The sequence below is a fragment of the Phocoena phocoena genome, chromosome 18, assembly GCF_963924675.1.
Source record: "Phocoena phocoena chromosome 18, mPhoPho1.1, whole genome shotgun sequence".
NCBI classification, from domain to species: Eukaryota; Metazoa; Chordata; class Mammalia; order Artiodactyla; family Phocoenidae; genus Phocoena; species Phocoena phocoena.
In genome coordinates, this window is record NC_089236.1 from 17,642,013 (window position 1) to 17,714,101 (window position 72,089).

Below are 72,089 nucleotides of genomic sequence, written 5' to 3' on the forward strand. Positions count from 1 at the left end.
ACTAAACTATAGGATAATTTTTTTTAAGTTTTCATGTGATCAGTTAAAAATACCACTTTAGCATGAAGCAACAAAGTAGAATGTCGTCCCATAGTTAGAAGTAAAGAAAGTTTAAGTACATCATTTCTTAAGAGAATTTGTATATTTTAACATAGTCTATGCAGATTTTTATGTTAATTTGTTTTTCCATAAATGTCTTTTCTGGCTTATGTTTAACAAGGAACATTAAAAATAGATTTGAAGCATTTATATATAGAGGACTACAAATTTATTTATTCTACTATATTGGCACTGAGGATCAGCACTGAACAAAACAGGTAAATTCCAGCCCTCATGAGCTTACAATTTTGGGAGTGAGGCATGGGTAATAGAATAGACAAACTGATAAGTACTAATATGTGGTATGTCAGATGGTGATAAGTTCTATGAAGAAAAATAAAGCAAGGGAAGTGGGAGGGATGGGTTAAACGTGTTTGGAAGGCAGGCAGATGTGTTTTTAAATAGTGTGGTCCAAAAATGCCTCACAAAAATGACATTTGAACAAATCTAAAAAACGGAGCAAACTATTAGGTTTCTGGGAGAAGAGCCTTTCAAGCAGGTGAAATAACAACTACAGAGACCTTGAGGCTAAAATATTTTTGGTGTGTACCAAAAAGAGCAGCAAAAAGGTCTCGATGGCTATGATCAAATATACAAGAAGGAGAATCATAGCCCAAAAAGTTTATAGGAGCCAGATCTTAGGGCTGTTTAAGTTCTTAGCTTAATGTACAGATTTAATTTTCCTTACTTTAAGAGAAACTTGACAGTTGTATGTGCATCAGCCTATGTGACCTTTGTAGATAGAATATTTTTTTGGATCTCACTCAAGGTTAGAACCTCCATCTGAGACCATTTAGAACATAAACGAAATGTTTAAATGGTTAATAGGTGTATGTGTGATGATCAGGTTTTTATGAATTGTGATTTGATTGGTCTGAAATTGTTTTTTACTTGCTCAGTTTAGGTAGTCAAAGCTAATAGCTCCAAGAGACACTCTGAACTTGTTCGCATTTGTCATTTACTCAAATGAATCACAGTTGTCTTCAACTCCTCCATTCTAGGAATTGCTGCCGTTTTTCTCACTTATTCCTATTAGCATTTTAGCTGAAGAGTTCTTTGCCTGTAATTGTTTCATCATGCTTTTGCTAATAAGATAAAATTCAGACTTCTTAGCTTAGACCTCATGATCTTGCCCCAGCCTTAAGTTTTTCCATTTTTCTTCAAGCAAACTAGTCCTGCTCCGTCTGTTTTTCTATCTCTGTGCCCTTATTTATGCCATTTCACCACCCCAGTTCTCCCCCGACTAATTCCTGTACATTTTTAAAAAGCAGGTCAAACCTCTTGTGTGTGCTGAGTGTTTCCTGACTTTAACAGTCTTTAACAGTCTGGCATTATCCCATGTTATGAATGGTTTATACCTGTAGCTCTTAACCTTTTTCTCTCACTTAACAGAGAAGTACATTCGTTATCATTAATCATTAATTGTATCTCATTTATTCATGCATATTAACCTTTTATAAATGTATTGGCAATGTGAAGAAAAAATTTAAATTTAAGAACAAAAAGCAAGTGGACTAAGATATCCAGAACTTCAAAACACCAGCCTAAATATTAGGTCCCAAAGTTCAAATATTAATTTTATGCTGACAAGTGATATAGTTGATTTTTTCCTCAGTTATATTAAAATATATATCACATACAGTAGAGTATGGACCAGTCATAATATATTTCTAGGATTTTAGCACGTTAAAAGAATTAACGAATTAAAAAAATTCATTGTGAGTAGGACCCAGGCATCATGGTTTTAAAGCTTTATAGTTGATCTGTATCTGGCCAAAGTTGAGTGACCTAGAGCATCATAGCACATAAAAAGGCATTCAATAAAGAGCTGAATGATTGAGAAAAAAAAATTTTTTTTAAGAATACTGGATTCTCTATTTCAATTTTCTAATACTGTAAAAGCTATTAATAAATATTCTCATTTAAAAAGTAATCCATGTGTTTATTATAGTGTTTATAATATCAAAAGATTGAAAGTTTTTAAAGTGTCCAATAATGAAAAGCTGATTAAATAACATGCTGAGTGGAATACTATGCAGCTGTTTAAAATAATGTAATCAGTATTTTAATGAGCTAGAAACTTCATGATTAAGTGAAAAAAGGTTACCAAATAGTGTGAACAGACTCATTAAAAGAATACATATGCTAAAATGTTATTACTGGTTCACTGTGGATGTGAGATAAATCTTACTTATTCTTGATGGTAAATAAGCATGTATGATTTTTGTGAGTGAGGGGGGGAGTTTGTTTTTTGAAAAGGAGAGAGAGCTCCTTGAAAAATAAAAACAGTTACTTGCAGCAGCCTTACCTCCACTTAATCACCTCCTTTAGAAATCTGTAAATGGAAACCCTAAGTTCCTCTGGGTTCAGGAAATTTAGAAGTGATAATGAAGAATTAACTATCATGGGAAGGACTGAACAGGTAATTTCAAAAATCAGATAACTTTAAAATCAGCTTCAGGGGAGCAATCTACTCTGTGTTCTCAAAGGAATGGTGAAAAGGAATTCAAGAATCACTTCTTGAATTCTCTGTTGAGAGGTTTTGCTGTCTTTTCCCCGGTCTTCCAGCCCCCAAAACCTCAAAAGGTAAGTATAAGAAAAGGAGTAGGTATCTATTTTAATTTTGAAACTATATTAATAAGCTGTAAAGAAAAACAAATCTGGTTTATTTTATAGTTACAGATATTTAATAGCACAGTGAAACTGACTTTCAGATCTTAAAAGGATTTTTGTTTAAAATGAAGTTTGTTTTAATTTTTCCCAGCATAAAAATAATGTATAGGCATAGAAACCTCGAAAAAAGCAAAAAATTGTATTTAAAAATTACATTTTTACCATCCAATGGCAACTATTATTAGCAGTATATTGTTTCCTTCTAGTTGTGTAGTTGGATTAACAAATTTATTTCTTAATTCATGACTATGCCAGAAACTGGAAAGAACATCACCCTCTGGAAAAGAGATATGAGATATGCTCCTGGCTCAAAAGGTTTTTCTTTACATTTATCTACAATACAGTTGATCCCCAAACAACATGGGTTTGAACTGTGAGAGTCCACTTAATTTTTTTCAATAAATACGTACTACAATACTACACCATCTGAGGATGAGGAAGCGCGGGTACAGAGGCAAACTCTAAAGTTACACGTGGATTTTCAGCTGCAAGGTGGGTCAGTTCCCCTAACCCCCTTGTTCAAGGGTCAACTGTATACCCAAAAAATACCACTAATTTTATCATTTGTTCCATAATGTTTTACTGTAAAAATGCGTACATTTTAAAATTTATTTTTTCTCAAAATATTTTAGTAAATTTGAGTACATGAGAAGATGCATCTTGTTTACCCTCTGGCTTCCTCTTTCACACCTGCATGTCATCCCCAAGCATACCTTTGCATAGTTTGAGAGCCTTTCTGAGGCAAGGGATGTCATTGAAGGGTTTTCATTGGAGAGAAAGAAAAATAATTACTGAAAATGTATCGCTCAAGATTTGCTGAAGGAAATCTAGGACCATTAGAGAAATTATGTGCTGCTTTTGTACCCCAATAATCACATCAAATTTATCAAAAAGCTGAGCTGGTGTTCTAAAATTGTGGAATTCACATTTGATATTCAAAAAACATTTACTAATTACAGACATTTCAGTTCAAACACATGGCTATGGTTATCAAAATGTAAACACAACACATATAAATTCATAGTGTATGACCTGTCTGTTACAGTGACCCATTTAGAATGTAAGAATAGTATGTCTCAACCAATTTCTCACATTTCAATATTTTATAATTTAACTAAACCTCTTTAACAGTTTTAGACAGGCAGGTTTAGAATCTGACAACTTGGCTAATCAAATAAACATTTGGGAGTCTAAAAATCTGACTCAGAGGGGTGTTTGTCACCAGAACTCACATATGGTACAGATGTCAAGTTAGACCCTCTGCTATGCCACTTTTGTCACCATTTTCGTGGGCATTGCATCCTTTGAAAAAATAGGGAAAGCACCCAAAAGTAAAGCCTCAGGTCCATAATAGTTAAACTATCAGACCAGTTTTTTGAATATAACTCTTCAGATGTATTTACCCCTAAAACCCAAGGAATTTGGATCTTTAAAAACTGATTACGTACTCTTTCTAAAAAGTTCCTTATAGTTATATTCTTCAGGAAAAAAATTTGTGATGAGTTTACAATACTTCTATATTCATTAAATTCCTTTTTTTAAAAAGAATTGTGGATGGTTTTTTGGGTAGTCAAATTGGATAATTTAGTTTGGAATTTAGGTAAAGATTCAACAAATTTCAAAACTAGCAAGAAAATTCTTCATTTATTTAGGGTAAACTATTGCTATATGCTAATAAACATGTGTTCTCCCAAATCATTGTTGATTGAAAGTCTTGGTTTGTATGGTTCATGTCAGGACACATGCAGACTATGGATGTGAACCAGTTTCAGAGGGCGTTCAGAGAACTGAAAAAATATGAGATGTCAAGTGTCCTCAGGGGTGGGTGGAGGTATTAAGAAGCTTGCTTGAAAAAGAACAATATTGAGACTTTTATTCTGTATTGCAAAATATAGAAGGGCAAAACTGGGGAGATTGAGTTTCAGGGATGCAAATATAAACTCTTAAGCAAGGGATTTCTACTGACTGTGGATGTGTGTGTGCATTATGGAAATGGACTGCTTTACCAAGGACCTCAGAGCGATGAAATGGGGGCGGGGGAGGGAATAAGATTTAAAGACATCGTTTGAGATGAAGAAAATCAATACATCAGCTTGAACAAATTCTTGCCTTTAAAATGAGCGCACTTGTGCTAACAATTTTTGACTAAAGGAAACTACAGGGATATTTCTAGATTTTTTGTTTTAGCACAGCTTTTACTGAAAACTATTATTTTAACAGAACTGACAGTATCTAAGGAAGGTGGTACTTTAAGAAGTTCAAGATCACGGTTTCAAGAAGTATGTGTCACTTGTCTGAAAACAAATAATGAAAATAAATGTTAATAAGTTACTGAAATTGGAACATAGTTTTTGAATACTAAAACTTATAAGTTGGCATTTGTTTTCAAGAAAGATTATCAAGGCTGTTGGGTAAATCCAGTATAGAACTGGATCATTAAGTTTTCATTTTCCTCTTAAGACTTCAGAGGAGAATAAAGTTGAAGAATTTGGATAAACTAACAGGAAGGAACCAATTCCAGAGAAATTCTTAATCATACCGTTTTGATTTGAAGAGAGTTGAATCATAGTGTCAATGGGACATTCTCTGATATTTATATTCCAGGGTGCTTGGATATTTCAGAAGACTGCTGCGCCATAGCTTGGGCTTAGAATTGCCACGTTTGGAATTCTCTTTCTGTAGTTAAATATAGGGGGCGGATTCAGCTTCAATTGGAGCTTTTCTTACCTTACTAGACACATAGTAGATGCTCAGTTATTTATTAAGTGGAGTGTTCCTAGGAAGATCAGTCTCACTCTGAAATTGGCACTGGGTCTAGTTGATTCTGTCATCACATATACAGGAAATAATCATTTTGTATATTCTTTGCCAGTCTTTTGAGCCTAAATCGTAGTTGAGACTTGATTAAGAAGTGTTATGCCTTGGCTGAGAAGATAGCTTTTATGACATCTTTTAATGCAGGCTTCTTAGTTTTTACAGTTCAAGTACTTTTCAGACTACTCTGGTTCTCTTTCAAATTTATATAGAGATTCTTGATAGGAGAGAATTATTAATACAGTAAGGAACATCAGCCCTGGCACATTTGTTAATGTTTATTTGCCCCTCTGGGAAATAGGCCTGTAAGTTTTTTTTTATTTTGAGTGCTTATTTTAGTGAAAGTGACCCAAATCAATCAAATCAAAACATTTAAATACCACCCCTTGGGTTGTGGATGAATTTTTTTTTAAGTACATATGGAAACCACTCAAGCTTTAGGTGCTATTAGTGACAGAAATAACTGCTGACACATTGTCCTTTGCCAGAAACTTTTACTTTTAAAAATCCTTTCAATTCTCATAACCACCTTATGGGGGAGATACATCATTATTCCCATGTTATAAGGTAAGGAAACAATCACAGGGAAATAGCATGCCTGATGTCACGTAACTAGTAAGTGGGGGAGTCAGGATTCAAGCTCAGGTAGTTTCATTGCAGAGCTCATGCTCTTAATAATTATATCTACAACCTCTGTCCTATAGTTAACAAAAGGTAGGGGAGAGAGAACTAAATATTAAGGCCTAAAATGCTCAAAATGATAGTGATACCTTCCAAAGAATGTTAAGACTTTAAAATAGGTTTGTATGTGGAAGTACTATACTAAGCACAAATTCTCAAATATTCCATGATGGTGCTACTATCCCACTGCAAGGAGGCATGCTCTGAGAAGTGTGTTTTGGTAACACTGGACATGGGTGTTTATGTGTCCATGTCCTTCTGTATGTATGTGTAGTCCATGAACATACATGCAGCTATATGAATTCAGTCAGCCCTTAGTAGCATTGTCCTCCCCTGAGAAAACTGCCCCACCTAATTGTCCAGAGTAAGTCTACACAATCTATAGGTCATACTTGGTTGTACTGTTTTTAAGGTGTCAAAGCATCAAACAGCATTGTTCTCTTACTTCACATGTCTCTTTGGAAGCTAATCAAAATCTAAGAGAAAATAAACCTTTTGTAACTAAAAGGCTGCAGACAAATTATACATTTAAATTGTAAACTTATTTTGCAGGTTACTTATTCCTAAGCTATGAGACATACCATTTTCTTTGTATTTTATGTTAATTTAAAGAATTGGACTTCTGGCAGGCTTAAAAATCTTTAACTTCATACTGTCTTAGAGAGCAATTGCAGGCAGTGTAGCAAGTTCTTACTGAGCCTTCAGAAATACTCTCGGGTATTGCCTCAGAAGGGCAACCTCCTCCCACCCCCTTCACATACACACACAGAAAATTAATAGCTCCCTTTTCTGTTCTATCATCCCTATAGTAGTTTCATTATTGCTTATGTTACATCATATTGTGATTATTTTTCTTATTTCTCTCTGATTAACCTGTAAGCTTAATAGGCTTGAGCCCAGACTATCTTAGCTCATTTGGTGACTGATATAGTAAATAGAGCCCGTGATCGCACATAGCACTCAGTATTATGTTACATCCCTTCCTTATCATGGAATACATTGATACCAATATTAGTATGGCTACTCAAAACAACTCACTTGTTAGATAGCCAGAAGATAGATCTTTTCAATGGAATCCTCCTAGGATCAATTAGGTGAAATTTCCAGATCACAAATATCAGTTTCATTGAAGGATCCCAAGGAAAGAGAAATGAGAAACATGAAATAGTTCTTGCCAGGTAGTAGCGAGTTTTATATGTGAAATAAGTCTTTGTGAAGGCTCTTTATCTCTTACTGAGATGATGCATTAGTTAAGGAATAAAAAATTTCACAGAGCATGTTTTATCTCCTAGGTAACAGACAAAAGAAACTGACAGTATACCTTATGTAAGTCTTAGGAAAACTGTCTCTAGCAGATTGAAATTGTTTCCCAGATGTTCTTCCTGAAGTGTCACAAGAACACTATGGAGGTCAGGAATTCCAGTTAGCTTTGCTACCATCTCAAGAGTCAGGGTTTTTAAAAAATATTAAGTGCTTTTAAAAGGGTTAAAATTATTTAATTGCTGTTTTTCCCACTTCATCATTCATCTGACTGACCCTACAGTTGATTGCTTAAGACAGCTTTTAAAATCCAAGTCAACCTTGCTTAGGCCAATGAATTCATACCAGCTTGTATGTAAGAATACAACCAGAACAACTATTTGTGACTGCCTCTGTTTCTACCTCATCAAGAAATAGTTCTCACTTTAATCTTTCGCACTGAGGTCATACGGTGTGACCTTTTTTCCTAGCACTGTATTTGTGTTCTTTTCTTGCTATCTCCCAGACTCTGAACTTTACCAGCTTCCTGAACCCACAGTACCCAGCCTCTAAATCCTACCTGCCTAAATCCATGTCATTCAGATGCTTTGTCCTACATTGGGAAATCATCTGGCTTCCGGGCTCTACTTTTGTTTGGAGGACCCAAGTATATTCCCAAATTAACTGAAGCTCTAGCCTTAATACTCTTGCTCTCAGGTCGATTTCACATGGTGGCCTCTGTTGCTCTTCATAGTTAATGCCTTCCAAACTAGGTTTGGCCTACCTGTCAACAAAATATTTGGGTGTATTATAATTAATAAATGTATGCATTGATAATATACCTGATATGTCTGCTACTCTAAGATTGTTTTTATCTTTAAGATGTTTTCTAAAATTAATTGCTCACTGCCAGTAATACTCATTACCCTTATTTTTAGATAAGGAAAAAGCCTAAGATACTGTTGCATTAGTATAGGATTTTGGCATCAAGATTCTAAATACAACACATGGCACAGTGTCAACAATTAGTTAGCTTTAAATAGATAATTGCTCAATAGAATTTATCCAGAGACCTATGAAAGGAAGCATGAGAATGATGAAATCATCTTATAACCTCATCTTCAATCCAGGCCTGCCTAATTGCTTGCCACGGAGAAGGCTAAAATTGTTGGAAATTCCTTTTTTTGGCTAAGTTTACTTTTCATCTTGTTTCATTTCCTGTCTTAGTATGATAATCTTTTTATATGAAATTGTGCTATTTAAATTTTCATAATTTTAATTTATTCATGTGTAGAATGTGTAATTTTATAATTTGTGATACCTGATGTATTTCAAGTAACATAATTTCCTTACACATATAAGAACAACATTAAAATTAAACTGACACAGAGTAGATATCCAATAAACATTTAAATTAATATTGAATCAATTAATAAATTTATTTAACATGGTGTAAGTCAGAATTTTTAGAATTCTGTTATTGACAGTCATAACTTTTCAACCTTCTCTGTGTTTTCAAAGTGTTTACTTTTAATACTCAATGTTTTTGTATTTAATTTCCCACAGTTGAAAAGATGAAGCTTCTCATAGAAACAAAATAATTTTTTTAGATTAAATAATCCTTTTTAGACTGTTTTTGGTTCTGTTACTGGCTCCTAGGAAAAAGAAATTGCAATAAAATAGGCATTTCTAAAGAAATAACTTAGGATTAGGATTCCTTCAAGAATTCATACAAGAATTAAGAACACTGTAGAAAATCAAGTAATATAAATTAGAAGTGAAAATGTCCATTAGATTAATTTGATGATTCTAGACATGAGAATCTGTAAGTTATTTTCTATCATTTTGTCCTCATTTTTAAAGTCTCAGACAATGAAACTTCCATCACTTGAATCTCATTCAGTAATGTGTATACAGCTATTCATTCAACAAGTCACTTTGTTCAGAGGCATTTGCCTCTGATACTAGTATCTTCAATGTCATCAAAATGCATTTTATTAAGATGACAATTGAAAATTGTCATGTAGGAAAGCTTAAGCTTTCCCCCTGGTTTAGAAGACCATGAAATGAAGCAGTATAAAAATTTATAATTCAGTATAATAAAATTTGTGAATATTATCCTAAAGAAGTGTTCAGGTAGCTTGGTTACTTTGCCAGGGGAATGACAATGTAAACAGAAGCTTAAACTGTTCCTATCCTAGAGAAGTTAAATGTGGTCCTATTCAAATACTTAAAAATTGGCTTGGCTTGAATTTGTGTGACCTTAAGCAAATTGCTTTCTCCAAGCCTCAGCTGTAAATTTTAAGTAAGAGGTTGAACTTGGATCTGTTTTGTCCCAAAGTTTTATAATCCTAGAACAGAGTCAGCCTCCAATGTATTTATTTTATGAATAATTCTGTACGCTGACATACTACTCATAAAGCAAAGGAAAAAAAGTTAAATAATCTTGTAGATTTATGTGGAAACCTTAGTTATCACCTTAGAATTTTGGATATTATATATTTAAGTTTTCCATTCTAGAAAAAAAATTAGATTTGTTTTTCCTACCCTTTTGTCAGATTGTCACCTTGACTGTATGAGACATGGCCAACAAAAGGAAAACAACCCCCATAGAAACTTGAAGAAGGAGAGGCACTCACTGTAAATGAAAAATAAGAAATCTTTTAATGTTTATCAGATAAAGAAAGCATTTAATTGAATTAATGGGACACTGGAGTACCAGATGATTTAGTTAACTGACGTTTACAATGATCTTAAACCTTGTTTGAATATTTTGTAAAACATTAATAAAAATTACAATATTTCAGTATATCAAACAGTATGCTGAATATTGTTAAATTTTATGTAAGGATCAAGTCATATAAAGTATTATGTAATAATAAGTATAGAAGTTTCGAAAGTAGTGTTTAATGTGTTTTAAGCCATAACATCCAGAGGGTGTTTGATTATAATTTTTCTTAAAGTTAACTTCTTTTTTCTTGAAGTAGACTGCAAGAGACAAATTCAGGTTAACTAAGGATTCAATTTGAAGAATTCCAGTTTCCTTTAAGCAAAATTTCACTTTATTTCAAACTGAACAAAATTATGTATTCATAATTTGACAACACACTCAAAAGGTGTACACTCTAAAGGATTCAAATTACAAACCTTTCAGTTATAATCTGTTGGTTGTAAGCAAGGCCATGTACTTGTAAGTTTCTCTTACTGCCAGAAATTGTATCAGAAGGGACTAAATTATCAAGAATGGCTACTGGTGTTTTGTTTTGTTTTGTTTTGTTTTTGGCTCTGTGGCATGGGGGATCTTATTTCCCCGACCAGGGATCAAACCCGTGCCACCTGCCATGGAAACACAGAGTCACAACCACTGGGCCATCAGGTAATCCCAAGAATGGTTACTGGTTTTGATCATGGTTATGTACATGAATGTGTGTTATATACTCTACCTAAGTAGAGTAGGACAGTTTTATTCATATGCAAATCTATTTTCAAATAGTGTGAAAAATCTGAGGTGATAATTTGAGGTGTCATATTCTGTAAGTGAGAGTGATTATAATTTCATCTCATCAAGAATAGTTATTATAATAATACTTAAAATGCCTTGAAAGTTTTCTGTTGGCATTTTTCAAGTGAGATAATCTTTTATTATTAAAGACCTATTCTATGCCCAGTACTTCACTATAGTCTAAAAAAGATGGTCACTGTTGGCAAAGAACTTCTGGCCTAAATGGTAATATTATACTAACTTACAGGAAACAACTAGAGAAGAGTGGAGTGTAATCTGTCTTGCTGATCTGAAGTGGCGATAGAAGCTCAAAGGAAATGTGGATTTGGACGACAGAGAAGACTTCTTAGAGGAGGTTGAAAATGAGCTGGGCTTAAAGAATAGATAGGACTAATTCAGTGAAATGAAGGGATTGGAGACTTACAAGTGCAGAAAACATGAACCAAAGGATGATCAAGTAGGAAGGAGTAAAGTAGAATTACTGGGTTGAAAACAGATTGGTATTGGGGAGTAGGTAGGGAGGTGAGTGTAACCATGTTTGAGATTGTTTTCCTTCCTTTGCATAAAATGCCCTAATTTCTAATTGAAGAAAATGAGAGTATATTCAGATTGCCTGCAGCCCTTCGAAAATCAAGGTGTGATGATTTGAAGAAAAAATCATGATTTGTAAGAAATGTTGAAAGGAATCTAGGCTTAAATTAGACGAGTTTACCTGAAATATTGGGGGTCTATAGCCTTTAACTGAGCAAATCAAGTGAGAAATCTTGAGAGGCAGGGGTTGCATAGCCAAAAGTCTACTATCAGGGATATTTTTTGCCCAGGTGAGATTGACCTTATCACTATGGCAATGATCACAAGTACCACAGTACTGTTGTTAAGCCAAATAAAAACACTGTACTCCTTTTCCAAACCTCTAATTTGCATACAAACCTTAGCCCAAGTTATGTCCTTTCCCTCATCTTCAGCTGTCTAAATATTCTTAGGCTATCTAGCCCCTGCAAGAAATTTTCCCAGTTCACTTTCCTTCCTCACCCAGAAATACCATTTCTCTCTTTTGTGCTCCTATACCTGACCTAGAACAATTAATACATCCTGCTTTATGGGCAGAGGCTATTTTATTTTGTATTGTATACTCTGCAAGTCTAACATAGTGGGTGCTTGATAAATGGCAGTTGGTTGCTGAAAATCAGTAGTGATTTGGTGATAAATTAATGTTCTGGAAAGGCTGAATACCAGCTAGATAAACATAGAAATGCCCAAGCTCTTGCCTGGTAATTTAGAAGTTCTCCACCTTTTACTATTTCACTGCCCAGGGCTCAGGGCTCCTCTCATTCTATGCTACCTATTAACATTCAAGTCTTAGCTACCTTAAAGTTTTTTTTAAAAAATCAAAGCCAGAAACCTGTGGGTGGGGGTATGAATAGCTGGAAAGCCTATGAAATTTTGAGGGTTATAAATGATCTGATTGATCATCTAAAACTTTCCAACAAAGTATAATTTAACTGTTTCCTATTGGCTTTTATTTGTTGTCTCTCTGAGGAGATGGGAGATGGTAGTAGAATGAAAAGTCCTTACATTAAAAAATACTTTTCAAAAAAATTTTTTTCAAGAAGCATTGTTACCATAATCACAAAAATAAATGTACTGAACATCTGCTGCAGTTCTTTAAAGTGACTCTCTAAAGTTAATTGTATGCTTCTGAATCCCTCCGCTTACTAGAGCTACCTTATTGAGTGAAATGGGTTTTCTTATAAACTTTCTTGGACAATTTTGTAAGACAGTACCCAAGTCATACGAAAAAGCTTTCAGAAATCTCAGAAGGCAGAGAAAATTGTGGATCAAATATGTAGCATTTGTTTTCTGCTAGGACATTTAAGTCATATTTATAATGTGATAAGGATTTATTTTTATGTATCCTTAAGAGCTTTTATATAAAATCTATAGGACATTTATGTCTGATTTCCAGAACCTATATAAATATAAATTACATTTTTTTGAAAAGTCTAATGTTGCTGTTGGGTTGGGTTTGGCTTTGAGGGAGGTTGACATATGTGTTATACTTAACATTTAGCCAGAAGTCAGGAATTCAACCAGCAATTAAATAATGGTTCCCACGGTGAAGCAGTTTCCCCTCTACACTGATTTGCCTTATGACCTGTTTTCTAGGCACTTATTTTGACATCACCACTGCCCCCACCAAAAAAAAAAAAAAAAAATGTGAGAACTGACTATATCACGGGTACCTAGACCATGTGGAGAAAGGACTGAGACTGGAAGCAGAAAACACATTGTCCGTACAGAGCAAAGTGCCAGACAACAGCTCACTCTAGTAAAGGGCGATAAATGCCACATGAGATGGTCTCCTCAGTTCAAAACTGTAAGTAACTTTAGGGAATTGCAGGGGGATTAGACAGTTGTCTCTGCTGACTCAATAAAAAAATGTCTTCATTTTGTAATTTGTGGCCTGTATGCTTGTAAATAAGATGCACTGAATTGTCAAGTAGTGGACTTTTCTGGTTTGTGGATGAGAAATAATAGAATGCAGTATTCCCCCAAAAGTAACTTGGGACCTTTGCCTTAAGACCTGAGACAAAGGTTACATGAATTTAGATAACCAGGTTAGAACTAAGTTATTGGGCCTTTGCCTAGATAATCAATTAGAGGACTTTTAGTCTTGATATAGCAAGGAATAGGGAGGTATTATGGCCTCTTGAAACAAAATAATGAAAACTTACAAAATAATGGAATTTTTGGAAAGTAAATGTGGCTATACTATATATAGAAGGATTCTAAGAAAGTCTGTTGGCAAAGAAACTGGGCATGTGACTACTGTGGTGATCTAGGAGTGAAGAAAACTTGAACAGAATGGTGGCAATAAGAATGGAGATAAAAGAATAAATTTAAGATATTTCAAAAGAAAAAATTATAGAACGTCATGATGAGTTGGATAAAAGGGGGGGTGTCAAAAATTACACATTTTCTTTACTGGAAGACAATGATAGTATCACTGAAAGGAGAGAGTTAAGAGAAGATAGTTTGAGAAGGAAAGATTTTGAGTCCCATTTTTGTAATATTGAATTTAAGATGATATCCAGGCATTCCTTTTGAAATGCTTGGATTAAAAGTCGCTGAATATACAGAACTGGAATCCTATGTAAAAGTCTGGCTGGAGAGGTAAATTCATCAGTTACCCACTCAAAACTGATAAGGGTAGACAAGCTAACTGAAGTTCTTTATTAAAGACAGTATATCCCTTTCTTTTAAAAAGAAGTATATAAACACATATATTTACATTAAAAAATTATTTGGTTAGGTATGTAGTCTTAAATAAACATTTCCAAAATGGAATTAAAACTCTCCTTTTTTTCTTAGAGTGTCATATCTCAAGCTTGTGCCTATAGGAAAACCCTACACTGGTATCAGTTATGAAGGTCAGTGACTAAAATGTGTTAATTATTCTTTTCTTTTATAAATTTATTTATTTTATTTATTTTTGGCTGTGTTGGGTCTTAATTGCTGCGTGCTGGCTTTCTCTAGTTGTGGTGAGCGGGGGCTACTCTTCGTTGCGGGTGCATGGGCTTCTCAGTGCAGTAGCTTCGCTTATTGTGGAGCACGGGCTCTAGGGCACGCGGGCTTCGGTAGATGTGGCGCATGGGCTCAGTAGTTGTGGCTCGTGGTCTCTAGAGCACAGGCTCAGTAGCTATGGCGCACGGGCTTAGTTGCTCCACAGCATGTGGGATCTTCCCAGACCAGGGCTCGAACCCATGTCCCCTGCATTAGCAGGCAGATTTTTAACCACCGTGCCACCAGGGAAGCCCCTAATTATTCTTGAAACTTACCTTTGCTTCTATTCATTAAACAAATATCTTTCCCAGTATTACATTGAGAGAATGAAATTGAGAACTTAAAGTCCAAATAATTCAGTCAGTTAAAACTGTAAAATTGACATGGCTTTAATTTCTCAAATGGAAAAGCAAGTAATTGAACTGTGGGAAATGTGCTGGTCTCCAGTTTCGAGACACAGTACAGCACAAAGACCTGGCATTCTGGCTGAAGAGTTATAATAATAAACAGAAATTTGAAAACCAGGAAGACAAGTTTTCCAAGAGTGCAACTGTGGCATTTCAAAAGAGATATAACAAGAAATTCCGGAAGATGGCCAAAAATAGGTTTAGATAATTGAGATTCCTTATTTGAATACTTGTTTTTGATGGAGAAACACAGTTAAGAGGAAATGAAGCTTCTAAGAGGTCTAAAATATTTTCTCCTTTTCACCCTAAATTGGGTTTGCTTCTGAAGAAAAGTGTTAGCCAAAAACAATCAAATAGGAATTCAGTACTGCTTAAATTGTAGCCAGAAGTTTAAAAAGTGACCAAATCAAAACAAAAAAAAAATTTTAATTAATTGAAAGCAAGTATTTTGATTTTCTAGGAGCTAAACCTTGTTTTATAGGATTCCTATTTAGAAAGTCAAAGTATCTTGATCTGTTTACCCAGTAATTACATGCCCATCATGGGACAGAAATACCACATTACTCTACGTTTTAAATTTCTAATACGTTCTACTTTAATGATACGTAAGGAAACCTAAAATGTTAATCTATGCCTCCAAAATGCCTTTAAAAAACTCAGTAACATGTCTTCTGAATATACCAGAGTCTTTTATACCATTTTACCTAAATCCTTGAACCATTTGATTAATCCGAATTCAGTGAACCTATGTCTTCAAGGCAGGTTATCCAGAACTGGGAACATTTGTTTCTGTATTTCCATCCTAGTTGCAACTGACTTATGTGCCTGGTCTGATGACTTCGACTATCTTTTCATGACTCCTAAATTATGGAGGTAAGTCAAGATTTAATATTGATTATAGTCATGTAACATTCATTCGGAATTTGTATTCCTGTAATATTTATTTAATTACTAAGCACTCGTAGCATTGCATTTTTACTAGCAAATTATGGTATATTCCAGTTTTGGCTGAGCTGTTTTACTCTGATTAAATGTATAATTTTGCATAACTTTTTAAAAAAAATTTATTTATTTTTGGCAGCGTCGGGTCTTCGTTGCTGCACGCGGGCTTTCTAGTTGCAGTGAGCAGGGGCTGCTCTTCGTTGTGGTGTGCGGGCTTCTCGTGGTGGCTTCTCTTGTTGTGGAGCACGGGCTCTAGGTGCGTGGGCTCCAGTAGTTGTGGCACACAGGCTCAGTAGTTGAGGCTTGCAAGCTCTAGAGCGCAGGCTCAGTAGTTGTGCCGCACGTGCTTAGTTGCTCTGCGGCATGTGGGATCTTCCTGAACCAGGGCTCGAAACTGTGTCCCCTGCATTGGCAGGCGGATTCTTAACCACTGCCCCACCAAGAAAGTCCAGTTTTGCATAACTTTCGATTACTTAGTATTTCTATATACATCTAGACTTTCATCTCATTTTTTGTGTGATTACCCACATAAACTTCTAGTAGAAAATACCATGGATTTTTTTCTGTATTCTTTAACTTGAATCAACTCTTTCAGACTCTTTATGTAAAGTATACTCATCTGTCTTTGAATCTACTATAATTCTTGTTTTTCCAAGTGCCTGTTTACTGAGACTATAGTGTTCCAAATTTTTCAGTTCAGTTCAGTTAAGACTCTTAGTCCAGCCCTGAGGGGGAATATAAAGACCAATATAAAGCACAGTCCCAGTCCTCATCTTAAAAGAACTCATGGAACCTCAGACATTGCAGCCAGACCCTACAGTTTCTTATTACAAGAAGGGTAAGATAAACCTCTCCTGTTTGGCTTCCAACTTGGGAACTCAAAGACATTCGAATTCTTACCAGATTGTGAAATGAGAAAAGTAACATGAAATAGAAACACTTGGTAGTTGGTGTGTTTTATTCAACTGATAAAAAACCACTTTAAAACAATGATTTATGGATTTGAGGTGTTGGTGTGAAATCTGAAGGTGCAGAAAGCTCTGTATGATTAACTAAGTCTTAGGCACATTTCAGTTTTAGGAGCAAATTCCTATTTATTTTGCTGTATTTTGTTGCTTATTTATTCTGTGCCATGCTTAATACTCATTTCCCCTTCACCATGTAAGGTGTTAGCTTTTTATCTATTAAAGTATTTTGGGAGTTGGATCGACCTCATAGCTTAGATATATATTAAGACATTTTCTGAGCTCAGAAATATTGAGATGATGAGTCTTTCGGTAAAATTTGCACATAACTTTTCATCTCAGATAGATCCAATAGAAGGCCTAACAATTCATGACAAAGCTGTTCTGGGACCAAGCTGGTGAGTAATTATGGTTTTTATGATGTTGTTGATTTTCCAGAAATCTAAGTATTTTTAGTAATATATTTTCATCTCATCTCTATACTCCTTGAACTTTTGTTTAAAACAATAAGTTTGATGTCACACTGGTGTTTTCCACGGGTTCACTGGCTCCAGGAAGGTAATAAAATTTCCCAAATTTCTTTTTAAAAATTTTCTCTTAGTGGCTTTTACATTGCTAAGTGTGCTATTACAGAGTCAACTTCCCCAGCACACAGGAAAAATAAAAGTAGAATATGGGATAGTTAGAAGTCTTAGCAAGTTTTTGTTATTCCAGTAAGGTCTCTGTTAATGTGACCATTTCTGTTATTTATGATAGAGAACCAATACAAAGACTTATAAAACTAAGCTGACATTTGTCAGATGTAAACAGAATACAAGACAAATAGAAACAGCTTACAATTCCCTAAATCATATATTTCTCAAGCTGCTTTCCCTTGACCATTTTATATTACTTCAGGCTTCTGAATTCAGATATATTTTGAAAGCAGCCCGAATTAATTTCGACTTTAACATAACCTAAGGATTCTTTGTAATTATGACTTGTAGATTCTTTGTAATTATGACTTGTATATTAAATTCGAGAGTAAAATTCAACACCAGAGCATCTTTTCAGAAAATCTTTGTAGGGAGAACTTCCAACAACTTATAAGGTTACATTGTTGAGGTTCAAGAATAAGCTAAAATCTTTAGTGCCTTATCAGAAATGAAACTGTAGGTGATGGAAAGAGGCTGAAACAAACATAAGTGGGAGAATAGGGGAGACCCAACTATCACTGGTATTGTTAAGACTGACAAACCATGCTTTGTGATGACTCATACCTGTATATCTGAGATGGATTGATAGGAGTATAATGATTTGATAGACCAAAGTTTTCAGTTTGGTTGGCCAAGACAAGCTTCTGCCATTATTTTCTTATAATTTCTTATGATTTTCTTATAATCAATTCAGTCAAGAAGTTAAGTGATGCTCATATGAAGATGTTAAGGTCTTTTTTTTTTTTTCTAAAGCAGGCAAGAGTTTAAATTTGCCTGTGGTGCATCTAACATAAGCCTGTTTTCTTCCAGCCATATGCCTGCCTCCCTTTCTAAAACAAGACTCTTTTGCGTGTCTTGACATACCAGTTACAGTGCCCCACTCTATGTTGGAGTGAAGACAAGAGGCTTATTACTTAGATAATCTTGACAGATGTGTCTCCAGATAATATCATCTCTAAAATATTTACTAAAATAAGAAACTCAATCCACTCTGAAAGTATACTTTTCCTAATGAATAATATACATTTTAAAATTTTGGTTATCTATCTCCTTCTGAAAACCTCTGGATTGTGAACCCATGACTTTTGAGGAACTGTTTAATTAAAGGCTTAAGTTATTTTAATTTAAACCCATTGTCAGTGTTATGAACTGTAGTTGTAGTGAGCTCTAGAAGGGACGACCTTATTTTGCTCCTTGCAGCTCCTTGGTCCCCAGTGTCTAGAATAGTATTTGGCACACAGTAGATGTCAATAAATATTTTCTGACTGAATTAATTAAACGTATATATACTACATGTTTCCATAGGGTAATGTTTCTATTAGCACATTAAAAAGAACATTTTATTTCTCATCTCAAGCTAATTTCCGGCAAGTGTGAATGACTAAGAACACATAATAGCAGTTTAAACATTTCCTGTCTTATTCCTTGCCAACCTGTAGTTACAGTATTTTTTGCTTCACTATTCTTTTAACCAGTTATCAGTTTTGAATCATCTTATCAGCAAAGCCGTATATGGAATTAAACAGTGTAACATATATAACCATGCCAACTACACCCAGCTAGTTAAATCACACGCATGCCCAAAACTTAGCAAACTAGAAATATTGTGCCCTCGAATATAATGCTAGCAAGGGAGCCAGGCCAGACACATCATCCCCAAAACTAAGATGACAGACTAAAACAACTAAGTTGGTTTTTTCTGCAGTAAAGAGAGGATGTGTGCCACCAAAAACAAAACACTCATTCATAAGGCTTTTTTCTTATTTGGGTCATTATTTTCCGTTGCTAACCTTAACGTTACTAATCTTGAAGTATTTTGCACTTTTCCATTATACATAATCTTTTGACGTACTATTAGGAAAAATTTTTTTTAAATCTTTCTTCCCTGCAACTTAGTACACAAATCTATAAGTAATTACTAGAAATTTCTGGAGTCTAATTTCTTTACTAAGTGTAGGGGTTTCACAGAAAGGATGGAAGAGTAAAATTTATGTCAGTATGAGATAATAGGCCATACTATGTCATAACATGCCTCCAACCCTGGCACACACACACACAATCTTTCAGGTATGGCTTTTTCTTCCTTTTTTAAAAAAGACCTCCCTGGTCTGATGAAAAGTAAATCTTCCTCCCACACCCAAACCCCACTCACCCAGTTTCCTCTCTACAGGTGACACATATCTTTGCTGAAAATTCCATGAATATAGATATATGAGTATTATATATCTTTCCGCAAATGGAAACTAGATACTGCATATAAAGTGGAAATATATTTTTCCACTTTATACATTGTCTTACACCTTGCTTTTTTTCAACTTATATATATTTGACAATCCTTCCTTCTTAGTTTATAAACTGCTGTCTCATTCTTTTTAAAGGCTGCACGGTATTTCACTGTATGAACCATAATTTATACACATTACCTGTTGATGAACTTTGAGTTTACTTCCAATTTTTCGCTGTTATGATGATACACTGTCTCACTTGAATGTGAGTTCCTTGAGAATAAGGATTTTTGTCATGAGTAAATGTTTTAATTCTGAAAACTTAGTATAGTATTCAACAAACGTTTAACAGATGTTTTTGAATGAATGAATGGTACTTTTTAAAATGCTGCTCAACTGCTTCCACTCAATGTTTTTTAACCCTACTATGTGCAGAGTACTTTGTACTCTTTGGTCTAATGATTCCCTTTCTAGATATTTATCCTAATATTTTAAAGACATGTATATAAGAGAAATTCCTACAAGAGGACTCACTAAGTCAAAGTAATATGTGTAGGGGACTTCCCTGGTGGTCCAGTGGCTAAGACTCTGCACTCCCAATGCAGGTTCGATCCCTGGTCAGGGAGCTAGATCCCACCTGCCGCAACTAAGAGTTTGCATGACACAACTAAAAGATTCTTCATGCCACAACTAAAAGATCCCACATGCTGCAACTAAGACCCGATGCAGCCAAATAAATAAATATTTTTTAAAAAGTAATATGTGTATTTTAAATGTTAGTAGAAGTTATATGCAAAAAGCTTTTTACCAGAGTAGGTGCTAATTGGTAACAAAGGTATTTCTCAACAAGTGTTCAGCACAGTGCTTTACACATAGTAGAGTTAAAACGGTTGAGTGGATCGAGCTCACATTCAAGTGAGAAAAATTTGTTTTTATGATGGCATGTAAGTCTAGATAGAGGAAAGGGCTGATTACTATGCCTCGGAAAGGAGGAAAACAAGGCCTTACAGAAGAGGTACAGTTGAAAGTGGGTTACCCATCTTCTTCATCATTATCATCACTGATAGTTACTGAGTGCCTACCATGCGCCAGGCAGTGTGTTGAATGCTTTACATTATCTCCTTTAATCCTCATATATCCTATAAGGGAGATATATTTATTATCCTCATTTGATAGATGAAAAAGTTTGAGGCAGAGAGAGGTTAAATGACTTGCCCTAGCCATATAGCTAGTAAGTGACTTAGTTGGGATTAGAAATCAAGCAGTCTGATTCCATAGTCCATTCTTGAACGCTTTGTAAGTGTTCATGAAGAAGAGAAAGGGAAAGAGGCATTGAAGGTAGAAGGAATGTGCACCAAAGCACCAAGTGCACGGTGTTGTTTAGAGAGCAGCACGTAGTCAGTGTGTCTTAAGCACTGTTAAGCTGTGGTTGCCCAAAGATGGCATGGTAGAAGGCCAGAAAGTTAGGGTGAGTACATATTTGACTAACATATATGCCCTAAATATGGAATTTCCAAACCAGAAAATGGCAATTTCTTTTTACTCTAAAAGAGAACCGAGAACCTCATTTCTTTTTCTGAGATTGCTCTGGCATGAGGGTAGTCTCTGGTTTCAGTGTTTTGTTCATGGCAAGAGCTTCAGGCTTTTTTATCCTTTCAAAGCTATAGCATTCAGTTTTGTCTTCAGAGGATACTGTTCTGGTGCTGACCAGATGGAAGCCTTCCATTAATAAAGTGTCAATCAGTAAGCCGAGGACATTAGTTCCGTTGGCCAGTTTTCGGTTATCAGGTTTTATAGAAACATACCTAGGACACACAAAAATGTTCAATTATAAAACATCCCTTTAATAACCAGCAAAACTAAACAGAAATATTTGATTTATAACCTCAAATAAAGGTATCAAACCATTTTCTGATCAGATATTTTTAAAGACTTCATTTATAAATCCAAGCCAGTACCTTCAGGCTACTGAAAACAGAGACTTTGCTGTGATCTCCAAAGTCATTTTAATTCCACATTTAGGAATATAGCTAACATTGATGAATTTTCATTGAGAAATTATTTTCTGGAGCAAACAATTTGATCAAACAATTAAATTAGTTTAATTTTCATATAATGTAATTTAACTATTTCCAAATTTGTTTTCAACTTACTAAATATTGTTTTAATCGATTTAATTAATTGATTCAATCTTTTTAATGAACATCTGATACACTTACAGTTTCCCCCTAGATCTAATTTTACCCATTACCAGCACTGACATTACAAATTTTCTTTTGTGACTTTCTCCTATCAAATGCATTTTGCAGGTGAAATTTTGCAGATGTTAAATGTCAAGAAGACTTCATTGTCAATTTTTCTCAATAACTGTCCATTGTTGAAGAGCAAGACATGGGGTCAAAAGGCTTCTGGAATCAAAACGACAAAACTTTCTGGAAAACTCGATAGATACACATTATTCAAGAAAAATATACCTGAACTTTTCAGATTGACTATATGTTGCTTTAATAATGTCAACATAACATGTCCATAAAGATATAGCTATATTGCCCCTTCTTTATCTACCATCAGGATTTTTCTTTTTTTTTTGGTACGCGGGCCTCTCACTGCTGTGGCCTCTCCCGCTGCGGAGCACAGGCTCCATATGCACAGGCTCAGCGGCCATGGCTCACAGGCCTAGCCGCTCCGCGGCATGTGGGATCTTCCCGGACCGGGGCACGAACCCGTGTCCCCTGCATCGGCAGGCGGACTCTCAACCACTGCGCCACCAGGGAAGCCCCATCAGGATATTTTTATATCCTTTGTGTCCTCCCACCATTTGTTTATGAGATGTGAAAAAAAAAAAGGCTTTAGTTCCAGGCAGCTACCTAAACTGTCTGTGGTTTTATAGGATAAAAAGAGCCTTGGGGTCATCCCTAGCCTCCTTTTAATTATGATTGATAGAGTGGTTATTGTAGCTCACATTTAGAAACTCATTCTAGGCAAAGAAAAAAATTCAATAATAAAATGTAAAAATTATAAAAGTACATATCAAAAGCACATTTATGTTTAATACAGCAAATTTTTAACATTAGTAAATCATTTCATCTACCCCCAAACCCCAGATCTTGATTTTATAGCCTAGAAACTTTTGTCACAGAGAAAAAATGTTACAGAACGTCTCACAAAATTAAGATGCATATAGTATATAGTAGGTGATAACAAAGTGCAATGTACTTGCAAGAAATCACTTGGCCTAAATACTTGATTCCCTAAGGGGCCAAAATGAAAAATGGAAGATTTCAAGGCATAAGAAAAAGATAAAAGAAACTAATGGGAACTGGAAAATCAAAACTTATTTTAAAAACTTATAAGGCAAGTACACTTTTCCATTTGAGCTAGTTTATACAGGAACGGTCAGATAGAAGATGGCTACCAAAGAGACTCTAGAATCCTGTGACCATAACTTGACTTGATAATGTGGTATGGCCCTCTGCAAGATGCACGCCAAGTATTTCTAGTACTGTGAACTTGAGAGATAATAACTGAGCAACTTGCTAGGTTACCAAGACCTCAGAGTGATAAATCATATTAGTAGAACATACTGAACAGCTGGATGATACATCAGGCTCTGAGCAGCCGTTCAGGCTCACTCCTCCACTTTCCACCATCAAGAAAAACATCTGAATGGACAGATTCAGACCACAAGGAGTGAGTAAGAAATAAAAATGATTGCTAGCTAAATAATTATATACCTAAGGTGGGCCTCTTAAGACCAAGAGCTTTCATCCGATCACCTGAACTCCCAATAATGTCACCTTATTTGGGTTATCTACCTCTACTTTGAAATTGGAACTATAGAAGAAAATCATGACCACTTATAGGCTGAAAAAAATTCTAAACTTCAAACAACTGAAAAGAATACTCTTTGGGGATGCAAGAAAAAGTCAGTTTAAAAAATATCTTCTGGTTTTGGAATTTAAATATAATGTCATTCTCTCATTAAGATGAAAAAAATTTTTGTACTATTTGTAAAATACAAACACTTAACAGCAAAGGGGAAACTACTGTCACTGTGTACACACAAAGAATATCCCAACTTGAGTTTCTAATGTTTTTCAAGATTATAGTCATTTTCTCCAAATGCATAGCTTTTAAAGATCATTTAGTATTTCCATGATACCTTTTTATCTTGCATGTTTCTTCTTGAAATCAATGACACCATTTTTCCTTAGTTTTTTAACTTTTTAGAAAGGGATCCCCAAAGATCTTAATCACACAAATTAAAAAAAAACAACTGGTAATTTCCCTTCTATTTATGTTAGTACCCCACCAACTGTGCCCAGAGTTATCTTAAAACATTTTGAGGTAAAGATAGGGTCTTAGGTTTTCTTCTCAATCAGCCTGTTAGCTGGATCTCTTTCCCCAAAATGAAATTTCATGCCTCTTTGGAAAGGCAGGAAATTATAAAGCGTAAAAACTTAAGAATTGTCCTACTGTCCTACTGGGTTCTTCAGCTGGTATGCAGGACCAAGGGGTATGCTGTGGGAGGGGTAAACATTGGTCATTTCTTATGGTTACTGCAAAAGTTAAGAAAATATCCCCAAATATGTCTGTCTACCTTGACCCCAAAAACGTGTATCTTATTTAAATACTGTCAGTAAAGAACATATGTAGACTTTTTTTTCCCCTCCTGAAAATTAAAGCCAGCTTTCACAGTAAAATAACAGTGGGACAGCATTAAGACATTTCTAAGGGGCGAAAAAAGTGTCCGTGACAGTAGAGTGGAAATCCGCCTTAGGGTCCAGCCAAGAATAACGGGGAGAAAGTGACTGACTCAGAAGCAACTATCCTTAATATACTGACAGCCTATCCCAGTATTTTGAGTTGTGTAAAGAGTGCCAACAATGTAACAGGAGACCAGATTTGCCATGAGATATATCTGCCTTAATGGTGTTTAAAAATAAAGTGGAATGGAGAAAAATCAGTAGCCAAATCAGAAGGACTGAAAGAACAACTGTACATAGTGTAATGAAATCATGACAAACTGTTGAGCCTTTACTATATACCAGCAACGAAAAGAAACCCTTGGGGAGAAAAAGGCTTCTCATTCCATAGTAATGGAACATAATCTATAAAATTGTTTCCTCCTACAACTTGAATGACCATAGTCCCAGTTTTCCCTGGACAACTTTGATTTATTCCTATTGTCCCACATAATAACTTCTTTCACTCTGAAAAGTATCCCAGTTTGGACAATAATTATCTGGTCATTCCACCCAACTCTGCTGGTTACTCCCACCAAAAAATCATTTTGAGTAATCATTTTTTTCCAAAACTGAAATGAGAAAATTTCAATTTTGAGGGGAAACATCAGGAACCAGTGTAGAATAGAGGTTTCAAAATACAAAATACCTGATTCCAGTTTGGTTATCAGTCGTGCTGTCAGAGCCGCATTGGAAAACCAGGTCATGGTAAGAAGGTCTTTGTGGAGGCAGTGGAAGTAAGGTCATCTGAGGAGGGAAGGAGTTACTACTCCAGGTCGGTGCTGAAGGTTGCTCTATAAACACTGTAATTCTCCCAGTTAACATCTCGATTGTTTTGCTGCAAGAGCCAAACACCCTAAAAAAAGCTTGAGTGTTTCGGCTTAGGAAATGTACCTCCACAAGAGCAGGTCTTGGCTGTAGCAGGTGTTCTTGGTTTAAGAGATCCACCAGAGGATCAAGTTCATAGAATACAGCCTCCCTCTGAAGCCTGAGATAGTCTGAAAAGTCAGTGGGTAATAAAAGCTGGTGAGTTCTCAAAAAATCTAAGACAAAACTAAATAAAACACCATCTCTGTCCACAAAAATCTGGCCACCAACCATCTTGAATTCTTGGTCTCTGCCATCTAACATACGTGTCAACCGAGAGGCAGGAAACTGCTTTAAGGTTGAAGACCTTGTGGTGAATATCTTTCCTCCCACGTTCAAAGTGACCAGTTCCTGACTACTCATTTTCCTCTTGCTTCACACTAGAGGCTACACACCATCAGGCAGACTTAGGAACTTGAAAATCAACCTGTGACCACAAACGTTACATATGATTAAGAAATGTAGGGGAGGGGAATGTAACAAAAACAAAGACCTCGATTTCCAGGTAACTACTGTTAAAGCAAATAGTGTGTCCATAGCTGTGTTTACAAATTTGAGAGTTGCCTGGGAATGTACAGTATACAGAATGAAAAAATAACAGATGAGGAACTCCATAGTTTAAGGAAAACTGCCAATATGTCTGAGGACATGTGTCAAATAGATCCCTTTACTATATCTCATTTAAAAAAAAAAGAACCTTCATAAAAACCTCTTGTAAATCTATAAAATATACTGGGAGCAGAAAAGCATTCCCCCTCTCCAAACCTCTTATCTACTATGAGTCCTCATGGCAGAGGTAATATTTATAAACATTGTCTTAAGTTTTTATATCCCTTTAGCAATTTAGTGGCTAATCTTGGATTGTCAGTTGGGGATAAGGCAGTCATTACCTCAACTAGCAGCTTATTTTGACTACTCTTCTCATAACTAGAATGATTCTTCTGTACTTGAAATTTAGTTGCCACCTTCTTTTCCTGTCCCTGCTTGTATTACCTCCTCTCAACTAAATTAATGGACTGGGGTAAAGACCCTCTGGACTGTCAAGGAATGTCTTGTCCCATGACAGAAATAAGGTTGACTGAAAGCAGTTCTAAGATAAAGTCACTTCTTGTTTTCATCTGAATTCTAAACAAGGTGAAAAAATTATTTTTGTTCTGTGGGAGACAGGGCATCTTTATCTCATGTGAGCAGATAGGACAGCCTTAGTGTTTAGCTGATTATTTTGTACTTTATAATAGCTGATAGATTGTTTCATCTATCGTTAAATTAGTCTTACTACTCTTAAAAAATTCTTTAAACAAGTGAATTGATTGGTTGTACAGTTGCCATGATACTTTGGAACAACACTTAGCTGCCAGTAAAAAGGCGGCTTTTCCATTTCCTGCTCTTGCAATGTGTTTTTTTGTTTGTTTTTACCCATGCCTTTGCTTGCAGTCACCTAAGTTTTGTAGTTTACCTCCAAACTCCTCTGGTGATAAATTTACAAAACCTAAGCAGATAAAAGGCAAGCTGAAATAAATCTCCACCCTCCTTAAAACGTAAACTTCGCATAAGGTAATGCCAGTTTTTGTTTACATGAGACTTACATTGTACCAAAAAAAGAAATCAACCCTCTGCAGAAAAAGTTGGAAATTCAATCCATATCTTATTCTTTTTTAAAGAATGTTCACTCTCAAAAAAAAAAGTTGCTTTACAAGAGTAGTCTTTATTACATGCTTAAGAACAATCATTATTACACTACCTCATCAATATTAAATCATGTACTCTCTCACATCCCCTTTTTTCATAGCATAAACACAACCAGTATTAGGGGTAGGATGCTTATTTCAAAAGCACTTTAAAAAGGAAGGAGGGCTCAGGACTACACTATTAAATTTCACTTTTATCTTTATACTACCTAATTTCAACAACATGTGTAGGACATTGTTTTTGAAAGGAATACTTGTGGAGGAAAATATCTGACTGGAATCTTGACCAAATCTGAACTACCACTCTGTATTCTGACAAATTTCTAACAAAAGACACAGAACTATGTACTTCAAACAGATTTTATAACAGTTTATATTTGCACACAAATTCTGCCACATTGTTCAGCACCACCAAAGTGAAATTCTTTAATCTTTCACTGAAAATGAAAAACCCATCTGCCAACTGTTCCCAGTAGAAAACTGATTGTTCTACAAAATCAGCTGATTTAGTCAGGTAGGAACTAAAGTTTGAAAGATTGTCTTTCCAAGTTGTGATTTCATCAAATAAAGACCATTCTAGGAATATGGTAGGACTGAAGAAAATGAGAAGGCCCAGCAGAATGATTACCACAAATAACAGATAAAAGTTCCAAGGAATCTTGCTAATGAATGTGCCAGTGTCTTGAGGCAAAGAAAGTTTATCCACATCTACTAGTTTTATGTCTTCCCACTGACTGGTATCAAAGTTCTTCATTAAAGGGCTTGAGGGCAAATTAGAGGGAGGCAAAGGAGTTTCCTTGATGACTTTTATTTTCTCCCTGAACTCCTGCATCTGTTGCAGAAATATGATGGGTTCTGACACATCTTTGAAAGCCTCAGCAATGTTAAAGGCCATTCGTTGTTCCTGCAAGATGGTGTTGAGTTTGTTGATCTCTGGGTCATAGGCCTGCATAACTGCAAGTTTCATGGTCTCAAAGTCAGAAAGGATTTCATTCTTCTTTTGATCTAATGTGTGTTGTAACTTCTCAAAAAACTCCTTCACTTTATCTGAATCTTTAGTCAGCAACTGTAGAGATTTCCTTTTGCTAGTTTCCAAGGTATCCAAGCGAGAAAGAGCATCTCCCCGACGCCAGGTCTCAAAGCTCTGGAAGAGGGACTCAAAGGCATCCCTTTCCTGAGCATAGGCATCTTCGATAGAACAGAAGACATGCTTGGTGTGGTCACCACGAGTAGCACAGATCCCACAAATCAGCTGCATATCAGTCAGGCAGAAAATGTTGAGAGGCTGCCCCAAGTGTCCTTTGCACACTGGCATTTTGGGAGAGATCTTGATCTTGTTATACTTTTCCACAATACCCTTCAGGGAGTAATTAACCTGCAGGCTACTGACTCCGGTGGCTGAAGTTTCCTTGCGGCATGTGGGGCACTTGAATGGAGATGATCTCCACAATGAATTCCGCACATTCCCCTCTAAGATCCCTTCTAAGCATTTTTTGCAAAAGTTATGCGAGCAAGGCAAAACTCGAGGATCGTCAAACAGACTGCAGCAAATTGGGCACGTGAGATCTTCTTCAAGCAGCTCCATCACATCTCCTACCAGAGAGAAAGAAACATTTTATTTTACTCCAGTAACCCCTTCATTTGGACTACAGACTAGTTAGAAGAAACTATCTTCACAGCCATTAAAAATGATTTTTCACTGAAATAACCAAACAAAGAAAATAAGTGAGAAATTTGTGAAGGGAATGCACACCGAAGCAGATTTAATCTGCTGGGACTAGAACACGCTCCTTATTAGTAGGGCTCCCTGTACACAAGGCCTTTGTGTGGGCTTTCCAATAACAGTCTTTGGCTGAGACAGGGTTAGGACTAGGACAACTGCAAGTTGAGCCAGCAGGACCCAACTGCTTGTTTTAAAACAGAGCTGACTACTAGCTGTCAGAAACAAAGCCACTCAGTGTCTGAAGAGAATGAGCTCTTTAGTCTGGGCCCACAATTATAAAATGGTATGCTATTTAAAGAAAGCAGCACAGAAATATAAATCCAAGCATGCACTGTCCATAGACTTTTATTAAAAACTGGCATATTTTTCTATTTCAAAGGCAAGATTACAATTATTAAAATCAGAGATAAAAACATAAAATGAGACAGCTGCAATTCATTCTTCCCAAGAGAATTAAGTGAATATTTTTTCAGACCACTGGAACAGTAATCAAAGCCAGTGGGGACAAACCTGGGCGTCCCTAAGACTCTTCCAGGGCATCTGTGAGGACAATACTATTTTCATAGTAATACTGAGATGTTATTTACTTTTGGAACAATGTTGACAGTGCACTGTAAAAAGAGCAATGGTGAGTAGACACTGCTGGAGCCTTAGCAGGAATCAAACAAGGCAATAGGTACCACCAAACTGGATTCCTGGTTATTGTATTCTTCACCACCACGTACCCACGGTGGGAGCAGGGGTGAGGGTAGCCAGTTTCATTTTAGAATGTTCTAGATGAAGCAGTAAAAATTACTCATTTTACTAAATCTTGATCCTTGTGGACATGTCTTTTTAATATTTTGTGTGACAAAATATGAAGTAACCACAAAGCATTTCTACTGCATGCCAGCAGATACTGTCTGGAGGGAAAGCAATTAGGTGATTGAGCTACAAGCTAAATCAGCCACTTTTTTCGTGGAACACCATATTTACTTGAAACAACAAATGACGAACTATGGCTGTGCAGACTTAGGTATCTGACAGATATTTTTTTGAAAATGAACAAAATGAACCCATCACTTCAAGGGAAACAAATGACAGTATTTCTCGCCAATGATAAAAAGTTGAATTTTTGAGTGAAAATTGGATTTTGGAAAACATATTTGCCATTTAAGAGCTTGTAATGAAACAAGTGGTGATATTAACATGTGGGCTTTGGCTTTTTTAGAGGAGAGATCATGTATAATGAAATATGTCACTATTTGGAGATCTATATTACACAGTGAACTAATTGGTTCAAATCACCAATGCATGTTATAAATCATACATTCTAATACAGTTAAATATCTATATATAATACACATGTAAATAAAAGCTCTTGGGAGCCTTAGTTTTTAAGTGTAAAGGGGTCCTGCGACCAAAATATTTGAGATCTCTGACCTAGAGGATACCATAGAGAATACCAATTCTCAATTCAAGTTTATTCTTTTAAAATGTACACTTTAAAACTTTTATCCCTGAAGTTTTAGAACCAAAAATAGTGCTAAATATGTCCTCATTCAGTTTACTGAGGGATATATACACACACACATATCACATTACCACCAAAGTAACAAAATAGGGTCTACTAATCTCTATGCCATCTTATAACCAAAAGTAAATAATTTTTATTATATAATACTTTTTAAAAATATTTATTTATTTATTTATTTATTTACTTGGTTGTGCCGGGTCTTAGTTGCAGCAGGTGGGCTCCTTAGTTGCGGCTCACGGGCTCCTTAGTTGCGGCTCACGGGCTCCTTAGTTGTAGCTTGCCAGCTAAGTTGCGGCATGTGGGCTCCTTAGTTGCAGCATGCATGTGGAGCCTATTTCCCTGACCAGGGATAGAACCTGGGCCCCCTGCATTGGGAGGATGGAGTCTTAACCACTGCACCACCAGGCAAGTCCCAGGAAGTGAATAAATTTTAACAGTAATTTTAAGAATCACAATTGGAGCTACAATCTAGAAGATAAATAGTATTTAAAAGATAAGCTGAACTTGCAAGACTAATTAGTTTATGGTTTTCTATTAGGTTGTGGGAGATATATGTATAACAAATATATAATACATATATATGTAGAATTAAAGCAAAGAGTATTCTGTCAAATTTAGTGTTACACAGCAAAAATGGTGATGAAGCTTATTTTTCTGAAAAATCTTTTGTGACATGGCAAATCATACAACCTTTGAAAGCACTGACAAGAGAACGGCTACAGAGACTGAGGTTAGTGTGCTCTCTAAGAAGTTATCAAGCAGCTATAAAACATTCTGACTCTTTAGAGCAAAGAAGGAAAACTTTTGATGATCTTCCATCACTAGTCCTGGGGTTCTACACTTTATCACCTCCATTGATCTCTGTCATCTTTCACATAGGAATTCTATGCTAAGGCTAGATTTTGGAGTAAACTATAGGAACAGGAAAGTAGTGGCAGCAGCATTCAATAAAGTAAACCTAATGTACTCATCCTTGCAAGGTTAACACTTCCAGAGAATCCTATCCAAGCACATTAAATAAATAAAAGGAAAAACAAAGGATACCAAGTTTTGTCATGAGAAGGAGAAAAAGGGCACCCAAGACAAAGAGAAACTTTGGAGAAAACTGAGGGACCAAGAAGAATTTTAAGGCAATCAAGTATGATCAAAAGGAAAATGTCACACACAGGAAAATTTAGAAATAATAAACAGTCATCCCAAAGCCACAATCAATTTACAGCTCTTAAAATGAACCAGAGGAAAAAAGTTGGTATTTGGAAAGTCCCTTTTTTAAAAAAATTGCATCAAAATCATGGTAGATCCTATTGTTCCACTTTTCGTGATATAACTTACAAATTTTGGTTTATAATTTAAAGATTCTCATTTTAATCCACATTAAAACTAAACACTATTTTCTTTTCTTAGCTTTATACTCAAAACTTTAATCACAAAACTATGTGACCACTTCCACAGCTGACTTTTAGAGAAAACTGAGACATATAGCCTAACAACCCAAGAAACCATGGCAAGTTTGTTGCCTTAAAAGTTTTAAAGGAAAATACATAATAAGGTTTTTAGTCTCACTAAGTGAAGGGTATGCTTTTCACAGTAAAGGAACTTATAGATCCTTTTCTTAAAGTGTGGCTAACACATAAAAATCTAAATAAATCAATTGAGCTTACTCCTTTGATGAAACCAAAGTACATATCCCCCCCTTCTGGGGGACAAATATAGATATCAAGAAATTTTATGTGAACAAAATTACTGTTCACCAGTGATAAAATTTCAACTTAACCAATGTCAAGTTAAGTATATAAAGGCAAATAAGTTTTCCAAGATTCATTTCTTCTTTTGAATTAAAAATTTCCCAAGATTTATTTATTTACTTATTTATGTATTTACTTATTTAGGCCACGCCATGCGACTTCTGGGATGTTAGTTCCCCAACCAAGGATTGAACCCATGCCCTCAGCAGTGAAAGCGTGGAGTCCTAACTACTGCACCACCAGGGAATTCCCAACAATTTCCCAAGTTTTATACCAACAAAGAAAGTAGCCAAATATATACCTAGTTATCTACCACCTCTCTGGTTTTCCACTTCATTTTCCTACCATATTTATACTTTAAAATATACTTTTTAATTTATGTAGAATAAAACTCACTCCTTTCAGTACGCCGTTCTATGAGTTTTGACAAAGGCACAGTTGTATAACATCACCACAGATTTATTTTTAAGCAAACATTCAAGATATCCACACTTAAGGAAGACTATGAAAACTGATCAATACAACCTTGAGTAGGTATATAGCAACAACAGTCTCTGCAAATGAAAACAGTAACACAACAACCAGAATATTAAAAATGGAAAAGCCAATACTTATAAAGGAGTCATAAAATAGAAGTAAAAGCTAATATATATGACTTCTCCCTCCTGGAAGCCCTATTGTTTTTATATGATCAACCCAAAATGATTACAATTGAACAGGTGCTCATTTTATTCACTCTTAAAAGGTAATTTTAATAAAACCTTTTGGGCTCCCCTGGTGGTGCAGTGGTTAAGTAATCCACCTGCCAATGCAGAGAACATGGGTTTGAGCCCTGGTCCGGGAAGATCCCACATGCTGCGGAGCAACTAAGCCCGTGCGCCACAACTACTGAAGCCCACGCGCCTAGAGCCCATGCTCTGCAATGAGAAGCCACCACAACGAGAAGCCCGCGCACCGCAACAAAGAGTAGCCCCTGCCCGCCGCAACTAGAGAAAGCCTGTGTGCAACAATGAAGACCCAACGCAGCCAAAAGTAAATAAATTTATTTTAAAAATAAATAAAACCTTTTAATTAAAAGAAACTTTCCTATTAAATCTTTGAACTTCATTAGTTGATAGCAATATAAAGTTCAAAATAATACCCATGATTTCTTTCCCAAATCCCATTACAGAAGAAAAAGAAAAGCCAATATATTATACCTTATATCTGAGAGATTTAAATCAAATTTCCATCCTGCTTTGAGGCATCTTTGAATTCAGGAATTTCAAAGCAATATCTAAATACCTAACAAGTAACTAGATAGCAAATTCTGAAACTCACTTCATAGACAAAACTAAATTACGTGAGCTCTACTAAACAGACAGCCACCAATCAACCTTATCTTGGAACAAAGCTTAGAATAAAAGAGCTCACCTTTAAAAAAAAACCACTTCCCCTCATCCCACTAGTTAATCTTATTTTCAAGTTGTATACTGTATTTTCAAGTAGTATAATGATATTTTAGTATGAGATCCACTAATAATCGTTTCTTGAAACTTACTAAGAATCTATTAACAACTATTGAATCTAGGTAGAGGATGTAAGGATATCTATTGTAATTCTTTTTTTTTTTTTTTTTTTTGCGGTACGCGGGCCTGTCACTGTTGTGGCCTCTCCCGCTGCGGAGCACAGGCTCCAGACGCGCAGGCTCAGAGGCCATGGCTCACGGGCCCAGCTGCTCTGCGGCATGTGGGATCTTCCTGGACAGGGGCACAAACCCGTGTCCCCTGCATCGGCAGGCGGACTCTCAACCACTGCGCCACCAGGGAAGCCCTCCGTAATATATTTTTAATTTTCAGTATATTTGAAAATTTTCACAATAAAAAGTTGGAAAAAAAAACCTAAAGAGGGGACCAATAATAAGAAAACAATATTGAGCTAAAAAAGTAAAACTTCAAAAACATTAGCTAACTATGATAAATTTCACAGAGTTTAATCTGCTGTAATATTGTTTTATCTTTTATAAAATAAAAAATATATTATTGGAATCTCTGGATCAAGGCCTGTGAGGAGACTGACATACTTGTTTTGCTCTCAGTCTATGACCTTTGACAAAGCACTTATACATATTAGTTTTTCTCCTCATTGAATAAGTGTTTTGAAAGGTATCTAACAATATATGAAAATTATTTACCAAGGGTTTTTTTTGTTGTTTTTTTTTTTTGTTTGTTTTTTTGTGCTATGCGGGCCTTTCACTGTTGTGGCCTCTCCATTGCGGAGCACAGGCTCTGGACGCACAGTCTCAGCGGCCACGGCTCACGGGCCTAGCCGCTGCGCGGCATGTGGGATCTTCCTGGACAGGGGCACAAACCCGCGTCCTCTGCATCGGCAGGCGGACTCTCAACCACTGCGCCACCAAGGGAAGCCCTCAAGTTTTTGGGGTTTTTTTTAATACTCTATATCAATGTGTTACTAACACCTCATTTTGGCTTTTAGAGACTGTTCCCAAACTTATATGATCCAAACAGGATAAAGTGAGATTAAGAAAAAGACAAAATTTCTGATAACTTAAAAAAGGAATATTAAAATTAATATACCATATACTCCAATAAAGATGTTTAAATAAAACCTTAAGGAGCCATAAAAAATAAAATAAATATACCACATATAGCATCTAAAATAGCTCATCTAATTGTTATGTGGCCCTTGCAAACAAAATATAATTTACCTTTGTGTCCATATAAGATATAAGTAACTTACCTTTTCTGGCATTATCCTAGAATAAGTAGTAGTCAAAATTTCCTCCAAGGTATTTCTAGTAGAATTCCTGATAAGTAGGGCAAAATAAACCTAGTACAGAAGGTCCAGCAGCTTGGAAGGCCTACCTACTCAGAAAATTCACAAGTTTTTGGACTAAGGTGACAGTCTCAAAAACAAAAAACTAGGTCATTACCTTCATAGTCCAGAAAAACTTGGAAAAAATGAGTTTTTTCCTTTCCTTCATTCTCTTCTCTGTGCCACTATTTTGCCTCGACTTTTCCTTTGTTTATTCTTCTTTTAACTCATCTTCCCCATTCTATTTCAAGGAAGGCAATCTTTTGATTTCCTCTTATTCCTTCCTTATCTCACACCTCCTCTTTACCTTACTTCTTATGTTTCTTTCCCTATTTTCTTTTCCCTGTATCACCTGATAATCACCCAAGATATTATTCTGTAATCCTGTAAATCGGCAGCATTAAATCAATAGTTTTAGGATACCAGCTAGATCAGATATCCCTATCCCATTTTTGTACAACTACTGAGAAATCTATGAGGACACCGAATGGTGGTGAATCCCATTCTCTCCCATCCAGATGAAATCAATTTGAATAATGAGGGTCTGAATTTGAAGGAAACATACATATAGCCCAAATTATTCTCCTGGTCTGGTAGGAACCAAACCCAGATTATCTTTACCTGTTAAGAGTTAAAATTAACTTCAATTGGAACTACTGACTCCTGCAAAGGTTTTACAAACTAGAAATGTCTGGTTTCTTTTCTCCCAAATAAATGTAAACAGGTTTAAATGAAGGTAGCAAAATTCTACCCCTAGAACAAATTGTCTTCTTTCACAACAATAAACTTGGCAATCATTAACCTAAATTATTATCCCCAACAGGTTGGTATCTATTAAAAGTTTTCATCATCTAGCTCTGCATGTGAGGTTAATTCCAGCTTTCAGAAAGTAATGTCAAAGTCTATCATTCAGTACACAGCAAGCTAGATCTATGTAGATAGGTGAAATTATTTACGTAGTATGTAATACTATGCCAAGTGAAAACAAGTATTTAGTGGATAACTAATAAGTACTACCTACCTGCTAATAAGCACTTACTTCTGAGATGGAAATGTAATTGGTGTGAACAAAGTTCCTTTTGCTCAGTGTAGAATTACATATGCATTTTATTCTAAGTAAAACTGATCTAGAAAATACTTCAAGTAGAAAGCTAATTATGCTAAACTTTAAGCAATTTTTAGGTTGGCTATATTCTATAATACTATGTTGGCACTCCTCACTCATATTCAATACTGCACATATGCAGGGGAAGAAAGGAAGAGCTCCTCTGGGAGTTTTAAATGGGGAGCCAGGTTACTGCCAAGGAGATATACTTGTGGTGCTTATGCCACAGGAAAGACAATAATTTAAACTATTGGCAAAAGTTTTCAGTTCAACTTTTCCTTAGAAATATATTTACATCTATAATGCAAACGAATTAGAAAGCGTTCACATTATGGGAATTTGCTTTATATTTACAGAAGGCTTAACTGGAATGTAACTATTCTGTATGTCAAAGGACACCTGTTTTTAGTTAACTGTTATGAGTACTATTCCTCTAGCACCATTCTAGTATCTAAAAATCCCAAGGCAAGGTAATGACAATGGCAGTGTCTTTCACGAATAACAAAAATGGATAATCCAATGATATTTTAAAAGATGAAATATAAGCCAAAAGTCAATTCCTGCCCTAAATTCAGAAATATAGCACATTTACAAAGGTATTGTTACTATAAAAGGTGTGATAACTGCCTTACAAAAGGACATAGAAAGCTGACACCATACTGAAGTTGGAGAGGTTATCCATGCAAGTGGACTTTGTTTTTCTAAAATTATAAAAGTAATTTGTGATTATAGAAAATACAGGGAAAAAATTACCCAGTTACATTGGCAAGGAATAACCATTATTATTATTTTGGTATATTTCTTCTAACATTATTTTGGCACATTCCTCCCAATACTGTGTGTTTACACACACACATATTTTAACAAAACTGGAAGCATAACACAACTTTGTATCCACTTTTTTCACTTGTTTTATCATATGCATTTCCCCTATTGTTATAAATTCTTCTAGAACATGACCATTTATCTTATGGATATGCTGTTTCTTATTGACTGTTTGTTTTGGGTGGATTATAACATTTTAATGAACACTGTAGAAAAGTCTTAGTCCAACTGTTAGGTGGGTCAAAGAGTAGGAACATTCTTTAGGCTCTTGAAAAGACTGCCAAGTTTCCCTCTAGAAAGGGCATACCACTTTCTGAACTCTGACCAATGATGTATGACAGTACTCCACCTCTCCATGCAATTCCCAACCTTACAACAGAATCATACTTTTATAGAGCTTAGTAAAAAATAAGAAAAAGGCATACTTTTTTACCATACACTTTTTTACCATACCTACCTAAGTTTAAAATATAAAACAGTTTAAGGCAGTTAATATTAGTATGTGTCTACGTATTACCAATATATAAGAATATATGGTGCTAAAAGTTATGGAGTAGGAATAAAACAGAAGTACTGGGCTTAAAAACATCTTAGAGATCATTTAGCTAAACACCTAACTTTACAAGTGAAAAATCTGAGCCTCCCCTGCTCCCCCAAATTGTACACAGCAAGCAAGGCATAGGACCTGAGTTTCCCAATTCTCAGACCTTAGCACTATCCAGAAAGTGGGTCAGGAATTCAGTATCCTCATTCATCAAATGGAAAACCTTAATCATGAGCTCTCTAAATCCCTTCTAAAATTCTATAATTTTTACAAAGTAGGTTGTAATAGGTTCTCCAGTGAAGGGTAAAGAGCACTGAACCTGCATCTGAATACCTAGCTTTAAGCACTAGTTTTACCCTTCATGGAATGAGGATTTTTACAGTAGCTACCTCATAATGTTCTTGGAAAGACTAAGTAATGTGTGACAATTTTGTAAACTACTGAGCTACATCAGTGTAAGGTGGTTTAATTACATATGTGTACAGATACTGTGAAAACTGTAAATACTCATTTACAGTGTTATGTTAAGAGCATGAGTGTATTAACCAAGAAAGGTCCTAAAGGAGAGTTGGACTCCCTTGAACTGTAATTTCAAGGGAGGACAAAGTAAGTATTACATAGCATAGCAGATACAAAGCATGTTCGTGGAAATGGGCATAGCTGAACAACAGCTATGGCAGAAGCAGGGCCAGGTAACCAATAAATGTAGAGAATGAAAATAACCTGGTGTTATGGAAGGACTTGCCAGAGAGGTTTAGTGCATCAGCTGGTGCAAAAAAGATGGTATTTTTAGGGAAAGATAGGAGAGCATGAAGAAACATATGTGCTTATTGTGCAAGACAGAAGTATAACCAATTAATCAATAGCTCCATCAAGTGCTACCAGAGGGAGTGGCTATGTAAAAGAAATTCTGCATTTAAAATACCTTTTATATAAAGGTCTGTAGAGTCAGAAAACTGAAGCCCTGTTGTATAAGCCCTAGCAGCAGTGACACAGAAGGAAAAAGAAACCTATTATCAAAAAGAAAGAAAAGCTGCTGTAGCCTCTTTTCCTTTGCAGTGTGAATCTCTGGATTATAGTATGTTTCAAATAATTGTCACATAAAGAATTTCCAAGTACAGAATCAATTTTTCTGAGTTTTGACAAAATATGAAAAGAATAAAGACCATCCATGAGGGTGAGAACACATACATTCTACACAGAGTTCAATTTTGAAAGGTTCTGGGCCTGACGAAATTGGGTGCTTTCTTTTTTTGTTGGTTTTTGTTTGTTTGTTTATTTGTTTTTAACGTAGGGAAAAGTATTGTAGTTTACCTCTGTCCCCTGCAAGCAGGTGTATTGGTCAGGGTTACAATTTCCCAGGGCAGAGCAATCAGGTTTTGGTTTTGTTTGGTTTTTTTTTTTTTTTCACGTCGTGACTGGAGGCTACTGTAAAGAAAGAACAAAGAAAGAGAGGGTATTATGCATTTATGTGCAAAGGGTCCTTAGTCTTCACCCTCAATTTTTTCAATCATCCCCCACAAATAAAGCCAGCCTGCTAGGACCTGATGAAAAAGCCAGGAGCATGGGAGAGGCTGGCCATCTCTGTGCTAAGGAGCTTCTCGGTTAGGGCGCCCTCCCACGGGGCCAAGCAGCCTCCCCAGGTTCAGTGCCAGGGGGTGGTCGCGTACTCTGACTCCGGTTCATGGTCGCCTTTTCTTTTGTAGGCGATCCCGAGGCGCTGGAAGTGAACCCAGGCGTGTTGGGTAGCGTACCAGGTTTTCAGCAGCCCGGACGCGCTGCCCCCGCCGCCCACCCGCACGCCGTTGCTCCCCATCCCCCAGTTCCCGGGCCTGGCTGCTTTCCGCTGTGCTGCCGGGACTGGAGCGCCGACTGAGCTCTCCGCCAGCACCCCCGACTCACGCAGGTGCCTGCCCGGCCAGGGCAAGTCCCCACCCCCCTTCCCCGTAAGGACCCGGGCGGCGGGTACTTATCTCGGACCTCCGGGGCCGCTGGAGGGGACCCACCAGGAGCCGCGCCGCGGCCAGTGCTCCAGCCGCGGGCACCGCGCGCTAAGAGTCGGAACGGCTGCAAAATGGATTCGCGGCGCCGACGGGCCCCGCCCCAAGGCTCTCCTCCCCCGGCACCTCGGTCCGCCTCCGAGGCTGGGCCTCGCCTTTCCCCCGGGGAGGGAGTGGGTGAGGGGAGGCGGGAGTCCTTCCGGTATCTCCAACCGCCACCGATGACCGCCGCTGGCCGTGGTGCGCCTGGGAGAGGGGAGGGTTCCTGGCTGCTGGCTTCTCTCCTTTCCAGAGGGGCTGCGCGCGCCCGCGAAGCGCCGTGCCCCGGGCGCCCGGAAGGGGACGTGGATCGCGCAGACCCGCGGGCTCGGCCTGGACCGAGCGCGGGCGACGGGAGGCGGCGTTGTCCCCGGTGGAGCCGCCTGGGAAGAAAGCCGGCGCGCAACAAGATGGTTGGGTTTGGATTGTTGTACTTTTTTTTTTGTTCGTTGCATTTTTAGGAACAAAAAAAAAAGCCCAACCCTTCACACCGCTTCATCCGCATCTCTCAGGACCAGAGGCCCGGCCACAGCGGCTTGGGGGGACGGAGACGACTGTCCGCCCCGCACCCCACAACCCGGGGTGGGTGGGGCGGGCGCCCGCGCTGCTCCAGCCGCAGCACAATCAAAATAGTTAACTACTGCACCCACCCACACCTTGCATCTATGTATTTCTTTGCAGGCTTTAGACCGAACACTAGCCACCCAATTCAAGGTTTCTTTTTAGGAAAAACACCACTGCCCTTTTCTTTGGAGAGAAGGAAAAACTCAAGTATGGCTCTAAATTATCAGCCGCTAGCCTGACTCACTCTTCTGACGTCCGGCGCCCTGTATAGGGACCTTCTCTAATTAGCAAACGCATTAAGCACTTACCAAGGAGCGGTTGCAAGAATATTGCAAAGATGAAAGAATGGCTTCTCCAAAACTTGCCATCTTGGGGGCTGTGAAGCATGGACAAAAATCACAGAATATGCCCTGGGGTTGAGTTCGCCCCCCACCCCCGCCCCACTTGGGGAAGTCTGGGATTTGGAAGTAGAATTGGGGGGAAAGGTATTCAAGGTCTATTTACAGTACTTGGACCCGGTGACTAATAATACTAGCTCAAACCCCATAAAAAGCTCCTCCCCACTCCCTTCTGAGATGTCCAGTTCCTCACCATACCCGGGGTCCCTTAAATCCAGTTTTGTGTGTGTCTCCCTTAAACCCAATTTTGCCTTTGAAGAACAGTTCCTATATTTATGTCATTTTGTCTTCATAAGAACACTGTGGAATGGAAATTATGATCTTCATCCTATAGATGAGGAAACGGATGAAGTGATTTCTCCAAGGCAAAAAACAAGAGGCAGCGCTGAGACTCTAAAGTCAGGTTCCAGGTACACGGTCTTTCTACAGCACGGTAACTGTCAGTGCCAACGAAAACTGCAGCCCAGTCTCCTACTAAATAAGTGTTATTAAAAGAAAATCAAACTCCTGATTTGTAGAAACATTTTGAATAGCCTAATATTAAAATGATACAAGAGTGAAAGTTTATTAACTCATAAATCAGAAATTGTCTTATGTGTACCTGGTTGTTGGTAGATACTAATTAATTAACTTATAACCAACTAAATGTAAAACGTTGGTTAAATCTGCATAGAAATCCCTAGATTGTTAACAAAAAAATTAACTACTAAGAGACCATCGTATATTAAACTCTCTTACGTGTAGAAGAAGGAAGAATAACCTATTTTCCCTCCCATGGTCCTAATAAAACAGCCAATCAGGGAATCACCACATATAGTGTGACTAGAAAAAGAGATTAAAACTTGCATGCACGGGGCTTCCCTGGTGGTGCAGTGGTTAAGAATCCGCCTGCCAGTGCAGGAGACACGGGTTCAAGCCCTGGTCCAGGAAGATCCCACATGCTGCAGAGCAGCTAAGCCCGTGCACCACAACTACTGAGCCCATGTGCCATGACTACTGAAGCCTGCACGCCTAGAGCCCGAGCTCCGCAACAAGAGAAGCCGCGGCAATGAGAATCCAGCGCACTGCAACGAAGTGTAGCCCCTGCTTGCCGCAACCAGAGAAAAGCCTGCACGCAGCAACAAAGACCCAACGCAACCAAAAATAAAATAAATTTAAAAATTTAAAAAACCTGCATACATGGATTAAAACCCACCCACACAGCTACCTCCTTCCTGGAAGAGCACACTATAACTAGATCCCATACCGAGGGACTGTCAAAATTCTTTTCACACTGGAATTTCTTTTTATTGACTGTTCTTCAAATAAGCAGACTAAGCTTAAGACTGGAATTCATATGTCACCACAGCAATAAGATGTAGTCTTATGTAAGTTTGTCTTTTGTAAAAAATTTATTTTTACAGGTAGAATTTCTAATGTTATATATTTGAAATATATATATACACACATATACTTATTTTTGTGATTTATTTCATGGTGTTGTTTTTGTCCTCAGCCTTGACAAAGGTGAAATCCGCCAGCTTTCCTTCCATCTACCAAGATGTGATCAGATGTTCCATAACAAAAGGGACAGTGCCAAATTTGGTGTACACTGAAATGTAAATTATCAGAATGGGGAACATCTAATAATTAAGACTGGAGCAGTTATGTGCAGGAGAGGGGTGCTGGTGAGCCTCCTTAGATATACTGGAACATTTCATTACTATTCTGTCCTTCCCTTCCCAATACCTGCCAAAGTCATGAATGCAAGCCCCAACATTCCCCAACGAGAATTCCTGGCAATACAAGGCACTGACATTGCAAGGTGTAGCAAAAAGAGCAGACACTTTGGAATCAATTCTGCATCCAAACTCTAGCTCTGCCATATACAAGTTGTTCAAGTTACTAAGCATCTCTAAGCCTCAGTTTTCTCTTCTGTAAAATGGGGATAATGTTTCACTTGATTGTGAAAATCAGATAACATACAAAGCAACCAACATGGTATCTGACATATAGGAGGTACTTAATAAATGGTTGCTACTGCTATATGGGAGAAGAAAACCATGCTGGTTTTGAATAACTGTTGTTTTGGATTTGTAATGTGAGGCTCAAGCACAATAGTCTTAAGCAGAGCTAAACTGCCTACGTAGTAGAGGAAGCTAGCACCATAATTTCTGCTTTTTTTACACCCAGTCCAGGGTGGCCTTTTATTTTATTTTATATATTTATTTATGTATTATTTATTTATTTTTGGCTGCGTTGTGTCTTCATTGCTGCGTGCGTGCTTTCTCTAGTTGCTGAGATTGGCGGCTACTCTTTGTTACATCGCGGTGGCTTCTCTTGTTGAGGAGCATGGGCTCCAGGCACATGGGCTTCAGTAGTTGTGGCACGCAGGCTCAGTAGTCGTGGCGCACGGACTTAGTTCCTCCGCATCCTGGACCAGGGCTTGAACCCGTGTCCCCTGCATTGGCAGGCAGATTCTTAACCACTGCACCACCAGGGAAGTCCCCAGGGTGGCCTTTTAAAAGCATTTATCTTTCCACTGCTGTACCTCCTTCCTTGTGCTTAGGGAAAGGAGAGGAAAAGGAAAAAACATCTCACTTAATGAAAGGAAGACTCTGCAGTGTTTTTTAAAGCTTTACAATTTCAGTGAAATTGTTGGAACATCCAAAACATTCCATTAAAAGGAAAAGAATCTACCTGTAAAAATACATTTATCACAAAAGACAGAAACTTACCTAAGACTTGATGAAATTAAAGGAATTAGTCCTTGGTTTGAAGAAAATTACAGGTTGCATATATTTCAATTGCATAGTGAAGATCGTGCATTAGATGGAGCAAACAGCAATATCAGTTAGCTTTGGGAGAGAATGAGAGATGCTTAAGCAACAGTAAACTTGGCCTTTAGTTGTGCCGTTTGTTTAGATGGAAAAATAAAGAATAAAATGTCAGAGGTAATTAAGATGATATGAACATATGCTTATAATTATATACTCAGGATTGTGCTAGGCACCAATGGCACTAACTGAGGAATTTCCCATTTGGTTGAAGAGAAAATTCTTAACAGCATGAACTAGTTCAGTAATAGTGGCTGTTTAAGAGTCAATGTGAGTGGTGTGGTGAAGACAAGATCAGAGGAAGGCATGCAAGCATCACGAAGATTTCACAGGGGAGGTGGGAGTCAAACAGAATTAAAGATCATAGGATTTGAAGGTAAGAGGAAGAGCACTGGAGGTGAGGAACACAAGTTCAGGGTGGGAATTAGCTTCACTGATACTGAGTCAGGGAAGAGCATGGCCTAGTTTGGAAAAAAAGTTTGAGGCCAAATTGTGGAATGTTTTGATGTCAGAATAAAGAGTTGAACTTCATTCTGTAGGAAATGGGAAGGCACTGAATAATTACGTATATGGCACTAACAAGATGAAAACAGAATTTTGGGAAGACTAATCTGATAACAGGGTCCAAGATTTAAGGGGGAAGAAATTTCCTTTATTTTAATAGTTTTGAGGTTATTGAATATTGTAGATTTTTTTAATGCACTAATGTATATAAAAGTACAACATATGTGCCTAGGTTAAATTCCATTGAACCATTTAATTTCAAGTGTATTGTTTACTAAAATTTTCAATTTGTAAATAAAATGTAATGAATGTAGAAAGAATTAACGATGACAAATACTCCTAAAGTCCTATGAGAGGAAATTATGTGTGTATATATATATATATATATATATATATATATATCAATCCTATATAAATTATCTTAATATAATGATCTTAACTATATTGTATAACTAAAGTTAGTATGTTGCTTAAATATTAACTACATTTTAGAATACGCCTCACTAGAGCTTTAAAAATCATTACATATACTCTGAAATGTAGTGCTCTGTTTTGATATTTTTAACAATGATTACACTCAATTATGTTAATAATTTTTTCTCTAAACTTAATTTCCATACATGTAGAATTTTATTCTTGATGAAAGTCACTTTATGAGGGCCTTAAGAAACGACTCATTCAGGTAAAGACTACTGTTGTATAAATATTTGCAGTTGTTTAAGAGAACTTGATTTGTAGAAACTTTATTTTGGAATCTTTGTGTAGCGTTCACTAATCATTATGTGCTCTAGTTTTATCTTGAAAATGTCAGTTATAATAATAAATTGTATAATTTCAATTTAGAAAACTACTCTCACCCTGCTCTATGAGACATTTTTAGAACATTTCTTCTACAAATAAAGGTACAACAGTTTTCTATTATAGTTTTCAATAGCTAGTAGATTCCTGTACTTTCTTTATCTTAAGTAAAGGCAGTAGTATATCTCATAGAACTTTGGTTCTGAAGGTCTAAATTTATCAGATACCTACCTATACAGCATTGCACAAGAAATCCATGCTTCTGTTTTTTAACATGAGTCCAATTGAGTCTCTCTGATATCAAAGCATGTGGTAATAAATGCCTTGTCAAAAATGTATTTATCTTTTAATGGTCTTGTTGTTTATAACACTGTGCTAGTTGTTGCTAGAATGTGGCCGGATCTCTGGGAACTTGCGCTGGATCTAAAGCAGCCCACACCCCTCCCAGTCAGGCAAAAGACACAGACAATCCAGAAGATGTGTGAGACTCGTTATACAATATGAACACAGGTTAGGCATTTTGTGAAGGTCATTGACCTCTGTGCTGTGAAATTCAATGGACATTTTCTCAGTTCTCATTTGCTTTGATCTCTTAGCAGCTCTCACTGCCTCCTCCTTAAAAGGCCCTCTTTCCCTGGCGTTTAGTAACATCATGCTCACACCGGGCTTTTCTTTTTCCAACTCTTTCAGGGACTCTTGCTGGGTTGTACCCAGCATTTAAGTTCTGTAATTCTTTGAACACTCAGGTTCAAGACACTGTCAGAACTTCAGCTAACATTTAATGACTCTCACAATCCCTGTAAAGCAGGGATCACAAACTGTTAGCCCGTAGTTATACCATTTTTAAATTTAAATACACTTTAGCGAGGCATGCCCCTTCTTCCTCTCCCACAGTCCTCCCTCTCTGCAGGCATTTGTGTTAGCCGCTGTGTTGTTGCTCGAGGCCCCTGCTCCTTCCAGATTCAGGATTCCTGCTCCCGAAGTCCCTTCTCTCCTGAAGGAACCCCCTCACCGGCCACCAGATTCCTCTTCGTCATCCTCATCCCCCAAGCACAGCACAACTGACACATCCCAGGTATGTCAAGCTTTCCAAGAAGTTCCAGGCCAAGGTCAGATCCCTCATGATCATCTCATACCATCCTATGCTCTTCTTCCATTGCACACGCTAAAGTTTGTTATTATATATTTATTTGTGTAATAATTTAATAATGTTTCTCTCCCCACTTGACTGTAAAGTCCATAAAGTCAGAGATTGTGTGCATTTGTATGAGTGTGTTTATCCGTGTTTTCTCATCATTGCAGCCCCAGCACCTAACCCAGTGATAATAATTGTTTTTTCATGAATGTTTTAGGGAAGTAAGAATTCTCTTTTTCAGAGATTAGTGGTATATTTCAAACTTCTAAAAATTACCTGTTAACACCAGATGAAATGGTAATGTATTCTGAATTTTATTCACTTAAAATAGGCACTCTAATATATTTTATTTTATCAAAACAATATTTTCCCTCTTTATCTGCAAAGCGAAGTTTTCCATACTCCTCCTATAGCTTACACAGATGTGTCAGTAGTCTTTAGTCTTTTACAGTAGAGCTTGTCTCTTAAAAATGAGGATAACTTGGGAGTTCCCTGGTGGTCTATTGGTTAGAATTCAGTGCTTTCACTGCCGTGGCCTGGGTTCAATCCCCGGTCAGGGAACTGAGATCCTGCAAGCGTGCAGCACAGCCAAAAATAAATAAAGAAAGAAAAATTTTTTTAAAAAAGGATAATTTTTTGAATAGTCCATCAGAGAATTTTGCTCCGGACGCACAGGCTCAGTGGCCATGGCTCACAGGCCCAGCCGCTCCACGGCATGTGGGATCTTCCCGGACCGGGGCACGAACCCGTGTCCCCTGCATTGGCAGGCAGACTCCCAACCACTGCGCCACCAGGGAAGCCCTTTTTTTTTGTTGTTTGTTTGTTTGTTTGTTTGCGGTACGCGGGCCTCTCACTGTTGTGGCCTCTCCCATTGCGGAGCACAGGCTCTGGACGCGTAGTCTGAGTGGCCATGGCTCATGGGCCCAGCCGCTCCGTGGCATGTGGGATCTTCCCGCACCGGGGCACGAACACGTGTCCCCTGCATCGGCAGGAGGACTCTCAACCACTGCACCACCAGGGAAGCCCGGGAACTTTCTTTTTAAGCATAAAAATTAAGCAATATGCCATAAAAAAAAAAAAAGACTTAATGATATGACTAAATAAAAATGTAAAAAAACCTTTTATGTTAAAAATACAATATAGTGATAGTAGTATATAACTATTAAAAGAAGTTATAAAGCAGTACGTATTAACAATGAGATATGTATAAGATATAATAAGTGAAAAATCAAGTTAAAAACAGTATATATACTATGATTCCAATTTTGAAAGGAAATGTAATTCATAATATATTGATAGGAAAAAACATTTGGAGGAATATACACCAAGTTATCAATGTGAGAAGATGGAAATGGGAAATGTTCAGTATCTATGTTTTATATTATTATAATTTTTTGTATTTTTACATCTAGCGTCTATTACTTTTATACTGTATAAAAAAGAAAAAAGATAAATTTGTAAAAAACACAAACTCAGTTAGAACAAATACATGCAATATATATGACTATGTTCTCTTCCAAATGAATAACAAATCAAACAAAAGGTAGAAAAACAAGCCAGGAACATGAAAAACAGGACACAAAAAGAAGAAATACAAATGACTGATAAGCATGCGGACAAGTAGGCCAGCATTGAGTGGTACAGGCCATCCTGTTTGCTGCTGGAAACCAACATAGATGGATACAACATTTTGGAGGACAGTTAGGTAATCGGTATCAAAAACACTCAAAATATATATACTTAATTCAACTTCTAGAAATGTATCCTAAGAAAAGAATAAAAAATATAATTTATATAACAAGGATATTGTTATGGAACTTTCAAGGGAAAATTAGAAATATCCTAATTATCCATCAAAAGGACATGAGTTATATGAATCCTGGTACATTCAAACAAAATAATAATATGTAGCCATTTAAAAATCATGTTTTAGAAGGCTATTTAACAACTTGAAAAATTCTGTTATTATGTGAAGAAAAGCAAATTTCAAAACTATATGTAGCATGATACTGATTATTTGTGTGTATGTGTGTGCATGCATATGCACATATTAAAAAGCCATCACACGATTAACAGTTGTTATCCACAAATAGTAAAAAGTGAGAATGATTTTTATTTTGTCCTGATTCTTTAATGAATTTTTGAACATTTCTATAATGGTTATATAATGTATTACTTTTATAGTAATAAAAAAGAAGTTCTTTTAAAGTTGCTGGCCCATGCTTTGGAAAAAAGTTTGACCGTTCCTATAAAGATTAAACATAGAGTTACTGTATGATCCAGCAAATCTACACCTAGATGTATACCCAAGAGAACTGAAAGTATATGTTCATGCAATAACTTTAACCTGAATGTCCATAACAGCATTATTCAGGATAGAAAAAAAAAAAAAAAAAAAAAGGAAGCAACTCAAATGTCCATCAATGGATGAGCAGAATGTGGTATATACATACAATGGAATATTATTCAGCCATAAAAAAGGAACAAAATACTGATTCATGCTACAACATGGATGAACCTTGAATACATCCTGCTAAGTGAAAGGAAACTGACAAAAAGGCCACATATTGTGTGACTCCATTCAGATGAATTGTCCAGAAGAAGCAAAACCATATAAACAGAAAGTTAGCTAGTGATTTCCAGGACTGGGGAGAGGGAAGAATGGTAAGTGACTGCTAATGGTTACAAGGTTTCTTTTTGGGGTGATGAAAAATTCTGGAATTAAATAGTGGTAATGGTCACACAACCTTGTGAATGTACTAAAACCCACTGAATTATACACTTTTAAAAGGTGAATTTTATGGTATATGAATTATATCTCAATTCTTAAATATGGAAAAAAGTTTATGGCCCATCAAAGTTTCCCGGAGAAAAAGAATAGCACTTAAATGTATAGAGTACTTTATATATAAACAACCTACAATATGGTTAGCGCTATGATAGAGGGATGGAACATAAAAAATAAAACATCTAACAGTACCTGGGGGTTAGAGGAAGTTTCCATTAAAACAGAGATTCCTGAACTTTTTTAAAAAATTTATTTATTTATTCATTTATTTAAGTTTTGGCTGCATTGGGTCTTTGCTGCTGCACGCGGGCTTTCTCTAGTTGCAGCGAGCGGGGGCTACCCTTCGTTGCGGGGCAAAGGCTTCTCACTGTGGTGGCTTCTCTTGTTGCAGAGCACAGGCTCTAGGCACACGGGCTTCAGTAGTTGTGGCACACGGGCTTCAGTAGTTGTGGCTCGCGGGCTCTAGAGCGCAGGCTCCGTAGTTATGGCACACGGGCTCAGCTGCTCCGCGGCATGCGGGATCTTCCCGGACCAGGGCTTGAACCCGTGTCCCCTGCATTGGCAGGCAGACTCCCAACTACTGTGCCACCAGGGAAGCCCCGAGATTCTTGAAGTTTTTGAGAATAATAAATAAAATAACCTTTATTTATTAATCCATTTAAAATAATAATGATCCATTGCATTACTCATTCCTCTCAATGATGACATCTTATATAACCATAGTACAGTACCAAAACTAGGAAATTAACATTGACAAATAAAGAGACTACAGGCTATTCAGGTTTTACCAGTTTTAGCATGCACTCACTCTTTAAAAAATTTTTGTAATTGAAAGGGCAATACTGGGACTTCTCTGGCAGTCCCTAGCAGTTAAGACTCCATACTCCCAATGCAGGGGGCATGGGTTCGATCCCTGGTTGGCGGAACTAAGAGCCCACATGCCACGCCATGCAGCCAAGAAAAAAAAAAAAGAAAGGGCAATACAACAATATTAAAAAATTTTAAATAAATGATTAGAGGGAATTCCCTGATGGTCCAGTGGTTGGGACTTCGTGCTTCCATTGCAGGGGGCACAGGTTCAATCCCTGGTCAGGGAACTAAGATCCCGCAAGCTGTGCAGCGTGGCAAATAAATAAATAAGTAAACATCTTTAAAAAATTTTTTTAAATAAAATAAATGAGTAGAACTACCTATAATCTCACATTAAAACCAATCGGATTACCTTATATAGAAATACATTAAATTTTTATTACAAAAGTTTAAATATACAAAAAAGTGGTAACATAAAAAATAGCCAGGTACCCACATTATCTCCATGTATGTTTTTACACTTTTACCACATATGTAAATATCCATGAAAATATGTTGTATTATTTTGCAAGTTTGAAAATCTTATATAAAAGTTGTATCACAATACACAAGGATGCATCTTTTAAATATTGGGTTGGTCAGAAAGTTCATTCAGGTTTTTCCGTAACATCTAATGTTTCTATCATAGTAATACATGCTGTCAACTGCTAGTTGGGGATGACACTTTCCAACCTCTCTTCCTACTTTCCCCAGGAAGGGGTTATCATGGAGATCAGAGCTGAGACTCTAGAGAGGCCTTGCCTGGACTGGAATCCAGAATCTTCTATTCATCAGCAGTGGAACATTTGACAAATTACTTACTCTGGTCTTCAATTTCCTCATATGTAAAATAGAGGTAATGCCAGTCCCTATTTCATAAAGTCATTTGAGTATAAATTAAGGCTATGCAGGGGAAGCACTTGGTACAGTGAAGCACAGCATCTAGACGTGCTCACTAAGTGTTTATCGTCATTATCATCATCTTTATTATTGCAGATAATGAATCTAGACGTTGCCCTCTCTTCCTGCAATGAAAGAGTGGTGCACATAACCAGAGCCAGCTCAGAGTAGGGAAGTAACATGTTTTCTGCCTCTCCCAGTGGTGTGCTAATCAACAGTTAACACGCAGCTTTGGGCAAGGGTGGGGGATAGGGAGCCACACTTCGCAGTGTTTACCAGTTTCCATGTTGTAAATTCTCCCACCATGGCTGACTGCAAGCTGTCAACTTGAGTTCACTGAATGCTGACTGCAGAGTTGGGAAGAGTTATCAGAATCAGCTCTCAAGTCATGTGAGCCTGCTCCAGCACACTCAAGCGAGAATTTATCTTTTTTGCTGCCTCTTTGTTCACTGCTGAAACTAGGATCTGTTCCCTCTCAGGCAGAGGACCAGGCATACATATCTGATGCGCTCCTGCCGAGGTAAGAGTTTATTTATGCCTGGAAGATAGAGGAAGTCTTCAGATCTGAAGCCCAAAGCAGTGCTCAGGCCCAGCTTACCAGAGTACACATAGCAAATGATACTTTAATTCTCATTTGTTACGTTCCCTTTGTGTCCCTGAGGGATCTTAGGTGTGAGTGTGGGTGTGGCCACAGTCTAGGGTAAGATTCTGTTATCTTTGGTCATGTGGCCATAATGCCTTCTTAAGACCAACAGCACCTTACCTATTTTTAACATGTAGCATTTTGCATTGCACTATTTCTACTTAAGACGTTCAAGTAATCATCTTTCCAGTCTTTCTAGAGATACTTTCTAATGGCCGCATAATTCCATTAATACACCTAAGTATAAGGTATATGGAAAAAGAACCAGGAGGCAAAAACTGGGGAAAATGACATAAATGTAAGAAAAAAATAAGAATTTCAAAAACTGAGTATGGTCTTAGCTGTTGATGAGAAAAGTAAATTGAGCCCTGAAAAATAACTGAATAATTGAATCTTACAGTTAGGTCTCTAATGCTTTCAGGAAGAGAAAGTTCATCTCCTTATGCGGGGTAGAGGTGGGTAGGGGGCATGAAATGCATTACCTCGTGTAGAAATCAAGTGGAGAAACTAAGGCTGGAGTGATTCATTAACCTGCTCAGGATCACACAGGGCAGATCACCCAGGCCAGGCTTCATTCCACTATAGTCAGGAGTGAATGAGAATTAAGGAAATGGAGACAGGAGGTATGAACAATTCTTTCCGGAAGCATGATGGGGAAAGAAGAGAAAGAGCAATAACTAAATAAAGTATGAGGACATGGAATCACTGCTTTTATAATAAATATAAGGCTCAGCTCCTCCAAAGCTGACATTGAAAAAGGCCCCAGTGAGTACAGGGCCAGAAGCAGACAGACCACAGAACCCTACACCCTGTCCTGGAGATTTGTCTGTATTTTGGGACACTCATCATCTTTGCTCCATCAGAGCCTCCTCGGATTAATTCTTCCTTTCATATTTGAAGCCCATAAGTGAGATGACAAAAGACATTTCTTAATATCCCGTGGCACAATCAAGTCAAAGCCAGAAAGTTTAACCCAGGGTCCCCAACCCTGGGTCCACGGACCAGTACCAGTCTGTGGCCTGTTAGGAACTAGGCTGCACAGCAGGGGGTGAGCAGCGGGCCAGCGAGCAAGGCTTCATCTGCCTCTCCCCATCGCTCCCCACCGCTCCCCACAGCTCCCCGTTACCGCCTGAGCCACCCTCCCCCCACCCAGTCTGTGGAAAAATTGTCTTCCATAAAACTGGTCCCTGCTGCCAAAAAAGTTGGGGACCACTGGTAAACAGCTTTTCTCAAGGCAAGGGCAATGTTTCCTAACCTTGCCGGTCACAGAGACTGCCCCAGACACTCATTTAAATATACGGAATGTCAGGAGATTTGGATTCAGTTCTCTGGCGGGGGCCTGGGAATGGGTATTTTAAAGTAATGTCAGTTATCCTTAAATTCTTGCAGGTTTGGGTATCACTGTGCTGGCAAATAACAAAGAGAAATAAACACAGTAGCATAAATCCCCGTAGTTTGGCTCAGAAGAAACGGCCTACTCATAACCATGCTGGGGTCCACAGCCTGCCCCTGTGATTTGATGCCATCTTGGCACATGCTGGCTTAATCTCCAGCCCAATCTGGGCACAATAGGGAAAGGTCCGTCACCAAATTATAAGGTGGCAGGAGAGAAGGGAAAGAGGGCTTCTTCTGTTCTTAACATGTTTCAAACTGACTTCTAGTTCCTAACCAGCATGCCAATACAGACAAGACCCGTCTTTGCCCACTTCCTCCCCTTCTTTGTCCCTCCGGCAGGCACCTCCTTCCTACAGGCTTCTCAGTCTTCGGGAGGGTGACCCTAACATCTTGGTTTGCCTGGGGGAGAGTCTTGACTTAAGCCCAGAGTTCTCTCTGGTTTGGTGTCCCCTTTCATTCTCAAAAGAGTCCCAGTGTGGAGGTTAAATTATATCATCATGCTGTCTATGAACAGAGAGCAAAAACACAAGTGCACAAAAGCAAGAAGTAGTCTGCCAGCAATTTACACAATGACTTCCAATTATCAAGCAAATCACTCCATGACACTGCATACATCATTTCAATTAATTTTCACAGCACCCCATGAGGGAGCTCTGGGCACATGGATTCTTGCAAGTAAGGAAAGTAACCAGGTTAAATGACTTGACCAAGGTCATCCAACTATGAGGAACAGAACTGGATTCAAACATCCATCTGAGTGACTGCAACTTCTGCTCCAAAGGGGGCATGCCTGACTCCTCAGGCCATGTGGCCACCCCACCCACCAATTTCTGACTGCGTTAAGAAACAGAACTTTACCAAGAACGTCGGGCAGTTTCAACACTAAAGGAACTCTCTCGATTTTCATATTTTTCATCTTACATTTGAAAGTAGAGTCTATTTCTGCAGCTGTGTATATAATTCAGCTCTTGTTTCTGTAACCTAATTTGAAAGAACACTTCCAAAAGAAGCAACGAAGTCTACAAAAGCACAGTTTGACTCAAGTAGATCCAACCAATTTGCAAGTGGAAAATAACACTGAGGAATAAGTTTTGCATCACAAGTGTGGCTGCTTCAAGTCATCCTTCATGAAACTAAAGATGTAAGTGTAACCCAGAAAAGGGATGGTTCAAAATCTTTGCTTTACATCTGCATAGCTTTTTTTTTTCAATTTTATTTATTTTGGCTGCGCTGGGTCCCCGCTGCTGCACACGGGCCCTCCCCAGTCGCGGCGAGCGGGGGCCACCCCTCACCGCAGTGCGCGGGCCTCTCCCCAGCAGTTGTGGCTCGTGGGCTCCAGAGTGCGGACCTCAGTAGTTGTGGCGCACGGGCTCAGTTGCTCCGCGGCACGCGGGATCCTCCCAGACCAGGACCTGAACCCGTGTCCCCGGCATCGGCAGGCGGACCCCCAACCACCACACCACCAGGGAAGCCCTACATCTGCATAGCTTTATCTTCTAAACCAGCTGCTCTCCCAGGAAAGATGAACTTAAAGTTTCACCCTTTGCTTTCACCACCAGATTGACTGCAGTTTTCTTTCTTTTAAAAAATGGATAATTTTAATTTTAATTCCAAAAGCACTGCCTTAATGCATTTTCTTTGGAAAAAGAAATCATAAATAAGTCTTAAGTGGCCTTCGATCAATACCCCAATCTCAGACCTGTACATTGTTACTGGTTTGTTTTTGTCCTTCTGTTTTTCTATCCAGAAAATTATTTTTCTACCTTCTGCCTTTTCCAATAAAGCTTCCAGTAGAGGAGTATTTTCCTTCTTCCCCTCAAACTCCATCTATAGGGAAGCTCCTAAAATCTCAGAGATTGAAAGCTCCAAGAGGGCTACAGCAGCTTCTCTCTCCTAGTTCTTCTTTCTCTCTGTTGAGTGTTTAAGAGCAAAAGCTCAAGAGCCAGAGTGCTGGGTGGGAATCTTACCTGCATCACCTATTAGCTGAGTGACCTTGGGAAGTTCATGTATTCACTATTCATTTAAATTTATTTATTTACTGAGTGCCTTTTACGTATCAGGGATACAGTGGTATACAAGACAATGTTCCTACCCTTGTGGAACTTACATTCTAGTGGGAGACACAGAATGTAAACATATGAATGAATATAGCATAACTTCAGGTGGCAAGAAATGCCACAAGGAAAAATGAAACAGGGTCAGGGGACAGAGACTGCCTTTTACCTAGATGAGCAGAGAAAACCTCCCTGAGGATGTGATGACAGAGCGGAAAGCTGAGCATAGTTAGGGAGCAAATCATGCAAAGATGTGAAGGGAAGAGCAAGTGCAAAGGCCCTGAGGCAGAAACAAATGTGAAGTGTTGGAAGAACCGAAGAAGGCCAGTGAGCTGACACAGAGTGTAGGAGAGAGAATGGTGGCACATGAAGCCTCCCACTTTTCACCATCACCTCCCGTCTTCCAATCCCAACTCCAAAAATTCCCCAACTCCATTCGATCCTATAGTCTACTGTTTCACTACCTTTTGCTTGCTTCCGTCCTCCCTCATGTCCTCACGTCCCTCTTTAACCAGCTTAGATATGAGGTCCATTATTATAATCACTCCCCTGTGTAAACATTCAACTCCTTTTAGCTTCATACCATTTTCTCTTTCCTCAAACTTCCAACACTTCCTCCCCAACCCTTACTCTTCACTGATGAGCTTCCTATTTCACTGAGAAAATAGAAGCAAACAATAAAGGAGGCCCACAAGCTCCCACCCCGATACCTGCCCACCCACCCGTGCTTGTGTCCATATCCCCACCTCCCCTCCTATCATGGGGGCTGAAGGCCTTCCAAAGGTACACAAACTCACCCCCTCTCCTGCTCTAGCAAGTTTCTTTCCTCCTCTTCCATCAGTCCCATCATCATAAGAAATCACTGTAATTTCTTCCATTTCAATAAAGGCTTCTCTTGACCCAACTTGCACCTCTAGCCACCACCCATTTTCTGACATTCTTTACAGCACAACCACTTTCACTCACTGTCTTCACTTCCTCTCCCCCCATTTCCTCTGAACTCTCTGCAGCCCAGCTTGAGCCACCATTCTACTGAAACTGCCTCCGTTGCTAAATCTTTCACCGTGGTAAATCCAACGGTTAATTCTCGCTTCTCACTTACAGGCGCATCACCAACATTTGAACCCTTTTCCCCCACTGCCACCATCCTGGCCCACGCCACCCTTATCGCTCTCACCTCTGACTCTGAACAAGTCTCCCTGCAGCCACTGCTGCCCTGCTACCCAGTCACATCACTGCACTGCTCATATTCCTCCCGGGGCTGCCCAGCCACCCACTCAAAGTCCCATGCCTACAGTGGAGCAGGAGACGGACCTACAAGTTCCTACATGGTCTGCGCTTTCCCCGACCACGCCCAGGACCTCTCTGCCCTCCGCTTACCCGCTGCATTACTCTCTCTGCTCTCGCCACATCGGCCCCCTTGCCGTTACTCAAACATGCCAAGCACACCTCTTCCTTGGGGCCTTTGCACTTGCCATCCCCACTGCCTGGAATGTTCCCCCAGAATCCATTTGACTCACTCCTTCCTCTTCTTCCAGTGTCTGCTCCCTTGTCATCTTCTCAGGAGGCCTTCCTGGTCATCTGCTCAGCCACCCAGTGGCCCCTCACTGCCACTCACACTTCCTATTCTCCTTTCCCACTTCTTCTTATGCTTTTGTCCATAGCACTCACCACCATCTGATAGCCTACATATTTCTTTTCTTCTTAATTGAAGTATAGTTGAGTTACAATATTGTGCTAGCTTCAGGTGTAAAGCCTCGTGATTTAGTATTTTTGTAGATTATGCTCCCTTATAGCTTATTACAAGATAACGGGTATCATCCTATGTACTTCTTTGATTATTGTCTCCTCCCACTAGAATGTAAGCTCTGGACAGGAACAGTATGCCCAGCATCTAGAACAGTGCCTGGGACATAGTAGGCCGTCAATAATTTTTTGTTAAATGAATGAAGACTGCACACAGCAACCAGGAACCAGCTCATGTAAGGCCTTGTAAGTCCCCCACTTTATTTTATATGTGAAGGACAGTCATTGGAGAGTACGTGGTCTGACTGACAGTTTAAAAATACCACTCTGGCTGTAGTGTGCATGGAAGATTGTACTGGGGGTAAGAGTGGCCTCGGGGGCAGTCGGAGGTTAATGCAACATCTAATCAAGAAAGATAATGAGGACTTCAGCTAGGGTGAAGAAAGGTCAGATTTTTAGATATATTTTGGTGTTACAGCTGACAGAACTTGTTAATAATGAGGCGTCTGAGAAAAAGAAGAGGAACTGAGAATAACATCTAGGGCTTCCCTGGTGGCACAGTGCTTAGGAATCTGCCTGCCAATGCAGGGGACACAGGTTCAAGCCCTGGTCCGGGAAGATCCCACATGCCGTGGAGCAGCTAAGCCCGTGCACCACAACTACTGAGCCTGCATCCTAGAGCCTGCGAGCCACAGCTACTGAAACCCATGTGCCTAGAGACCGTACTCCAAAAGAGAAGCCACTGTGATGAGAAGCCCGCGCACCATGACGAAGAGTGGCCCCCGCTTGCTAGAGAAAGCCCACGAGCAGCAATGAAAACCCAATGCAGCCAAAAATAAATTTTAAAAAATAATAAACAGGGCTTCCCTGGTGGCACAGTGGTTGAGAGTCCGCCTGCCAATGCAGGGGACACGGGTTCGTGCCCCGGTCTGGGAAGATCCCATGTGCCACGGAGCGGCTGGGCCTGTGAGCCATGGCCGCTGAGCCTGCGCGTCCGGAGCCTGTGCTTCGCAACGGGAGAGGCCACAACAGTGAGAGGCCCACGTACCGCAAAAAAAAAAAAAAAATAATAATAATAATAATAAACAACAAAAAAAGAGAATAACATCTAGGTTTTTGGCCTCAATACTTAATCTTTCTGAGCCTGTTTCCTCTTCTGTAAAATGAGGAAAATTAGAACATCTCTCTCGGGATTGTTGTGAGAAAGAGGGTAGAGGACAACCGTTGCTCACAGTGTCAGGCACATGCTAAACACTCAATAAATGTTAGCTCTTCTTATTGCCCTAAAGATAACTATTTCCTAGGATTACAAAAATATCCACACCACAGAGACTGAGGGAAAAAATTGTTTTGTAGAGTGTACCCTCCCCTCCTAAGGGACAGACATTTACTTATTTAACAGAATACTTAACATTAGTCTTGGAACGGTTTACTTGCACACAGATACCTAAAAGAATTCCTCACATTTCAAAAGGATCATAAGGCTCCTTTAAGTAGTGCTTGTCCATTTAATAGTTAGCAGAAGGAGTAAATAAAAGCTGAAATTACAAACCTCTGCTGATTAAAAACCAATCAAAATGTAAGAAAAAGTATATCTGAAATAATAGTGATTTTTTAAAAAACAAGTATTTGCTGCATTTTAATACACCAGAAACTAAAATACCATGCTGTCTGGTTCAATACAGGACACCTGGCAACCCTCTTTGTCAGTGTAACTTAGCTTTCTGCAAAACCAACACCCAGCTCTTTTTGGCTGCATTGGCCTGTCCTCATTTCCCCCTGGAAAACTCTTTTAAACTTAGTACAGATAACATTTTGCCTCTGTTACAATTAGCAGCTTCTCTCAATGGGTCACCTGGCTTGGCGAGTGCTTGTATAGGTAACCCGGTATCTTCTTTCAAAGCCTCCCAATGGTGGCCTCCAGGTAGCATGTGAAGAGCTGCCTGTGGGGAATTTAGGGCCTGCTTCGGGCCCTTCAGGGACTTTCCTGCTAGCATCTTCTTCTGCCTCACCAGATCTCCCTGATTATTGGTGATCTGAGCCCCCCACCCAACTGAAGACCAGCCATTCTTCTCCCCAGACACCATCTCTGCCCTGCCCCCTCACAGCAAGGACCTCTTTTATGGACTCTTTTCTCTTCCTGGAGACCTCTCGCCACTCCTCTCCTCAGGTGAGACCCTAGGGTATTTCTTCTGCTGTGCTTCTCCCCAGATAGGGCCTCTAATTCCGATCCAAGAGCTGCCTCTTCTGCCCTCTTAGAGCTGCTTTGACCTATCCAGTGACAACCCCTTAGAGCTGGGCCCAACTGCCCCGACCTGGTCCTCAGCTGGATCCTAGTGGCCTATCGCAGGGCAGGGACCCACCTTTCCCACGGCCGACCCTGGAGTCAAGATGTCCCATGTGGCCTGGACAGACTATCCTTGCTCATCTTTCTTGCCAGCCACTCCCTGCAGCCCCAACAGACAAGCAGAATACAGCAATGGCTGGCTCAGATGGAGACACTCAGGAAAAGGGGAGGAAGCTGATTAAGAGCCAGCTTCAAAAATAAAGTCATGATTTCTCTGAAACAGTAGACTGCAAGGGGCAGGTACATTTAAAATGCTCCAAGCACACAATTCTTTGAAGATTTGGGCATTTGAATTTGGGGTGGTTGTTTTTTAAGCTTTCCAAAATGAGGAAAAAAATGTCAGATACTTTTCTGCACCCTGGAAACCAGAGCCTCGCCTGGAATCATAATGTAAAGCTTCAGACTCAATGTGGTGGGCAGGTTCACTAGCTACACATTCTTTCTCACACCTCTATCATTTATGACACAATCGATTTTCCCTAAAAAAGGTATATTAAAAGCCAACTTCCAACCTTTTAAAAAGTACCCTTGCAGTGTTATCTACATTCATTATTAAAATGGTATTTTTCAAAATTATATAAATTCTATTTAAAAAGTATTATAGTACTTTTTAATGTACCAAGTACCATTCTAAGAGATTTACAAAGATTAACTTTTTTAATCCTTAAAATAACCTAATGAAACGGATACTGTTATTAACCTCATTTATAGACAAGGAAATTAAGTCACAGAGAGGTTAAGTAACTTGCCCAAGGTCACAGAGCTAAGTGACAGAACCAAGAATTCAAACTGAGACAGTCTGGGTGGGTCACAGCCATATGCTGAGGTCACTAGGCTATGCTGCCTCTCTAAAGGGCCTGAAAAAAATAGATAGATAGATATTTAATATATATTTATTATATATAAAATACATATTATATACATATATTTTGTGCATAAATGTTACATGTTTTATACATGTACATGTATGTACATATGTAAATATGAGAGAGAGAGAGAAAGGAGGATTGTAGGTGCAATTTTTCCAAATGGCCACCTTTCCCCATGTTTTCAACACATGCCTAAAACCCAGAAAAGTACTGTATAATTTTTCTGCAGCTACATCTTCTTGAGGAGCCTAGATAACTGGTTTCATAAACCTTGGCTTCTCATCTGAGAAATGAGGTGGCTAGATTAGAGGAACAGGTTGGTCAAGTGAGTGTAAGAGCCTCCAACTTCAAAATTATTGAAATTTCCTGGAAGACTGACCAGATACTTTTCCTCTTTACATCTGCCTGTGAGATGTCCTGACTCTATTCTGTAAGCTAACTCTGGACTATTCCTGTGCCTTTTGGACTAAATATAATGCGGGTTTGTTTTGTACAACAGGTGATATTCTAATGCGTATGTACAGGTTTAAGTTTAAATTTCTAGGGACTCAGGCCTTTGGGTTCACCAAACAGGTAAGGCTTAAATTAACAAGTGGGGCCGAAGAAACACGTTCTATCTAGTACTGAGGCAATTGCGCCCCCTGCCGGCTATGTGCAGGTGAGCTGGCTTCCTAAGGGCGCCACTCCTGCTCCTGGGTCACAGAGCAAACTTTCTCCCTTCCCCTTCTCCTGCAGGGTTCCCACCAAGCCACACTTGCTTAGCACTCCCTGAGCTAGGCACAAGTGCATTTAGGGCTGGGGATCGAAGATAAATCAAAGCGTCGCAGCCTTAAAGGATCTCACGGTCAATCGGGGCACGCCCAAAGCAGCGCACTAGAATACAACTTGAGCGATGCGTCTCTGGAACCAGCCTCCTGTCCCATACGTTTGCAACCACAAGTGACACGGAAGAGCCTGAACCAAACAGCACAGTACAATGCCCTTTTGTTAGGAAAGAACTATGACTCACCCCAGCATTTTCTCTGTGCGCAGAAACTACGGCCTGCACGGGAGCGACAAGTCTAATCGGTGCTCCCCTGAAGCCCCAGGCTACCTGGGAGTAGTCCTGAAAGCCGCCCTTCAGAGTGAGGGGCTGCAAGGAAAGGTCACGATTTAACAGGGAAAGAACAGAGGTTAAGAACAGGGCCAGGAGGAGATGTAAGCATTTGGATATTAAATTAATAAGTAACAAGTGCATTAAAAAATATATAACCAACACTTCTGATGCTTTTAGTAACAAGATGCTAACTTAACTTCCCAACTAGACTTTGTTGGATTTTTTTTTTTTTTTTGCGGTATGCGGGCCTCTCACTGTGGTGGCCTCTCCCGTTGCAGAGCACAGGCTCCGGATGCGCAGGCTCAGCGGCCATGGCTCACAGGCCCAGGCGCTCCAAGGCATGTGGGATCCTCCTGGACCGGGGCACGAACCCGTGTCCCCTGCATCGGTAGGCGGACTCTCAACCACTGCGCCACCAGGGAAGTCCTGGATTTTTTAAAATAGAATTTTATCTGTTTGAGTTTTTCACGCTAGGCCAGGAGGCCTCCTCAATTTCTAAAACACAAAAATTCTTTCTGTTCCTCTTCTCAAACCTAATCAGACTCTGGACACACCCAGCAATTCAGTGTGTCTTTTAGTTAACTCTCTGTCTCCTTTCACTTTAGAGAAAGTTCTGCTGGTAACAAAACCTGCTCTACAAGCCAGGAGGAAAAAGGACTTAAAGGAAGAGGAAGAACACATTTTTCAAAATTCTTGTCAAAATATATGAGGGGGGAAAAATATAGAAGCGGAGAAATATGCCACTCGACTCAGGAGTCACTCTGGACGAGTGTCTTGGAATCAAGTCCTGAAGGACAGCCATCATGGCAACAAAAGGTGGATGTAATTACAAATAAGGGCCTTGGAAGAATCTCTAAAACGGTTCCTGCAAAGAGTGCAGTTCGGAAAAATCTATGCAAAAGAAGAAGGACAAAAGTGGAAGCTCATGAGAGCAGAGAAAAAGCAAAAGGTGAGAAGGGAGAGAGAAGGAGGTGGGAGGCGGAGAGGAAGGGGCAAGTGTGGGTGGCGGGCTGCACCAGGGTGAGCGCCTCACATTTGTAATTCAATGTAAGAAATGCGTGGCTTTGTAAAAAAGCAGGCAAAGAAAGTAGAACTTCAGTGTTGTCACACACACACACACACACACACACACACACACACACACACACACAGTAAATACGTGAAAACGCAGACAGTGCAGAGAGCATAATGTAGAAGTGAAAGCCTCTTCCCCACCCTCAGTGCATAGCCACTAATAGGGGTGGGAGAGGTGCTGGGGGTGAGGACAGGTGGGAGGCCGTGTGCCCCTGAGACAGTGGCTGCACGCTGACCTGCTAGAGGCCAGCCCTGGACACTGTGGTTTAAACCAAAGGTTTTCAGCTAATGGCTTCACAGGAAGCCCATACACAGGCTTCCCACCCCTAAAAATCCTCACCTAATTCTCAGCAAATGTGAGACCTATTGCCAAAAACAAGAGCCACCTCCCTATTTGATTTAATTGGCAAAAAACAGAAACAAAACCTCTATTTTTATGCATGCCTGAAATGTTAAGAATGTACCTGTAGCAAATTTGAACAGAGTGCATTAAGCTTTGTGAAGTAAACTGAGTGAAAGTGTGTACAACAAATATACAAATGTCACTCTCTGGACCTGGGTCAGCTGGTGTGTGGTAATAAAAGCAGACCGGAAGATTCACCCAGTTTTGTTGTATTTATACAGTATCTCTCTCCTCTGTCCTAATTCACAGGAGGTGGCAGTGGGAATGAGGATGAGGATGGAGAGGAGAAGGTGTTAGGCTAATGTCGTGTGCCAGGTGATAAATGAAAATGTTGAATTTCCACAGGTATGTTAGAATTTCACACATCCTGTAGAGAGGTTAAAATAGCATTGTCTCATGTAGCTTTAACATAAAATAGTTAATCCTGAAGAATGGGTAACATATAGTACTTTATCTATTATAGAAACAATGATAAATACTATTTATGTAAGAAATGATGAATGATAGATATTTATAGTAAACATAGATTCTCCTTCGTGCAGTTATAAAAAGAGCTCTAGTTGTTATTTTAGTAATAATCCCTTATATAATAATCCTTTATGAATTATTAAAGTATGAGTTTGGCCTTTAACTAAAATATCTACCACGTTCTAGCAAGGTTAGGACTAGAACAGTTCTCATTGCATTGCCCAGATTGTATCTCTGTATAGTTTGTTAGTTGGTTGATTTATACCCTACTTTGGTTGATTTATACCCTACTTTGTTGCACAAGAGATTTAAGATTGCCGGGCTTCCCTGGTGGCGCAGTCGTTGAGAGTCCACCTGCCGATGCAGGGGACACGGGTTCGTACCCCGGTCCGGGAAGATCCCACATGCTGCGGAGCGGCTGGGCCCGTGAGCCATGGCCGCTGAGCCTGCGCGTCCGGAGCCTGTGCTCCGCAACAGGAGAAGCCACAGCAGTGACAGGCCCGCGTACCGCAAAAAAAAAAAAAAAAAAAAAAAAGATTGCCCAGTGCCTTTCACATCAGAGGTGCTAAGTAGTCTTCAACTGTATGCTATGAGGCTGTATATAAGTATATATAAAAATTGTGTGCCAGTTAGAGCAGTCCTAATGTTAGATGAATATATTTGAATAATGCTAAATACTAAAACACATGGTAACTGAAATGGTTTCTCACACATACACAAACACACACTTTTTTCTTTTAACCCCATAGCTTTTCTGAACAGCGACAGAAGAAAAATGCAGAAAATATAAAGCCAAGCTGGGGTAGGTCCTATGCAGTGAGCTCTTTGGGGTCCCTAGCAGAGACATAGATTTCAGTCTGTTCATAGTTATCCAAATTAACACAATAGAATAGAGATATGAAGGCTTGAGAAGATTCAGTCGTCTCAGCATCATCCTTTCAAAGAGCTGTTATCAGATGCCTTTTGATTCTAAAGGGAAAAGGATAAAAACACTGCTCTTCCTAGGGAGCTAATTCTATATAGTTGAAGTAGTCAAACCACATAGCTCTTTATATTTATTTACAATGTTGTAATTGTATAACAGGATAGAGGTATCAAATGCATTCAATAGATAAAATGCACTTTATTTAAAATAGGGAAGGATTTCCTGGGGGATCAAGAATGTTGTAATAATTTTGTGAATCATTCAGGCATAATTACCAACCAATAGAAATAAAATATTCCATATACTCTCAGTTTTCACTAGATATTGGTTTATAAGTCATTGTTCTATTGTGTGCTTTGGTTAAAACAAAGTCTTTAAAACCAATATCCTTTATTTGTCAACATGTACTAGGTGGAAATCTTTATAATCATGTAATTTTATGTGCAAAAAGCTGCCCAGACAGGTCCCAGCTCTAGGTGTGCAGTGTGCACCAGCCACTGGAGCATCCTTGTGGCTCAAGGGCCTGGATAGGATGGGCCTTTCCCAAGGGACCCTGAAATAACACAGCTAAAAGTTGAGAAACAGAAGCTAAGATCTCAGCTGATAAGATGGGCCTTGCATGAGGTCAGAGGGCAAGTAAAGTCAACAATGGGAGAACTGTAGTGCTTAGAACCTGGAAGTTGAGAAAAAGATAAAGCAAGGCTTTATGAGAACTGAATCAACCAGAACAGTTCAAAACTAAGGCTCTGGATGGCAAGGTGGGTCAGAATATTCCCCATCCCCCTTTTGTAGTCACTATATTACCAATTTAATTTACATTGAGGAATTTATGCCCACAAGCAACCAAAATGATGATGATGATGATGATGATGATGATGAAGGAATGACTGGTGTATTTTCTCCCTGAATTCTACACATATGATGTGACAGCTCTTAGTCAAAAGTTACTTTTCTGGTTTGCCTGAGAAATCACTGTCACAAGGACCAGAAATACTCAAAGAAATACTCCATTCTCTCTTCAGACCTACATGGGAATTAGAAGGTAGCCTGGTGAACAAGGAATCAGCCCAACTGAGTCCAAGGCATAAAGCTACAGTGGCATAAGGCTGTGATAGCCCATCTTACTGTTGGAGTATCTTATTCCCCTACAGTATCTACATTAGAGCTGGATTTGTCACTGGGACCAAAAATGCTGGCTGACAGTCCTTTGGGATCCAGAGTTGTGAAAAAAGGAGAATCAAGGGTACTAAGAATTGTTTCTGGCGCCTAGGGAATATAGAAGATTTTGCAGTTTCTTCTTTGTAAATTGGAAATATGACCTCCCCACCAGAGAACAAGTTAAATGACTCCACTAGAGCACCATCAGCCAAATCCAAATATAGGACTGTCAGGATCCGTGCAAGGCCTTGGATTGTACCCTGCTTACAAGCGGTCCTGTTTTGTGGATGCTGGCAGAAGACCCAAAATTCCTCAGTCACGGACAAAGGACTTTATTGCTCACAGCAAAAGTAGTATTCAGAGCTTTATGTTGATTTGTGTTGGTTCTCCATGTCCCACAAGCCCCACAAAGGTGACACAAAAGGTCCATGATGGATGTCTGGGAATACAGTGGGTTGTACTAGAGGAAAGAATCATGGGGCTGGGGAGATTCTCTGTATAGTAAGTGAAAGCCAGCCTGCTCTTTGTCTGGGAGAGACATTACCCCTTCTTCAAGGTTGCTTGCTACAAATACAAGTCTGAAAAATGGCCCCAGGAAAGAAAGGTCAGAGGTTTGCATTCATGGCATACCCAGCAGGAACATGCAGAGACACCCAGGGCCCATGGCAGATTCCTCTCCACCCCTCAGCCCAGAATCTTGGCCGAACTTGAGTTTTTACTCAAAGTGTGCCACTCCACCAGCTACTCTGATTAATCTGACCAGAGAATCTGACCTTGGACAGCCACCGATCTCTCTGAAATCTATTTGTAAATGGGGACACTGGTACCTCCCCTTACAGGATCGTTGGGAGGACTGGGGAGAAGGCCTGTGGCGCACTTGGCACTGTGCTTAGCACACAGTAGGTCCTTCAAAATACTGAGTATGATGGTGATGGTGATTCGCCCCTTCAGACTCCAGGCCATTTTCAACACATTTTTTTTTTTTTCCCGGTACTTGGGCCTCTCACTGTTGTGGCCTCTCCCGTTGCGGAGCACAGGCTCCGGACACGCAGGCTCAGCAGCCATGGCTCACGGGCCCAGCCACTCCGCGGCCTGTGGGATCTTCGTGGACTGGGGCACGAACCCATGTCCCCTGCATCGGCAGGTGGACTCTCAACCACTGCACCACCAGGGAAGCCCATTTTCAACACATTTAATCTTGCATATGACTTGAATAGCTTTGTCCGACTTGTCTGGGAAAAGGGAGGTTTTCTTTCTGAATTCCAGAATTATATTAATTAGGCATCAGGAACCCCATTCCCAAACTCAATTGGAATAAGTTATTCTCTTCACTAAAACAGAATGATGAATAAAATGGAGCAAGATAACTCTACTTTTTTTGTTTTTTCAGGGAGTTTCTCCATTTTCTCATAATGAAAGACCATTAAAGTAATCAGAAGACAAATAAAAATGTAGATCAAATGATCCTTTGTTACCTATTTTTACTCAACTGTACTTGAGGAGTCCATTGATTAAACTGCCAGCAAACCGAAAAAAAAAAAGAAAATCATATGCTTCTCCTGATGCCCAAGTGGCCTTGGTTATGTCATATATGGTGATCAAGACTATAACTCCTTAGTGACACTGGTTTTGTAGCTTAACCAAAGTAATGGTAATACAAACCACGTTGAGCGACAAATCTCAAAGTGGAGTGCTCAGGTTATATTTTTGTATGTGGGAAAGTGTGGGCCACAATCTCTCTGTTGGGGATGGGATTGCTTTTTGGCCCAACTATTGCACTCTGTAATTATTTTTATTTTTTTTTTTTTGCACTCTGTAATTATTGCAATGACACTGTAGACCAGGAGGTCAGTCTAAACCCCCTTGTGTGGATCATAATGGATTATAGCTTCACCTTGGACCTCATCCTGGCTATCTGAAAGAAGACCTACTGATCCCCTATGGGACTTACTCATAGCTGGCTGAATCTGTACCCTTGGCGGGGAAGAGTGTGACTGAGGTAAAGACTGCAAGATGGCCCCATCCTGCTGCTTGGAGTCCTGTTGATAGTAGTTTTGATTAAATGTTGAATGAGACAAATTAAATGAATTTGCTCCCAGTCTCTGTGGTCAGATTAATCAGAGTAGCTGGTGGAGTGGCACACTTTGAGTAAAAACTCAAGTTCAGCCAAGACTGCATTATTCCGGGCTGAGGGGTGGAGAGGAATCTGCCATGGGCCCTGGGTGTCTCTGCATGTTCCTGCTGGGTATGCCATGAATGCAAACCTCTGACCTTTCTTTCCTGGGGCCATTTTTCAGACTTGTATTTGTAGCAAGCAACCTTGAAGAAGGGGTAATGTCTCTCCCAGACAAAGAGCAGGCTGGCTTTCACTTACTATACAGAGAATCTCCCCAGCTCCATGATTCTTTCCTCTAGTACAACCCACTGCATTCCCAGACATCCATCATGGACCCTTTGTGTCACCTTTGTGGGGCTTGTGGGACATAGAGAACCAACACAAATCAACATAAAGCTCTGAATACTACTTTTGCTGTGAGCAATAAAGTCCTTTGTCCGTGACTGAGGAATTTTGGGTCTTCTGCCAGCATCCACAAAACAGGACCGCTCGTAAGCAGGGTACAATCCAAGGCCTTGCACAGATCCTGACAGTCCTATATTTGGATTTGGCTGATGGTGCTCTAGTGGAGTCATTTAACTTGTTCTCTATGCCTATAAATTGGAAGCCAAATCTAGACGTTTCATCAGATTTAAGCTCAGCTTTTAAGGCAGAAACACTTTGCATTGGTGATGTGTCCTTTTTCTTATACCATGTTAGGAGACGTAACATCAGGTTTTCCAGTTTTAGTGATGCTCAGCCTATCCAGTGGATTCAGTTGCTTTCAGTACGGTATAATTCTCCATCAGCATTTCGTCTAATAATTTTAGACGAATCATCAATCATCAATGAATATTGATGATCATTGCCCTGATCCTTTATTTCATTTGTGGTTTTTTGTTTGTTTGTTTGTTTTGGTTTTTTTGCGGTACGCGGGCCTCTCACTGTTGTGGCCTCTCCCGATGCAGAGCACAGGCTCCGGATGAGCAGGCTCAGCGACCATGGCTCACGGGCCCAGGCGCTCCACGGCATGTGGGATCTTCCCAGACTGGGGTACGAACCCGTGTCCCCTGCATCAGCAGGCGGACTCTCAACCACTGCGCCACCAGGTAAGCCCCATTTGTGTTTTTTTTTAAGGGTAACATTTAAATGGTATCATTCTTCTTCCATTTACCTTCTGTGATTCTTCGGTATGGGAGAACTTTCTATCATTGACTATTTGGTTGCCCTAAAATCAGTCCTTTCCTTTAAGCCTCTTCTCTGGGCCCCTTGTTTCAGGGAACCTCACACTTTGGAGTTCTTTCTTCCAACTTTTCTAAGTCTCTCTCTGGTACCTGGAACCAGCCAGGGTTAGCAGGGCCAACCAGGTGAGGTGCCCCAAACCCAGAATGGGACATGGTTTGGTCATAAACTTGGGTTCATTAGTTTCAAGTTTTTGTTTTGTTTTGTTTAGGGATTACTTTTTTCTTTTGTTTTAATTTTGTTTTTAAATATGTAAAATATTTACATGGTCCCCAAGTCAAAACTGTATACTAAGGCACATTCACAGAAGCCTCACTTTCTTCCATGTCATCCCCTCCACCCTGTTTCTTCCCTCCTGCTCTAAGTAATTATTTTTATTGTTTTTTTGTTTATCCTTTCATTATTTCCTTCAAAAAATGCAGTCATATACATTTATATATTCTTATTCTCATCTGCTATTTCTTACACCAAAGGCAGCATGCTTTATTATCCTTCAGCTTGATTTTTTTCTCTTAACAATATATCCTGGAGTTTACTTCATTTCAATATATAGGAATGTTTCTCACTCCTTTTTAGAGTTGCATAGCATTTCATTATGTGAACATATCATGGTTTACTCAATCAATTCCCTTATTGATGGACATGTGGGTTGTTTCTACTTTTTTACTCTTACAAATAATGCCACAACAGGGAATTTCCTGGCCGCCCAGTGGTTAGGACTCCAGCGCTTCCACTGCAGGGGGCATGGGTTCCCCTGGTTGGGGAACTAAGATCCCGCATGCCACGCAGAGTGGCCAAAAAAAAAACAAAAGTCACAACAAAGAGTTTTATATAAACATCATTTGCATTTTTGCTGGTGTAACTTTGGGCTAGATTCCCACAAGTGGGATTGCTGAGTTAAAGGGTAAATGCATATTTACGTTTGCAAGATTTGGCCAAATTCTCTTCCGTAGTGATTATATCATTTTGCATTTATCAATACATCAGCAGTGTATGAGAGTAACTGCTTCTCCAACAGAGTGTATCATCGAAGTTTTGGGCTTTTGACAATCTAGTTGTTAAGAAATGGCATATTGATTTATTTTTCTTTTTTTGTAAGCTATTCTGAAAAATGTTTTAAGTATAAAATATAATTAATGTGAAACATAGTATTTCCTCCAAGTAACTTTAATTTGCATTTCTCTTGTTATAAGTAAGGTTAAGTATCTTTTCACATGTTTAAGACCATTGGCTTTTCTGTATCTGTGGACTGACTGTTCATGTCTGTTCCCTATTTTTCTAAGAATTGTTAGTCTCTTTCCTCTCAATTTTTAGGAGCTCTTTAAATATTAGAGTATTAACTCCTTGAAAATTCATTGCAAGATTGTGTTCAGTATGTCAGCTGTCTAATTGCTTTGCAGTACTTTGTCAGGACTCGAAGCCACTCACTAACCAACCAGAATGTCGATTTATTAATTTACAACATGTAATATTCCCTTCCAGTAACATAAATATCCCATTTCTGCTGTGCTAGGTACCTTCTTCCTGGTATCAGAATCCCTGAGAAACCAAATGATTGACAAGGAAGTTATTAAATGGCTGTATCAAAAGCTACTTCAACTGTATAGACCTCTATGCTCTGCCTTCCGTTTTCTTACTAAGGATGAATGATCTGTGCTCTTACTGAAGGTCAACTCCACCACTTATGCTTTAGATCCCACCCCTTCACTTGCTCAAGGATATGGTTCCTGCAATTCTTTCTCTTGAATCAGGAATCTTCCCTTCACTATTGGATCCCTCCCCAGTGGCATTCAAACAAACAGTAGTGTCTCCCTTCTTTAAAACAAAACTTCTAGACCCCACAATGTTTTGGGCTCACACATCTCTATCCAGCTACCAGGCCATTTCTCTGCTCTCTTTTACAGTAAAAAAAAAAACCCAAAAAACTCAGAAGTTGTTTATTCCTGTTATGTCCACTTCCTCTCTTCCCATTTGCTACTGAACCCACTCTAGTCAGGCTTTTGTACCCTACAGTAACAGCTCTCATCAAGTCCACCAATGTCCTCCATGTTCTTAAATCTAGGCAGCCATTCTCAGCCCTCATTTTATCCATCTTCTCAGTGGCATTTGACACAATTGTTCACTCCCTCCTTGAAACCCTTTCTTCATTTGGTTTTTGACACAAGAATCTCTCCTGCTTCTCATCCTATCTCACTGGCCTCTTCTCAGGCACCTTTGCTATTCTTTTTTTTTTTCAATTGTAGCTTTATTTACTGATCTGCACACAGAACAACTTGAACTGGCCACACCGCGCGGCTTGTGGGATCTTAGTTCCCTGACCAGGGATTGAACCCATGCCCTTGGCAGTGAAAGCAGAGAGTTCTAACCACTGGACCACCAGGGAATTCTCACCTTTGCCATTCTTCCTCACCTCAGTCCAGTTTGGTCTCTGTGGGATTTTATTAAGAACATCTCACCTGAGTGTTCTTTGGTCATATATCGTCTTTTGATTTACTTCTCCTGGGAAGCTAATCTCCGTCATGTGTGAGTTTATTAAATTAAATCTAAGGGCAGAAATTTTGTTACTTAATTTCCAAGTCTAATAATCACCTCCATTTAATGTAACTAAGAAATTCCCCCACAACTAATCCATCTAAGATTTAATCATAATGTATAGTCATGGCCTTAGTCTGACTAATCTAAACTCTACTCTATATACCCTCAAATGCCGAAAGATAACACTGAAAGAACACCTGTTTAAGAAGCAAGTAGTCCTGATTTCTGGTTCTAGCACTTATTAGTTATGCCTCTGGTTAAGATACTTAATCTTTCTCAATCTCCATTTCCACATCTTGTAAATGTGGATCATAATTTCGACTGTGTCGTTGTGAAGGTTTAATAAGACAACAAATGAGAAAACCTTGGTGTCTTGGTGATTAGTATTAACACCCATCCAATTGCATTAGCCAGAATAGTTTCCATTTTTTCATTGTTGTGAGAACTGCATATATATATACATATATATATATGGTAAATATATACATATATGAACATTCTTATTTGGCTCTTATTTCAAAATGTCTAATATTAAAAAAAGAGATGGTAACATTCAGTTAGCTATTTGAAGTTGTGTTTCATAACTTTGCTCACAGATAAAGTATCCGTTGTGCCAATATGCCTTTCTAGTGAAGCAATGAAGCCATCAAGATTAAGTGTACATTTTACAGAGAAATATTGATAAAGTTGGCAAAATATATAATATTTCTGATATTTAAAGGAAATGTTAGAAAACCATCATACTCTGATTGGAATTTTTTTCAATCTTTTAATTAAAAGGATAAAAGTCTTGTTCCTTACGGAATGGCACAATCACAAAATGGGAAGAGCCACATAATGTTGGAGAAGAATTTATATGAAAATAAATTTATATGAAAAAAGAATTTATATGAAAATAAATTATTGGTACGATAATTAAAGGAAATTCACATGAAATAATTTCTCCTATTCCATTAAGCAATGATACAGCTTTGAAATAAATCATTAAGATGTCAAAAATCACCTGTATGATGAATTATAGTTAATATGTAAGTATACAAACATAACCCATGTGACTATGAAGTTTTACTGCCTATATATAAAAAAAGAAATGTTATTTTAAAGCTTATTGACAATAGACATATAGAGTTTGTCAAATAGTGAACTCTTAAAAATTATTTCATAGAAAAAGTATACTCTTTCCCAATGTTATTGAGTGCACAACAAATGAAATACTAAGCTACTTTGATCAGCAATCAAAATTTAGGAGCTAACCTAAAATGGAACACCAGGGACTTCCCTGGTGGTGCAGTGGTTAAGAATCCACCTGCCAATGCAGGGGACCAGGGGTTTGATCCCTGGTCCAGGAAGATTCCACATGCCACAGAGCAACTAAACCCGTGCACCACAGCTACTGAGCCTGTGTGCTAGAGCCTGTGAACCACAACTACTGAGCCCGCACTGTTTATCAACAAAGCTTATTAGCCAAAAATCCTAGTGAGAGATTCCATAAATCAATGAATGTGGTGATCAATGCTGACTTTTAAAGATTAAGAGTAAACTCATAGGTAGGGAAAGATTTCTTGAACAGATGCAAAAGGCACTCACTATAAAGGAAAAAAATTGATAAATTGGATCTAATTATAATTAAGAGCTTCATCAAAGACACTACTAAAAGAGCAAAAAGGCAAGCCACAGACTGGGAGAAAATGTTACCAAACACAAGTTCACAAGTTGGTGTGCCCAATGCACAGTGAGGCCAGACAAACAAAAACATTGGAGTTTGGAGCAGAGAAAGGTTTATTGCAGGGCCATGCAAGGAGAATGGGTGGCTCGTGCTCCAAAACCCCGAACTCCCCTGGTCTGGGGGGAAAAGCTTATACAGGGAAAA

General features: G+C 38.7%; 2 protein-coding genes across 2 annotated transcripts; both read right to left on the reverse strand.

Annotated features, from left to right (window-relative positions):
• Positions 1–21,370: 21,370 nt before the first annotated feature.
• Positions 21,371–25,781, reverse strand: KCNRG (potassium channel regulator). The gene is made up of 2 exons (XM_065896290.1): positions 25,201–25,781; positions 21,371–21,611 (listed from the first exon to the last, which is right to left on the reverse strand). Exons 1-2 carry the CDS (start codon positions 25,779–25,781, stop codon positions 21,371–21,373), a joined length of 822 nt encoding a protein of 273 aa, XP_065752362.1.
• Positions 25,782–27,105: 1,324 nt separating this feature from the next.
• On the reverse strand, positions 27,106–38,800 carry TRIM13 (tripartite motif containing 13). The gene is made up of 2 exons (XM_065896221.1): positions 38,693–38,800; positions 27,106–28,699 (listed from the first exon to the last, which is right to left on the reverse strand). Exon 2 carries the CDS (start codon positions 28,689–28,691, stop codon positions 27,468–27,470), a length of 1,224 nt encoding a protein of 407 aa, XP_065752293.1. The 5' UTR covers positions 28,692–28,699; positions 38,693–38,800; the 3' UTR covers positions 27,106–27,467.
• Positions 38,801–72,089: the final 33,289 nt, after the last annotated feature.

What these genes read in the sequence shown, in the direction of transcription:
- KCNRG (XM_065896290.1), bottom strand. Translation starts at nt 25,781, where the DNA reads ATGAGTAGTCAGGAACTGGTCACTTTGAACGTGGGAGGAAAGATATTC. An exon ending in GATAACCAAACTGGAATCAG is followed by an intron (nt 21,612 to 25,200) that starts GTATTTTGTATT and finishes TGTGTGTCCTAG; the next exon opens with GTATGTTTCTATAAAACCTG.
- TRIM13 (XM_065896221.1), bottom strand. Translation starts at nt 28,691, where the DNA reads ATGGAGCTGCTTGAAGAAGATCTCACGTGCCCAATTTGCTGCAGTCTG.